This window comes from Grampus griseus (assembly GCF_964374135.1).
Source record: "Grampus griseus genome assembly, chromosome: 10".
NCBI classification, from domain to species: domain Eukaryota; kingdom Metazoa; phylum Chordata; class Mammalia; order Artiodactyla; family Delphinidae; genus Grampus; species Grampus griseus.
The window spans coordinates 52,339,912-52,411,841 of NC_139004.1; the positions used below are offsets into that span (position 1 = coordinate 52,339,912).

Here is a 71,930-nt window from a genome sequence, read left to right on the forward strand (position 1 = left end):
GTGCAATGAGAATGGGTAACTACTGCTATAGGCAACAAAATGGAGGAACCACAGAATACTAAGAAGCCTGACACAAAAGAATATAAATGTTAAGATTCCATTTATATAAAGCTTAAAAATAAGTAAAACTTATCTACAGCTTTGGAAGAAAGGGCAGTAGTTACTTGGTGGGTGGGAGGACTGACAAGGGGCACAAGGGAAGCGCCTGGGGTGCAAATAACACCGTCTTTCTTGATCCTGATGCTGGTTATATGTGGTCACTTTGTGATATTTCAAACCATACACCTGTAACTTGTACACTCTTCTGTACTGTATACTTCAATAAAAAGTGCTAAAAAAACAAACAAAAAAGATTAAGTAGTTTAAAAACAAATTTCCTTGCAAAAATAGGGACAGGGCTTCCCTGGTGGCACAGTGGTTGAGAGTCCGCCTGCTGATGCAGGGGACATGGGTTCGTGCCCCGGTCCGGGAAGATCCCACATGCCGCGGAGCGCCTACGCCCGTGAGCCATGGCCGCTCAGCCTGTGCGTCCAGAGCCTGTGCTCTGCAACGGGAGAGGCCACAACAGTGAGAGGCCCTCATACCGCAAAAAAAAAAAAAAAAAAAAATAGGGACAAAAATAGGTTTAAACGCAGTAAACGCAAGATTTTTGATTAGTTAAAACTGAATCCCATATAAAGTGAACAATTACAATTACTTCAGGTAACAATGTAATTCTGAGGATTTTCTAGTACATCTCCAATGTCACACAGAAAAAAACATGAGTTGGTCTAGACATGCAAACACAGGAGACATACCAAAGTATACCATAATGCACAGTCTGCAATGCTCTTCATTAGTTTCACTTACTTCATCAAGTACTACTAGTTTAGAAAAACTGGTCTTTACAACACCAGGACTGCAGAACCCCTTCCGGACTGAAGATTTTATCAATGGCATTTTTCATCTCATATTTTATTAAACAAAATGTTTTTGCAAATTAATTTTTCCATGCCCACAAACATCCTAAGTTTTTCCCACACTGAAACAAATTATAACCCTCTCATATATTTTTAGTATTTACATTCACCCATTAGGAGACAAATACTATTATAAAACCAAACAGATTTTAAAGTTCTAATGAAAGAATTATGTTTGATAGTAGAGGTACTGTCCTCAAATATTTTGTTGAAAAAAAAATCTTTGGAATATATATTTTAAAGTTATAACAAAGATCAATGCAAATGGTAGTAACCATTGTCCCCCAATTATCTGAAATTACACAATAGGTCAAATGTACATGTGTTCTTTAGCTGAACTTCAGTAGGAAAATCAAACTGTTCTCATGAAGGTTCCAAAACAAGGACTAAAATCTGAGTATTGAAAAGGTGGAACTATTACCAGGTGATCTCACCTGTAAGGGAGTAGCTATGTTTCAGTGCACTTGCCAAACTTTTAAAACAGCTTGTGTCCATTAAATAATGATATAAGGCTCTATTTTTACTACTAGGAATGCTGATGTAAGATTCTGTAGTTCAAGACATGTTTATGGGGAAGACGTACTGATCAAGGTAAATTCCTTTGACAAGGCAGTGAATCTCATGTACTCATCTCTTAGAAAGAAGATCAGAAAGCTTAATAATCCTATTAAGTCAAAACACTTTAAAATACTAACAAATCTTATTCATTATATGATAAATACAAATTTAAATATAAGAGAATGCAACAAGTTATTTGAACCTGAATGCAGAGAATAAATACTTTATTAACTGATTATAGTTGAAAGTCACAAACAAAAAAGGGGTATATTAAGGCAGAGCCATATATATATATATCAATATATATAGATATATAGATATATATATATATATGTAGATATATATATATATAGACAAATCCAAAGACTGTTACCTCTTTACATTTTAACAACCTCTGCATTTTTCTTTTACACATTTAGGCAGTGTGCTTTCTTTTCTTCTCAGTTAAAGAAACAAATCTTGACCAATATTTCTAAATCATATTTTGATGACAACTTACAGGATCATGGATTGAGACAATGACTAGTGTATGAAATGCTATCTGATCATTTTCTCAGCATATTCCATGTGTGGTGGTATATTTACGTTGGTGTGGAAAATCTGACAACTGATCTTCCTTTCCAGCAAAACTAACACATAATTTTTTTTTAATGATTTTTTAATAGTCTTAACTAAAATAAGCTTGGACTTCCTTCCAAGTAAGTCGAATGCCCAAAGCATATTATTTTCTGCCCTTCTCAAACCCTCCTATATGTTTTAAGTAGCCTTTAGAATATGATCACATGGCTGTATTTCAGATCTATAAATTTGAGTTTTTCAAAATCCAAAATTACTTCCTTACGCAAAGTGGCAATGCAAATAGCAATCCTACATAGTGTAGGATAATTTTTCTTCTGTATACTTCCCTTTTATAAAATGGGCAACCACATACACAAAAAAGACATGAATTTATTAGTCCATCTGAAAAAGCACTCCAGCTCCCTAATTCCACTTTTGAAGGAGAAGGCAGAGGCAAGTTTACATTATCCCAGAAAACTGAATAAATGGCTTTATTTGGTATCTTCAAGAAGCTTCTCCTTCCGTAGGAGATGCGGGTGTTGCAGGAGAAGCTGTAACTGGTTTTCGTGCAATTCTGTCTAGTTCCGCGTGAACATCTGATAGGACAGGCTTCTGGCCTATTTAAAGGAAAAGAAACCAAGATTTAGACATAAGTCAAAATATCCTTAACACCAATGTGTCTTCATTTAACAATTGCCAACAGTTTCATTAACTTTATCTAAAACACAGTTATATAAACATCCTTAATTTAAAAATAAATTCCCTTTTTTTTTTTTTTCTTTTTTGGCCTCACCACGCAACATGCAGGATCTTAGTTCCCTGACTAGGGAGCGAACCTGCACCCCCTGCAGTGGAAGCACAGTCTTAACCACTGGACTGCCAGGGAAGCCCCTAAATTCCCTCATTTTAAATTATGGCGTCTGTTATCAAATAGAAGTAAAACTAGCACCTACCATTTAATCTCATAAAGGTATACTTTTTTAAAGGCATAGAATAAGAACAGTAAAAAACAAAAATAGCAACAAAATTTCGGAATTTGGAAAGATGAGTGAGTGGTAATTAAATCAGCAGTACTGAGAAAGGTAATCTTCAATACTGAGAGTGTGAGAAGCCAGAAAATAATTCAATTTATACCCAGAAACCTGTAAAATGTTCAAAAATGGTAGCTGCAGGTACTTGTGAAAAAGGTGGCAAGAAGGTGTGATTAAAAAAGGAGAATGGGTTAAAAAATCTGCCTGAGGAGCAATTATAAAAACAACAAAAGGAAAAGACTTCATCAAAATTCAAAACTTTTGTGCTTCATAGGACACTCAAGAAAGTGAAGGGATAACCAACACGGGGAGAAAACATTTGCAAATTCTATATCTGATAAGGGTCTAGTAAAGAGAATATATAAAAAACACTTAGAACTCAACAATAAGAGAAATAACCCGATTTTAAAATGGGCAAAGGATTTGAATAGACATTTCACCAAAGAAGATATACAAATGGTTATTAAACACATGAAAAGATTCTCAACATAATTAACTATCAGGGAAATGCAAATCAAAACCACAATGAGATACAACTTCACAGCCAAAATGATGGCTCTAACCAAAAAGATGGACAAGTGGTGATCATTTTATAATGTATAAAAATATCAAATCACTGTGTTGTACACCTGAAACTAATATATTATAAATCAATTATATTTCAATTAAAACACACACACACACACACACACAAATAGAGAAACATTTTTGACTTGGTTAAGCAAAACCAAAAAAACAAAACAACTAAAACACAAAGATGAACAATAACAACTGTTGGAAGGGATGGAGAAAAACTGGGGCCCTCATAAACTGCTGGTGGGAATGTAGAATGGTATAGCATTTTGGAAAACACTTTGGCGGTTCTTTAAAAATTTAAACAGAGTTACCACATGACCCAGCAATTCCACTCCTAGATATATACCCAGGAGAAATGAAAACATATGTCCATCAACTGATAAATGGAAAAATAAAGTATGTATGCATATCTATACAATGGAATTTTTTCAGCAGTAAAAAAAAACAAAATATTGATACATATGCTACAACATGGATGAACCTCGGAAACATTATTTTAAAGAAGGCATATACTATATGACTCCATTTATATGGACTCTCCAGATAGGCAAATACAAAGAGACAGAAAACATTGTTTGTTGCCTAGGAGGACTTCAGGGGAGGGAAGAATAACTGCTAATAGGCTGGACGTTAGGCAAGGATAACTGCTAATAGGTTGGATGTTTCTTTTTAGTGAGAAGAAAATGTTCTAAAATTAGATTATGGTAATGGTTTACGTATGTCTGTAAATATACTAAAACTTTGAATTGTACACTTTAAATGAGCAAAGTTCATGGTATGTAAATTATATCTCAATAAAACTGTTTTAAAAAAAAAAAGCTCCAGGTAACTATACCTGACTTTTTGGCAGATGGTGGCAAACCACTGCTTCCACCTCCAGCCCCACCTCCAGGGCTACCACCACCAACACCAGGGCCTCCTGGGGAACCAGTCTTTTTACTCAGCAAACTATTGAAGAAATTTGCCAGGACACCTTCACTTGTAGCTCCAGCTACAAAAAAAAAAGGTTAAGATAAAAAACTTGTACTCAAAGCATTCAACTTTTCTATAAATTATTATTGTAGAATTATACACAGAAAATGTTCCAAATTCAAGTTTAATCTTTTGAGGCTGGGTAACTTCTCTAATCTACTCATATATAAAACAAAATATGAGTGTTAAGAGCGTAAGATAATTATTAAAAAATTAGAGAGTTATTTTTAAAAGGCAAAAGGCATTTAAAACAGATTGTTAGATGCAAATATATCTCTCTTTTGAAAGGCGTTCTTCAAAAATATAACTGTTGAGAAATATTTCCTTCAAGTATTACAAAAAGTTACCCAATGCTATATGAAAACCAGTAGGAGTTCTAAGATATTAATGGGCAAAGGATAGCAATAAACAATTCACAGAAGAAAAATACAAACAGAAAGGAAATACTAGGGGGGAAAGCTCTTATTAGTTAGTACTTAGAGAATGCTGATTAGATTGTGGGCAAACTGCAACACTCAATGTTGATGACATGTAAATTGAAAAATCCATTTGAGAAACATCACCAAAAGGCATAAAAAGGTACAAACTCTCACCTACTAATCCCACTTATGGCAATTATTCCTATAGAAATAACTATAATGCATATAGTTTTTTCCTTTATGTTAACTGCAGATAACCCATTATAGGAAAAACATGAATTTCTTCAATGACCTACCATAGCAGAATGATTAAATATAACACAAAGCTTTCATAAAGCTCACAGCACAGAGATGATATGTTAAGACTACACCATAAAATGGTTCACAGTCTGACTGACTATGAGATTGTATTGACAGACACAAAGATTAGAAGCTATTGAATAAAAATGAAAATAGCTAAAGCAAAATGTGGAATGACTCTAGGTAGATTTCTATTGTTAAATGTATTGTGTTGCTTTCTCTAAGAAAGAGAGAAATGTACCTTTCATGTTTGGATCAATTTTTTTTGACCCAGCAGGGATGGGTGACACGCTGGCAACATTGGACGACACAGATCTATTTGATGTTCGAGGGGAGCCTCCTGGGACTCTTGGCGAGGCATCCTAAGTAAAAATAGGAAAGCCATAATTACAGAACCCTGGAACTTTCAACTTCACAGAAATTATCACAAAAAGAAACTACTTTGCAACTGTCCCCCATATCTTCTACTGGTCCCTTTACGCTGCAAGCCCTGGGCAGAAGTGTTTAGCAATTGTGCCCTCATTATTAGAATACCAGAGACCCACTGCATTTTAGAATACTAACTTTCCCTTCAACGGAAAAAGAAGAACATATTGAATATGAGGTGTGGTTATGAGTATAAGCTTGGGAGTCAGATCTGGACTCCAATCTGGACTTGCATCCCATCCCACCAGCTGTAAAACCTCAGGCAAGCCATGATGTCCTCCAAAGCCTCCATTTCCCCACCAGCAAAATGGGGGACCTGCCTCATCTGGCTGTTGTGAGGATTTATAAAATAGCACATATAAACGGTTTGGCACAGTAACTCATGTGGGACAAATGTTGCAAAATAGGTATTTATGATTTCAATATTCTAAAGGGAGTGAAGTTTTATCTTTTAAAATCTCACAAATTCCAGGAGAATCCTTAATTCAAGCTTATATCAAAGCATACCCATTTGAGACAGGTATATAATTAAGAAAAAAAGAACTAAAACAATATGCACTGCATTTTAGTAATTTTGTCAAAATCTGTAATACTGACCACAGGCCTTCCAGCTGCAGTTGGTGGTTGCTTTGCTAAAAGGGACTGAAAAACACACAAAAACTCTAGGTTAGATATTCAGGCATGTATTGCTGTATTTTTAAAGAAAATATGTACAAGAATAGTTTAACCATTAATCATACTAAGTCTGTTTCTGATGTAATTTCATACCTGTAGCTTCATAAGAAACACTTGGTCATCTTCTGCCACAATTTCCTTCTCATGCACAAACTGAAATGAGCAACGCATAAATGAGCAAGTCTCAATATATTATGTTAATGTCATTCACAACTTACTCTCTAGATTAGAATAATTTTTTTAAAAAACACCAAGAATATGAACATTACCTAAACCATATTTACATGGGTGAGCTGCCCTCCCCAAGGCCCTACAGCAGAGTTGTCCGATACCTATCTGCAATAATATAAATATCCTATATCTGTGCTGTGCAATACGTTAGCCTGTAGCTACTGAGCAGCTGAAATGTGGCTACTGTAACTGAGAAACTGAATTTTTAATTTTATTTAGTTTTACTTAATTTATATTTAAAAGCTGTATGTGACTAGTAGCTACTGTATTAGACAGCACAACCTGAGAGCCACAGGCATATCAGTCATGCTTATAAAATCTGCTAAGCAACAGTTAGGTGTTTTAAAAGGGCCAATAATATCCCAGCTGAGTGAAAATCAACTTGTCCCTGGTTTCCCTGAAATAAAAACATAATGCCTCTTCTACCGGCTGAATAATAAGAAAAAAAAAGGAGTTGCAAATGTCTCCTGCTCCTCCTATTTCTGTACAAGGCACGCCATAGTCTATTTTCCACCCAGTAGCCAGAGCGATCCTTTGAAAGGTTAGGTCAGATTATATCACTCCTGTGCTCAAACTCGCCCCCCCACCCCCATCACTTTCCATCCCACTCAGCATGAAATCCAAAGTCCTGACTGCGGCCTAATGATGAGGCCTTTCTCTCCTACCACTCTGGCCCTCTGGGGCTCTTTTCCAGCCTCTCTGGCCCCCTCACACACTCCTGCCTCAGGGCATGTGCACTTCCTGCTCCCTGTGCCTTCAACATTCTCCCCTCTCATCAGAGACATGCCCTCATCATTTCTAAAACTGCAGCCCTCCCCACCTCGGTCCTCTCATTCACCCTTCCCTCACTCGGCTTCATTTCCATAGCACTGATCACCACTTGAGAGGTGGCATATATACTGATTCACTACTGCATCACCCTCCTATTCAGCACCTAAATAGTGCCTAAACAGCGGCTCAATAAATATTTGCAAAATGAATAAAAGACAACTTAGAGCACAATTTTGCTGGTAAAAGAGAGAATGGGAAAAATTGGGGTTTTTTTTTTGATGTGTGCATTTCTTTTAACAGACAACCAAACCAAGTAACACACCAACTGATTTTTCATTTGACATTACTTTTCTTATTTCTAACTACTTAATGTAAATATTTGAGTTCTTAATTAAGAACTTTATTATATGTTAAATCAAAATTACTTTTTCCTGAAACACGTTCAAATTAGCCAGTGAGAAGTACTACATGCAAACGCTCATTTTTATACAACTTTTCATAAGCATCTATACTATCTAACCATAAATCACCATATACTGCTTAGCAAAATCAAGATATATAAAAGAAGAATACCTCCTGAAACGAGATTTAATAGTTATAAGAATGACATGTAACAGTAAAGACTAAAATTAAATCTAGGAACCTGGCAGCCCCTGGACAGCTGTGGGCTAGTATGAATAACTAATGACCATGAAGATGCAAGATCTGCCTAGACAGACAGAAGCCAATACAATTATTCTAACAAGGTATTCTCGGCTTTTGGTTGAGCTCTAGGTTGTAAAGTACACAACTTGATAGAAAAGGACCCCCTTACCTTTCTACCTACAATCTTAAAATTATGGACTTCCCTCTCAGTTTAAAAGCCTAAATATTAAGACTACATACTAAAACTGTTACCTTTCGGACAGGTGGTTTACTTATGATGTCTTCAAAATTATCTTCTGCTTTAAACATTTGAAAATTTTCATGTAATATTCCTATCTTCTTATCATTATCCCACCCTGCTGGACTAGAAAGAAATGCACATGACAAATTCTCAAGCGTTTATATAGTCATTCTTTCATTCAATCCATGATCATATTAAGGGGAATATTTTTATGAAGTTAAATTTGACAAATTATGGAAAATTAATCAGTTTTATTATAATACTCAAGTTTACTAATTTCTACTTAAAATTATTATCAATCTTCCTGATTTTAAAACTGTCATTACAGGTTTCTTGGGGAGAAGGTAGTAATTATTTTTACCTCCCAATTTATTCAGATAACTTTTCAAAGCATGTCTAGATTATACATTGGGTCCTTTATGTATCATAACCAATTAGTGAGTAGATACATTGATATATGCACCCAATAGATAGTTTAGTTATAATAGCAAGCCTTTCAAAAGGGTTCAGGCCAGCAGTAAAACTAAAAGGCAAAGATAAATAAATCAAGGCAGGTTATAAATAAAACAATCTAGGAACAGATTCTCACCTACTCATCATGGAAAAGTCTACTGGTCTCACTTCAAATGAAAATGAGATGATGATGATGATACACCATCGAACTGGAGCAACAACACATGATAAAACAATACATTTAAGAGTATACTTACATAAATACTGCATCTTTTTCCACAACAATAGCAGGAATCTTATAGGGAAATCCATAGAGTTTCTGAACAATGTATTTATATACTAAATCTATATTTTTGTTTTCTTTTACTGAAGTGTAAATAAGTGCTGCACCATCTGAATGAACACCGTTAAAGAAATTTTTGGACAAACTCCATCAACAGGTACCATAAAATTTTGTGTTCTCAGCTTAGCATTTATACATATTGGTTTCAAAAATAATTTCCAAAGGTATAATTACATGGTAATCAAGGCTTTCAAAACTATAAAATACTTATATACAGGCTAAGATGCAAATAAAACTATCTCTACATAATTGATTTAACTTAGGAGGGCAAAAATCTCATTAGCCAAGAAAGTAAAGGTAAATTTAATAACTGACACCACTACTACCTCTACATTTAAAGCATATGAAGAGGCAATGTATTTTTGTCTTTAACCTTCCTAAACTTCATGAAGGAGGGATATTATTTATCAAAAACTGTTTTGCCTTTTCAACAAAAGTGGTTTGCACTAGTGTCTCTTATAGTTTTTACTAGTCCAGGAATTAGGACTTTGGGGAGAAAGCTCAGGAGATCCACTGAACAGAGAAGATGAACCATCAAGAACCATCAGGAAGCTTTCAGGAACAATCCAAGGCAAAAGTAGACTTCATGACCAAAATGCTAGCACTAGCCATTGGGTCTCAAGAGAGATGGTGACTCAGGCCAAGAGGAAATGATGAGACTAGTCTAACTTCTGAATTAGGATACTCGTATTTTCTAGGACACAAACCAAGGCTTATGAACCTTAAAATGGTATTGGCTAAATACTACTTGTCGTAATACTTAATTTGGTAAAAACAAACATCATAATCTTAAGTAAATGCTTAATTGTGTGAACTTTTCATGAATGATCTTTCTCACAAGAGCCAATTTATAATTTGGAAGATTTACACAGCTGGAAATTTTACAATGCAATTAAAATTTTTTAATTTTTAAAATACAGATGATTTTGAATTGTTGTCCTCACTGACACACACACACACACACACACACACACACACAACCCTCTCACTATCTTTTTTTTTTTTTAACTTATTTATTTATTTTTGGCTGTGTTGGGTCTTTGTTGTTGCATACAGGCTTTCTCTAGTTGTGGTGAGCTGGGGGCTACTCTTCGTTGCAGTGCACAGGCTTCTCACTGCAGTGGCCTCTCGTTGCAGAACATGGGCTCTATGCGCATGGGCTTCAGTAGTTGTGGCTCACAGGCTCTAGAGTGCAGGCTCAGTAGTTGTGGCGCATGGGCTTAGTTGCTCCACGGCATGTGGGATCTTCCTGGCAGGGCTTGAACCCATGTCCCCTGCATTGGCAGGCGGATTCTTAACCACTGCGCCACCAGGGCAGCCCCCCTCTCACTATCTTGAAGTGATTTCTTGTTTTGTATTCTTTTAAAATCAACCAGCTCTACTAAAGGTCTGTAATTATTGTAGTGGACAGTCTCCTTCCTGATTACATCTCTATATGTACATTTCCAAGTGTAGCTTTAAATAAATGTTTAAAGAGACTGTTTGTTCTCAAATTTTCTAATCTGCAAAGATAACAAAAAGGGCTATCAACACCTACTTCAATTACTTCTTTTTGTTTTCTTTTGCAGACAAATGCCCTTTAATTCAATCCAACTAATCATTATGTGACATGAGAAGAGAAAGTGCCATGGAGGACAAAGTACTGAAGGAAAAAGGGAAAAGGGAAACTCCCAGTGTCAAGTGATCTTATTCATTATTCAACGAGGCTCTTGCCAAGTGGTCCTTAAATTAAACGTCCATTAATGACGATGAAAAACTACAGATACTATAAACATGTGTACATTACTTATTCCTGTCTACTCCTACTATCTATCATTTCTTCACTTTTCAGACCCAAAAGCTTTGATTGGTGAATGCAACTGCAAAACATCTGATCCAAGGGGGCAAGTGAGAACACCTCTCTTTGGTGCTCTCAAGCTGTCTGAAGTTTTCAACACGAAATTCTCTTAAAAGCATTCACTCATTTTATCCTTTGTTTAGTTGTAAATGTTATTCACTGGCTCATATAATCCTTGCAACCTAGACTACACAAGATTCCTTATGCTAGGTTTTTTAACCTTGTGATCATCAGAATTACCCAGAAAGCTTTTTTAAAATTCAGCATAGATTCTCCAGCCTCCCCTTGGAATGTTCCAATTCAGTAAGTCTTAGATGGGCACCGCCAGATTTAAAAACCATTGCATTAGACTATAGTGGAGATAACAGTAAACAAATTAAAAACAAGAACACACAAACCCAAATATTGATCTTTCCCTACCACCCACCCCCAAGAAATGAATACCAGTTTTCTGCAAGAATGTTTTCAATGCCAACTCATTAGAATTTTCTACATAAGTCTGATCATTATTTTTCTTAATCACAGTAGTTTAAAAACAGCAAATCAAAGTTACATATTTCAATACTTGCTTTTATATCTCAAAATACCTAGATATAAATGATTTGGGAATTGAAATTTCCAACCAGAGGCAGGAGGAAAAAAGTTTATGGAATTTCTGAAGTCATCGATTTATTCCTTTACTTAAACAAACAAACAAGCAAACAGCTAAGGAACACTGCACCAATCAATGTATTAAAAGGATACACTGTAAACAAAACTTCCGGATATGAGACTGAATAAAATCGAAATGCTCATCTCTGTAGTCATGTTCTTTCTCCAACACACTAATGGCATCACACTAATGGGTTAAAATAATTTAAAAAACAATATTAACTTTAAATAATAATATAATGATTTAAACAGTTCAATGTTGGGTGAGGGAATATCACAAAACTACCACTCTGATACAGTGACTCATCAGTAGAACCTAGAATATTAATTACTCCTATATGTCTAGAGACTTTTAGTTGGAGTCGTAAGACTAATGAATACTTTTATTTCTTTAAAAAGCTCTGATTTCTATGATATATTGAATGAGATGAGAACACCAAAGAGAAAGTTTTAGTACATAAAGGAATGAAGAATAACAGGACAAGCTTATAATGGGCGGTCATACTTGCTAACTCAACGACTTATGTCCTAGAACAAAGTTTTTAAGATCTAAAATCTATTCTAGTTCTATAAAACACTCTGTATATCCAGGGAGTCTGCACCTCTCACTATTTCCCCTTTGTTCCTCTGCTTATTTGATAGCTCTTAATTGACCTTTATTTCTTTTCTGGTGCTTTTATTCACTCTCACTTCAATTTCACCAACAGCAAAAAAGGGGAATTACAGGCTATTTCTGAAATGTCACCTGTACAATCAATGAAACAATTCTGAATTCTGCTTGCTACAAAAAAAATGTTAGGAAAAAAATTAAGGCATGTTCAAACATCATGATATCCAACTAACTTCATCAAAACTTTTGTGAATTGAAGGTTATGAAATTTAAAAATAAACAATGTCCATCATACCTAATATTAGTTTGGGGGCAAATTTGATGTCATTTTTTTTGATATGTAATTTTTTGTTATGCATATATATAACATAGGACAGTCTCCTTAAATAAACATGATATAGCATACTGTCTATGTTATAGAACACTGAGTAATTATTTCAAAGTATTAAAGATACTTATATTATTATATTGTTGACTTATGACATTTTTGGTGAAGCATGATAGTTTAGTAAACTTTTTAAAACATTTTTAACTGAAATATGAGGATCTGGCAAGAAACCTAGTCTCTCTGTCTCAATTTCAAGCGTCTTTAAACTGAGTTGAACTACTATTCTTCATCTATCCTGAGACACACATTCCCCCATCCCCCCACACACTTTAAAAGCTCTTAAACTGAAGCAGAACTGACAGTGTCTTTGATTCTGTGAAATACTGTAGATGATCTCTTTTGGCTTGAAAATTTTATGAATCTATGACTCATCTGATACTGATTCAGGTCCCCTGAAAGCTTGACATTTTTTCTTTGAAAAATAAAGGGCTTTTTATAAGGCAAGTTGTGGTGTAAAAACAGGAAAATATCTGCCAATAAACAGCTCTTTGCCAAACAAAATAAAACCCAAACAAACCACAGACAAAAGGATTCTATTGTAAGAGTTTAAGCACAATTTTATGCAAAAGATATAAGTAACAATTAACTACACCTGAATCACCATTTGAAAAGCAGACAATAGACTTTGACTTAATTATTTTAAATGCTCCCCCCACATTCCTTTGTTATTGATAATTTTTGTAGTGTTTAAAGTAAAACTTAAGCTATATTTAAAACTTCTTATATTTTTATTCCAAAGGTGAACAAATTCCACACCCTCCTTCACTCAGATGTGAAAATTTTACATTACAAAAAGCATAATAATTTTAGATCTCAAAAGCGTTTATATGTTCTGTAATTATCTTAACTATTCCATGGCTTACACAGTAAAGACATACTACTTAGGACCAAATAGGAAGAAGGTGAACTTTAAATTATTTTTTAAAGGAAATTTGATTGTATTATAAAGTGTATACAGTGACAGAACTAAATTAACAGAATTTTTATAATAGTAATCCTACCAGAATCTCTTAAATAAAGGCCTTTGATAACTGCATATCAACTTTACATAATGAGTATTGATACATCTTTAAAATTAAGTCTATTTTAAGTACATTTTCTAATATCAAGATATTAGTATATAAAACTTACTGTGGAAAAATATTTTATTTTATGAAGTTGATAGTTTTCATCTTACCTGTAACTATCTCTACTAAACTGACTATACAATTTGAAGTCTAACTGGAATTAGGAAAATGAAATTTGATCACAAATTTTAGAATATCTGAAGTAACATTTTCTTTCAAAGAAAACTATGATTAAGTTCACAAAACAAACATGTGAATATCATTCAATATTTTAAACTATTATATCTTCTTATTAAGAAAAGTTACCTAGGAAAACTAATGTGTCAACTCCAAAAGGAGCCTAGAAAATAAAACAGTTGTTCATCCTTGGTTAGCATCAGTAGTAGAATCTGTAGGAAGCAAACTAACCTTTGTGCAAACTACTAGTACTGGAATGCCCAAGTTCTGTGTAAGTGTATCTGCACCCAGAGGTAAAACCACACTGTCGTCTTTGTCTTCCTGTGATGCGGTAGTTCTTCTCTGAGGAGAAGCTGGGAAATCTTCTCCTGGCTCTACGTATTCTTGAAAGTCTCTAATCACTGAAAATCAAAGTAAATAATTTAATACATAGTTTAGAAATGGCTTTTTATTTCGGCAGGTAGCTTTTCTGCCGTCTAAATACATATGTTACTAGAATTCACACTTAGTCTTGTGTAAGAAACAAAAAGGTTTTGAGAAATCCAATTCAAAGACAGTACAGAAACTCTGGACCCACATTAATTATCAGGAGGCAGAATAAAACACTGAGTGGCTCCAAAGAGTGGGGTTCAATGCAGGCCTGGTTCAATCTGTGCAAATTACTGTGGGCAAGTCACAACTGAGCTCTGTCCCTCTACCCGCTCTAATTCACAAAGAGCACTGAAAGGATAGAAGAAAAAATAAATACGTGGGGGGGGGAAGGTTTCCACAATCTAAAAGACAGTTCCAGATGGCTTTCTAATATTAACTTCCTTTCTCAAAACCCTTTATTCAGGTCTCCTCCTCTTTACCTAGGTGCAATCTTGAGCCATGTTTACCCTATAACCCCCATAAAAACTAGGGAGATATTATCAATACTAGTAAGTTTTTAGAAATCGTTTGCAAAATTGTCAAAACCTTCACTTAAAAAAAGTTAATGTGGGAGAGGAACCAAGATGGCAGAGTAGAAGGACGTGCTCTCACTCCCTCTTGCAAGAACACCAGAATCACGACTAGCTGCTGTACAATCATCGACAGGAAGGCACTGGAACTCACCAAAAAAGATACCCCACATCCAAAGACAAAGAAGAAGCCACAATGAGACGGTAGGAGGGGCCCAATCACAGTAAAATCAAACCCCATAACTGCTGGGTGGGTGACTCACAGACTGGAGAACACTTATACCACAGAAGTCCACCCACTGGAGTGAAGGTTCTGAGCCCCACATCAGGCTTCCCAACCTGGCGGCCCGGCAATGGGAGGAGGAATTCCTAGAGAATCAGACTTTGAAGCCTAGTGGGAATTGATGGCAGGACTTCGAAGGACTGGGGGAAACAGAGACTCCACTCTTGGAGGGCACACACAAAGTAGTGTGTGCATCAGGACCCAGGGGAAGGAGCAGTGACCCCAGGGAAGACTGAACCAGACCTACCTGCTAGTGTTGGAGGGTCTCCTGCAGAGGCAGAGGGTGGCTGTGGCTCACTGTGGGGACAAGGACACTGGCAGCAGCAGTTCTGGGAAGTACTCCTTGGCGTGAGCCCTTCCAGAGTCTGGCATTAGCCCCACCAAAGAGCCCAGGTAGGCTCCAGTGTTTGGTTGCCTCGGGCCAAACAACCAACAGGGAGGGAACCCAGCCCGACCTATCAACACTCAAGTGGATTAAAGTTTTACTGAGCTCTGCCCACCAGAGCAAGAGTCAGCTCTACCCACCACCAGTCCCTCCCATCAAGCCTCTTAGATAGCCTCATCCACCAGAGGGCAGACAGCAGAAGTAAGAAGAACTACAATCCTTCAGCCTGTGGAACAAAAACCACATTCACAGAAAGATAGACAAGATGAAAAGGCAGAGGGCTATGTATGTACCAGATGAAGGAACAAGATAAAACCTCAGAAAAACAACTAAATGAAGTGGAGATAGGCAACCTTCCAGAAAAAGAATTCAGAATAATGATAGTGAAGATGATCCAGGAACTTGGAAAAAGAATGGAGGCAAAGATCGAGAAGATGCAAGAAATGTTTAATAAAGATCTAGAAGAATTAAGGAACAAACAGAGATTAACAATACAATAACTGAAATGAAAACTACACTAGAAGGAACCAACAGCAGGATAACTGAGGCAGAAGAACAGATAAGTGACCTGGAAGACAGAATAGTGGAATTCACTGCTGCGGAACAGAATAAAGAAAAAGAATGAAAATAAATGAAGACAGCCTAAGAGACCTCTGGGACAACATTAAACGCAACAACATTCGCATTATAGGGTTCCCAGAAGGAGAAGAGAGACAGAAAGGAGCAGAGAAAATATCTGAAGAGATTATAGTCAACAACTTCCCTAACATGGGAAAAGAAATAGCCACCCAAGTCCAGGAAGCACAGCAAGTCCCATACAGGATAAACTCAAGGAGAAAAATGCCGAGACACATAGTAATCAAATTGGCAAAAATTAAAGACAAAGAAAATTATTGAAAGCAGCAAGGGAAAAATGAAAAATAACATACAAGGGAACTCCCATAAGGTTAACAGCTGATTTCTCAGCAGAAACTCTACAAGCCAGAAGGGAGTGGCATTATATACTTAAAGTGATGAAAGGCAAGAACCTACAACCAAGATTACTCTACCTGGCAAGGATCTCATTCAGATTTGATGGAGAAATCAAAAGCTTTACAGACAACCAAAAGCTAAGAGAATTCAGCACCACCAAACCAGCTCTACAAGAAATGCTAAAAGAACTTCTCTAAGTGGGAAACACAAGAGAAGAAAAGGATCTACAAACACAAACCCAAAACAATTAAGAAAATGGTCATAGGAACATACATATCGATAACTATGTTAAACGTGAATGGATTAAATGCCCCAACCAAAAGACACAGGCTCGCTGAATGGATACAAAAACAAGAGCCATCTATATGCTGTCTACAAGAGACCCACTTCAGACCTAGGGACACATACAGACTGAAAGTGACGGGATGGCAAAAGATATTCCATGCAAATGGAAATCAAAAGAAAGCTGGACTAGCAACACTCATATCAGATATAATAGACTTTAAAATAAAGAATGTTACAAGAGACAAGGAAGGACACTGCATAATGATCAAGGGATCAATCCAAGAAGAAGATATAACAATTATAAATATATATGCACCCAACATAGGAGCACCTCAATACATAAGGCAACTGCTAACAGCTATAAAAGAGGAAATAGACAGTAGCACAATAATAGTGGGGGACTTTAACACCTCACTTACACCAGATCATCCAAAATGAAAATAAATAAGGAAACACAAGCTTTAAATGACACAAGAGACCAGATAGATTTAATTGACATTTATAGGACATTCCATCCAAAAACAGCAGATTACACTTTCTTCTCAAGTGCGCACGGAACATTCTCCAGGATAGATCACATCTTGGGTCACAAATCAAGCCTCAGTAAATTTAAGAAAATTGAAATCATATCAAGCATCTTTTCTGACCACAACACTATGAGATGAGAAATGAATTACAAGGAAAAAAACGTAAACAACACAAACACATGGAGGCTAAACAATACGTTACTAAATAACCAAGAGATCACTGAAGAAATCAAACAGGAAATCAAAAAATACCTAGAGACAAATAACAATGAAAACACGATGATCCAAAACCTATGGGATGCAGCAAAAGCAGTTCTAGCAGGGAAGTTTATAGCTATACAAGCTTACCTCAAGAAACAAGAAAAATCTCAAATAAACAATCTAACCTTACACCTAAAGGACCTAGAGAAAGAAGAATAAACAAAACCCAAAGTTGGCAGAAGGAAAGAAATCATAAAGATCAGAGCAGAAATAAATGAAATAGAAACAAAGAAAACAATAGCAAAGATCAACAAAACTAAAAGCTGGTTCTTTGAGAAGATAAACAAAATTGATAAACAATTAGCCAGACTCATCAAGAAAAAGAGGGAGAGGACTCAAATCAATAAAATTAGAAATGAAAAAGGAGAAGTTACAACAGACACCGCAGAACTAAAAAGCATCCTAAGAGACTACTAAAAGCAACTCTATGCCAATAAAATGGACAACCTGGAAGAAATGGACAAATTCTTAGAAAGGTATAACCTTCCAAGACTGAACCAGGAAGAAACAGAAAATATGACAGACCAATCACAAGGAATGAAATTGAAACTGGGATTAAAAATCTTCCAAAAAATAAAAGTCCAGGACCAGATGGCTTCACAGGTGAATTCTATCAAACATTTAGAGAAGAGCTAACACCCGTCCTTCTCAAACTCTTCCAAAAATTGCAGAGGAAGGAACACTCCCAAACTCATTCTTTGAGGCCACAATCACCCTGATACCAAAACCAGACAAACATACTACAAAAAAAGAAAATTACAGACCAATATCACTGATGAATATAGAGGCAAAAATCCTTCACAAAATACTAGCAAACAGAATCCAACAACACATTAAAAGGATCATACACCATGATCAAGTGGGATTTATCCCAGGGATGCAAGGATTCTTCAATATATGCAAATCAATCAATGTGATACACCATATTAACAAACTGAAGAATAAAAACCATACGATCATCTCAACAGATGCAGAAAAAGCTTTTGAAAAAATTCAACACCCATTTATGATAAAAACTCTGGAGGAAGTGGGCATAGAGGGAACCTACCTCAACACAATAAAGGCCATATACAACAAAGCCACAGCCAACATCATTCTCAATAGTGAAAAACTGAAAGCATTTCCTCTAATATCAGGAATGAGACAAGGATGTCCACTCTCACCACTATTATTCAACATAGTTTTGGAAGTAAACAAATGGGACCTAATGAAACTTCAAAGCTTTTGCACAGCAAAGGAAACCATAAACAAGATGAAAAGACAACCCTCAGAATGGGAGAAAATATTCGCAACGAATCCACGGACAAAGGATTAATCTCCAAAATATATAAACAGCTCATGCAGCTCAATATTAAAGAAACAAACAACCCAATCCAAAAATGGGCAGAAGACCTAAATAGACATTTCTCCTAAGAAGACATAAAGATGGCCAAGAAACACATGAAAAGCTGCTCAACATCACTAATAATTAGAGAAATGCAAATCAAAACTACAATGAGGTATCACCTCACACCAGTTAGAATGGGCATCATCAGAAAATCTACAAACAACAAATGCTGGAGAGGGTGTGGAGAAAAGGGAACCCTCTTGCACTGTTGGTGGGAATGTAATTGATACAGCCACTATGGAGAACAGTATGGAGGTTCCTTAAAAAACTAAAAATAAGGCTTCCCTGGTGGCGCAGTGGTTGAGAGTCCGCCTGCCGATGCGGGGGACGCGGGTTCGTGCCCCGGTCCGGGAGGATCCCGCATGCCACAGAGCGGCTGGGCCCGTGAGCCATGGCCGCTGGGCCTGGGCGTCCGGAGCCTGTGCTCCGCAACGGGAGAGGCCACAGCAGTGAGAGGCCCGCGTACCGCAAAAAAAAAAAAAAACAAAAAACAAAATTTGTATGGAGACACAAAAGACCCCGAATAGCCAAAGCAGTCTTGAGGGAAAAAAACAGAGCTGGAGGAATCAGACTCCCTGACTTCAGACTATACTACAAAGCTACAGTAATCAAGACAATATGGTACTGGCACAAAAACAGAAACACAGATCAATGGAACAAGATAGAAAGTCCAGAGATTAACCCACGCACCTATGGTCAACTAATCTATGACAAAGAAGGCAAAGATATTCAATGGAGAAAAGACAGTCTCTTCAATAAGTGGTGCTGGGAAAACTGGACAGCTACATGTAAAAGAATGAAATTAGAACACTCCCTAACACCACACACAAAAATAAACTCAAGAGATGGATTTGAGACCTAAATGTAAGACCGGACACTATAAAACTCTTAGAGGAAAACATAGGAAGAACACTCTTTGACATAAATCACAGCAAGATCTTTTTTGATCCACCTCCTAGAGTTATGGAAATAAAAACAAAAATAAACAAATGGGACCTAATGAAACTTCAAAGCTTTTGCACAGCAAAGGAAACCATAAACAAGATGAAAAGACAACCCTCAGAATGGGAGAAAATATTCGCAACGAATCCACGGACAAAGGATTAATCTCCAAAATATATAAACAGCTCATGCAGCTCAATATTAAAGAAACAAACAACCCAATCCAAAAATGGGCAGAAGACCTAAATAGACATTTCTCCTAAGAAGACATAAAGATGGCCAAGAAACACATGAAAAGCTGCTCAACATCACTAATAATTAGAGAAATGCAAATCAAAACTACAATGAGGTATCACCTCACACCAGTTAGAATGGGCATCATCAGAAAATCTACAAACAACAAATGCTGGAGAGGGTGTGGAGAAAAGGGAACCCTCTTGCACTGTTGGTGGGAATGTAATTGATACAGCCACTATGGAGAACAGTATGGAGGTTCCTTAAAAAACTAAAAATAAGGCTTCCCTGGTGGCGCAGTGGTTGAGAGTTCGCCTGCCGATGCAGGGGACACGGGTTCATGCCCCGGTCCGGGAAGATCCCACAGGCCGCGGAGCAGCTGGGCCCGTGAGCCATGGCCGCTGAGCCTGCGTATCCAGAGCCTGTGCTCCGCAACGGGAGAGGCCACAACAGTGAGAGGCCCGTGTACCGCCAAAAAAAAAAAAAAAAACTAAAAATAGAATTACCATATGATCCAGCAATCCCACTACTGGGCATATACCCAGAGAAAACCATAATTCAAAAAGACACATGCACCCCAATGTTCATTGCAGCACTATTTACAACAGCCAGGTCATGGAAGCAACCTAAATACCAAATGGATAAAGAAGATGTGGTACATATATACAATGGAATATTACATATATACAATGGTACATATATACAATGGAATATTACTCAGCCATAAAAAGAACGAAATTGAGTCATTTGTTGAGACGTGGATGGATCTAGAGACTGTCATACAGAGTGAAGTAAGTCAGAAAGAGAAAAACAAATATTGTATATTAACGCATGTATGTGGAACCTAGAAAGACGGTACAGATGAACTGGTTTGCAGGGCAGAAGTTGAGACACAGATGTAGAGAACAAACGTATGGACACCGAGGGGGGAAAACCACGGTGGGTGGGGATGGTGGTGTGCTGAATTGGGCGATTGGGATTGACATGTATACACTGATGGGTATAAAATTGATGACTAATAAGAACCTGCAGTATAAAAAACCAAAAACAAACAAAAAAACTAACACTAAACTTTCTTTGGGTTATTTGTATGGAAATATGTTAATATAAATGTTTCAGACACTACATGAAATTTCTAAAAATCTTATATGTTCTGGTATAATGTTATAAGTCATAATTCTAGTTATTTAAAATGTATATCTCAGAAATAACTGAATTTCCTTGTCAATTGCATTATTATGAACTTTCATCAAATCTTTTTTTTTCTTTTTTTTCTTTTTAAGGATCCTCCAGTAGGAGCTGGGGCCTCAAGGATGCCTGCCTCTTTCAGAGTTTTGTTGTCTAGGGGATTGTCAGCCTCATGACTGCTCCTTCTTTTTTGTTTTTGGCAGTACGCGGGCCTCTCACTGCTGTGGCCTCTCCCGTTGCGGAGCACAGGCTCCGGATGCACAGGCTTAGCGGCCATGGCTCACGGGCCCAGCCGCTCTGTGACATGTGGGATCTTCCCGGACCGGGGCACGAACCCACATCCCCTGCATCGGCAGGCGGACTCTCAACCACTACGCCACCAGGGAAGCCCTCATCAAATCTTTAACCGTGGTCATTTTTAAGTCTTTTGTCATTTACGGAGAGTTCTGGGTGTACTCTGATGCTTTTGCAAAAATGTTCTTATAAAAGGGTTTCATCTTCAAGGAATTCATGGAAAAGACTCTGACAATACAGGTTTCTGGTAACTGACTATACTGCTGAACTGAATGAATGAGCATTTTCAGAACTCTAATGGAAAACTGATGGATTCATAAAAGTGCTAACAAAAGATCAAGATGAAAAAAAATTAATTACATGGGACTGAGTGAACTGATGAGGATGATTATAATTTTTGTGATTTTCTGTTTGAATAAAAAAAAGTTAATGTGAATACACCAAGAGCGTTAACAATGTATACTTTGATTTAGTAATTACTCTTCAAGGAATTCTTAAGGGACCAGTGACAGATACACACACACAGCGATTTCCATACAACTGATTTTCATGTTTAAAGGCAAAACAACCAATTTGGAAACAAATTATCCACAGCACAGGATTAAAACAGTATATGGGGGAATATTATACAGAGCCACAAAGAAGGAAAACTGTCCTGAACTTACATGGGGTCAGGAGGAGGGAATCTTGAACAGTTGAGCATGATTCCACCAGGAACAGAGGGGCATGCGTATACCTTTAGCAGCTCTGGTAGCTATTACCCTTCAAATCAGAGGCTGAAATCTAATTGGTTCTCAAGTTACAGCATGCACCAGATTTCAGCAGTTTCTGATTCAGCAGTCTGGGAAAGGGCCTGAGAATGTGTATTTCTCACAAGCTCTCAACTGTACTGATACTGATGCTGCTGGTCTTAGGACCACACACTGAAAACCACTGACTGCTATAGAATAAATTTTGAGAGGGGGGAGAAAAGCCCCAGAGGTAATGGCCAACAAGGAAAAAAAGGTATAGATTAAAAGCAGTTAGACATCCTTTTCAATAATTTAGGACATACATTCTCTTAAGTTTTTACTGTTTCCGTGCATATAAATTCCAGTAAGCTGTCAAATTTCCCCTAAAAGTTATCAGCTAACAATAGCAAAGAACAGCAGCATACCATCTGTATATTTTCTTAAGCAAAGTGCAACACTGACATATGAAGAGCTCTCAGTGAAATTAAGAACTGTGACAAGTGGCTTACAACTTGTTAGAAATGACCCGTATCATTTTCATAATTTCCATGAAAATTTCCAACTTACATGGGCACGTACAAAATATATTATGTACTTTGTAAATCATAAAACCAGCTTAACATCTTTATATTTATGTTGTTACTCAACATCTTTATGGACATACTTCATTTTGACAAGGTTAATAAAGATTGCTCTACTTATCAAGAAACGAGACTACTGAAAATGAGCAGCTGAAGAAAGATTCAGATTTTTTTATCCTGAAAACCCGCTTTCCAAAATGAACACATACGGCCTTTTGGCAAAGAAAAAAAGGCGCCTCTACTAAAGAGTCTGCCGTTATGTGTATGTTTCCAATGTAAAACTATATTAAAACAGCACATCATTCAAACTGAATTTCAAAAGCAGTACTCTCACTGAGTTTCCTTCATTAAACCTTATTCAAAGTCAAATGTTCCTGACAATTCTGATAGTCAGCTAGGATATTTTGTCTTTGAAATCTATTTTCTAGACTACTCACACTTTTGTTCCATTTCTTTCATTTCTTCAGGAGGAATTTTCAATTTGTCAATATGTTCTCTAACAACACTTGCCCATTTCTGTAAAGAATCCAAAGCAGTCCAAGGCTTTGACATATCAACAACCAACGTAACTAGAGTGTCCTTCAGAGAAATGGCATCCAGTGAAAATTTAAGGAGGCCTTTGTGATACGGGTCTCCATCCAAGATCCATACATTACATCTTGTTTGATCTACAACAGACAAAAGAAAGTTACCAAGGCAACAGGATAAAGTCATTTCATCATCCAACTAACAATACTACTTGGTATTTTAAGGCATCTCCACAGGAGATGTCTCCTTTGGCAAGGTTCACCTACTTGGGTTACATCTACCAATTCAGTAAAGTCCTAATGAATACTCAAGAAAATGATTTAACTGCCAACACAGAAAATCAGCATCCTCTACTTCATATTTCTCAATCCCAAACCACAGACTGAATAACATGTTTCTATTCTTACCATCAGCAGATAGAGCCATGCATATTCAAGATATTATATACGAAAATGAGAAGGCAAGTGATCTATAGAAGAAAAAAATGGCTGATCAGATAAGAAAAGCTGGGGAGTAAATGACACTTTCATGTCGAAAAATGAGACGATGGTAAAAAGAGGGCAAAACAATCATAGGATACTACTATTTCACTATCGGAGGGAAAATGAACTGAAAATTTGAGATTCTTCAAGGTTAGCAAGAAAGCTAAAGTCTGCACACCAATACCTTAAGACGTTTAAAAATACCACTATATGAATCCCAATCTCAAACCAATAAAAGTATGCCCTAACATAACTATTTACTGACTGGCATGACACAGTAGGTCTCCTAGTAAAAAATGACACACTAAGAAAAGTCAAAGACTAATATTAATATGGACAGCAGTGCAACTTGGAAAGACTTCAGTAAACTTACATTACAAATAAACGACACTCACCATCCCTGTCTTCATCATGAACATTTAAGTACAAATATTCCAATCCTCTTCCTTTCTTGTACTCCTCTATTCCCTGAATTTTTCTTATTAAGCTTGTTTTTCCAGCTCCATCTTCACCTGTAAAAAAGGACAAATCTTTAAAATTATAATATGGATTATTAAAGAATGCTTCCTAGTGTGCCAAGAGAAAACCCAACTGGAACGAGCTTCAACCAAAAGGGTAATTTGATGGAAAATAACTAGGTAATTATACAGGTGAAGATGCAGACTTCACCTCCAGGATTCTCTCTCCCTTGGTATCTCTGCTCCTCTTGTTAAGTCTCATTTTATCCTATTACAAATGGCTTCCTCTATGGGTATTTTTCAGGAGGCTCAACTCTTATGCCATCCTCATTTAATCTACAAGGAACAAAAGACTCTCTGTCAGTTTTCAGTCTGAAGACTCTCAGGTAAAGACTCTTAGTTGGCCCAGCTGGGGTTATGTGCATACCTAAGGGCCACTCATGGAGGAAGGATAATACATAAAAACTGACCTGGGCAGGGAACTGTGACTGTAGCCTCACCAAAACCATGAAGCCGTAAGAAATATGCGCAAAGGAGAGGAGTGAGGATTGGGGATAGTGAGTTGGGCAAAAACAAGGGCAGAGAGAATGCAGAATAGACAAAAATAAAATGTAGACTTAAAAAATATTAATAGCAAGAAATCATGTGATTTAAACTTGGCACAAATTTTAAAAGTTTAAAACTAGGCTAGCTAGTCAATGTTTTGGTGAGTTTCTTTTATATTGTGAATTTATTTAAATACTACATGTTACTATTTCATGGACTTATTTTGTTATTGGCAATATTGTGTTATTGGTATTTAATAAAGATGAGTTTCTTGGATCTAAGGACTTATTTCTGAAGACTCATGAGTTCTCTGAGAATTTAAAAGTTATTTTCATTTTCATGTTAAGCACTTAAAAAATTCTATATGTCCTGGATCTTCTGAATAACTATCTTTATATCTAAACGCTGTCAGAAAATTGCAGTACCCACCTCTGCAATGGTGTTTATCAACCTTCTGGTACCAAGCTGAGGCCAAGTGATGCAGACGGAACAGAGAAGAGAGTGGCCACATAGGTATGCCAAACTCAAAAGAAAGTGTCCCAGAGCAGTCAGTGCTATTTTCAACTGTACTGGTCAGAATGGTTCTGAACCATTTCCAACATTTCACAGCAGTAAGTATAGACTTAACTAAGCAATAAAGAACTTGCCATTAAATGAGTATTTACTTTTCAGTACTATTTTTGCAGTGAACCATTAAAACGGTCCATCAAAATACAGACTGGGTTGAAAACAGGAATATCTATGATAATGACATGAGTTCCATTATGATCATGCTTAAAATGGACATCATAAGGTTAACCAGTGAAAAATAAAATACATAAATACTTTTTTTTAATTCATTTTATTTATTCATTTAGGCTGCGTTGGGTCTTCGTTGCTGCGCATGGGCTTTCTCTAGTTGTGGCAAGTGGGGGCTACTCTTTGATGCGGTGCGCGGGCTTTTCACCGTCGTGGAAACTCCTCCCCAGTGAATGCTGACCATCATTCATTTCACTGGAGTAATGGTTCTCAAAAATGCATCAGGAGGGCTTCCCTGGTGGCGCAGTGGTTGAGAGTCCGCCTGCCGATGCAGGGGACACGGGTTCGTGTCCCGGTCCGGGAAGATCCCACATGCCGCGGAGCGGCTGGGCCCGTGAGCCATGGCCACTGAGCCTGCGTGTCCGGAGCCTGTGCTCTGCAACCGGAGAGGCCACAACAGTGAGAGGCCTGCGTACCGCAAAAAAAAAAAAAAAAAAAAAAAAGCATCAGGATAACCTGGGGGGCTTGTTAAAACAGACTGCTGGGCCTCACCTCCTGGCTTTCTGAGTCAGTAAGTCTGGGGTGGGGCCCATGCATCTGCATTTCTAACAAGTTTCCGGTGTTGCTGATGCAGCTGGTCCAAGGACCACACTTTGAGAACTCAGACGTTTAGATGTCACTTAGACGTTTACTACACTAAGCCAAGCGCTAGGATTACAAAGACCCACGGGTCAAAGTTGCTGTCCTAGGAGCTCATAAATTGGAGAGGGAAAACAAACAGAAGAAAATTTCAAGATACTGTCATTAGGACTGCACTAGAGATGTGCAACAAGCAGGAAACCAGACCAAAGGGAAGATCCTGGATTTGCTTGGAAGTCAAAAAGGGCTTTGCACAGAAAGTAACACTTCAGCCAGATCTTGTAGTGTTAATGAACCACAGAGAGTTAGTCATTCCAGGAAGTAGGAAAGCATATACAGAGGCCTGGAGACAAAGAAGTGTCCTTCTAGAAGGGACAGATAATTTGAATGCATGAAATTTAGAATGTAAGGGGGAAAAGGAGCCAGAAAGTGAGAATAAAAAGGGAATGCCAGATCACAAAGGGCATCCTATGCCAGGCTGAGATGGTTAGGCTTTATCCTGAAGAGTCACTGGCAGTATTTAGGTATTTTAGGAAGATTGCTATCACAGAAGTGTGGAAGAGTGACTGACAAGGGTAGGTTTGGGAGTAAGGAGACTAGATAATAGACAATTACTGGAGTCCTAGCAAGAAATGAGGTAGGCCTTAACTAAAGTATTAGTGGTGTGATGCGACAGCTGAACTCAAAGGTTGATTTGGCTGGGAGCTGGCAGCGAGGTTAAGGGAAACACAGAGGGCAGAGAAGACCCTCCCTTGCCACAGCTACAGTCGCGCCACCCCTCCTGTTCTACCACTTACCTTTAGGTGGTTGGTCCTAAGTCTTCCTTGCAAGCTTCCACCCCCACCCCCAACATTTGTGTCTCCCAGGGTTCCTTCTTCAGACCTCTATTCTTCTCGCTCTACATATAATTCTAGGGGAATCTCCACACAAGACTTCAATACCACCTATAATCTGGTGACTCACAGACTTCTTTCCAGCCTCAGTCTCTCCTGAACTACTTACTAGTCGTCATTATTTGGATGTCCCATAAATAACTCACATTTCAATATGCACAGAAGTATTAATATCATTATCTTGCATTTTCCCCCCAAACATTCACTTACATAATTATTAATAAAAGAGTCCCACATCAAGGCCCTTATCCACTGTTCCCTCTATTTAGAACATACTCTTCTATGTGTTACCTAAGCTTCTTCGTAACTTCCCTCAAATATCACTTCCTCAGGTAGGCTGTTGTCCCTAATCACCTCATTTAAAATCACAACCTCAATCAATCAATCAATAAAATCACAACCTCCCAACACCCCTACTGCTTCTTGTTTTTTCTCCATTGAACTTACTAACATAATACGGCTTTTTCTTTTTTTTGCTTAGTCACTCCCTACCCCCCAAAACTCCAGAGGAACAGGCATTTTTGTGTTTTGATAACTGCTGCATCTCCAGTGCCTATTAACTCTTCATAGTGAAAAGTATATTCCTAATCCTCCTACACAGTAGCCACTGATAGATGTCTCAAACAACAAAAAAATATGCCAAGATATTAATACAAGTTTCACAAATCCCTGAATGAACAAATACAAATTCTGTCCCCTTACCCACTTAGGGAGGGTTCTTTTTTTTTTTTTTGGCCGTGCCCTGCGGCATACGGGATCTTAGTTCCCCGATCAGGGGTTAAACCCATGCCCCCTGCAGTGGAAGCACGGAGTCTTTTTTTTTTTTTTTAATAAATTTTATTTATTTATTTATTTTTGGCTGCGTTGGTCCTTTGTTGCTGCACGTGGGCTTTCTCTAGTTGCAGCGAGCAGGGGCCACTCTTCGTTGCAGCGCACGGGCTTCTCTTGTTGTGGAGCATGGGTTCTAGGCGCACATGCTTCAGTAGTTGTGGCATGTGGGCTCAGTAGTTGTGGCTCGTGGGCTCTAGAGTGCAGGCTCAGCAGCTGTGGCACACAGGTTTAGCTGCTCCATGGCATGTGGGATCTTTCCAGACCAGGGCTAGAACCCGTGTCCCCTGCACTGGCAGGCGGGTTCTTAACCACTGTGCCACCAGGGAAGTCCCAGCACGGAGTCTTAAGCACTGGACTGCTAGGGAAGTCCTGGGAGGGTTTTTAAACTTTAGTGTGCATTAATGCAAAAGCCTCAGAAGTCAGGACAGAAAAGGGATGAAATTTCAAGTCCATCAATGTGCTTCTATATAAGAAAAATTAAAGGACTGTAGTTTACCTCCCTTTGCCCACAGCCTAGTCAAACAGAACCATCATTGGCTTCTGCTTCCATCTCTATGGAAGCAGCAGGAGCAGCAAACACACAGTGCCTACCGTATGCATCTAACCAGCAGTAAGTCCAACACAACCACAACTCTAGCGGAATGATGATTACCTCCCATTTGAGGATACCTGGGGCTCAGAATTGTTAAAGTATCTTATCCAAAGTCTCAAACAGGTAGGAAATGACAAGGCCAGAATCTGAATTCATATGAATTGAACTCCAAAGCACCCTCTTTCCAATATACAACAAATAAACAATAATTAAATCTTTAGAAGACTATTAAACATACTGCTTATTATTTTTGTATTATGACAAAAGAATAAGACATTCCTGCTTCCAGGGGTCACTTATTTTCAGAAGAAAAAGAAAAATGATTTAATGCATTCCTCTCTGGGGGCAGCCTCTGAGTGATGGATGGTTATGTTCCCATTCTCCTGATTCTACCTCTAAGGATTGGGAAAGAAGTTTGTTTTACTATACTAATTTCTTCTCTCCTGGAATTTTAAACCTTGGGGACCCTTTTTGTTTTTTTTGCGGTACGTGGGCCTCTCACTGTTGTGGCCTCTCCCGTTGCGGAGCACAGGCTCCGGACGCGCAGGCTCAGTGGTCATGGCTCACGGGCCCAGCCGCTCCACGGCATGTGGGATCTTCCCGGACTGGGGCACGAACCCATGTCCCCTGCATCGGCAGGCGGTCTCTCAACCACTGCACCACCAGGGAAGCTCTTGGGGACCCATTTTAAGAAAAATTTTATAACATTAAATTTGGAAAAAAAGAGTATACTGTCAAATAAATGGAATACGGTAAATATGGTAGTTAGAGATTTTTATATGGTAAATATGGTAGTTGGAGATTTTTTCCTCCCATTCTGTGATTTGAAATTTCTCATTTCTGGTAACAAATTACAAGTGTTCACAATGAGAATAAAGAACATTTCATAAACACACACAGCTTATAAGGAACTCTAACGACATCCTCTCTACTTAGAGATGAGGAAACTGAGGCCAGGCCACAGTCAACAAAGACTGTGGGAACATGGTGACAGTAATCCAAATCTCCCAAGAGAATCCAAGTCAACCTTCTCAAGAGTGCAACTCCCCTTTGTCCTCAGAAGAAAATACAACGAGGGAAGAAAAACAGAAGAATATCTTATTCTCAAGAATATTCTAAACCTAACTAACAAAGAAGATTCTCAAGATGCTTGAAGACGCACTTTGCTTGCCGAAACAAAGTCTTTCTGGGAACAAAATTTCTCCCGTCTTCAACTTTAATGACATTTGGAAGTTACAGATGGCTGAAAATTAAACATTCATATTCTACATATTTTAAAATAAGTCTTAAGTCTCAATTATAATGACCATTTTCTGTTGCTGTCACCTTTTTTTTTTTTTTACACCTAAATGAACTCTGACATGATTTGTCTTGATGGCAAATGCAGACATCTGAAAACAGATTTCCTGAAAGGTCTACAGAGGCCAATGAAGACATACTCTGTAAACAAAATCTCATTTGTTACCTACTATTTCCAGAAATCTCATCTGAGGTATTTGCAAAGATATAGTCTTGTTCTAGGGTTATACACATCTTCCAACCACATTATTTGTTAGACTGCTTTTTCTCTCTGTCTTAACCCATCGGCCTCCCAGTTCTCTTCTCTCACTATATAAACATACCACTCAAAAGTGAACATTCACCAAGTTCATACCACGCTCTAATCCATTCCGTACCCTGCAGCTGAGTGATCTTCCTGAATCATGCCACTCTCCCTCTTAAGACCCTGAAAGGGATTCTAGTTAATGATATTCATGCTGAAGTATTTAAAGGGAAATATACCAACATCTGCAATTTACTTTTAAATGCACTTTTTTCATAGTTGCATGGTGGGACACATATGATAAGGCAAAAATAGTTAAATGTTAATGGAAGAATCTGGGTTTGGGTATATGAATATTAACTGTAAAATTCCTTCAACTTTTCCATATGTTGGGAATTTTCATAAAATGTCAGGAAAAAAACCCTACGGGTCTTCCTGCTGTTCTCGCAGTAAAGGGCAAACTGTAAAGGCCAATGTCCCTTGCAAAGGCTCCCTCACCTTTCCTGCCCATCTCTCACCATGTCCCACCACCTGCACGCTAGGCTCCAGCCACTCACAACCTCTTCCAGTGCAGCAGAGAGGCCTTGCTCTCTCAAGTCTAAATCTTCACACATGCTTTCACTTCTTTCTGGAACATTCTTCCCCTCCCCTCACTGCACGTGCGAGAACCCTACCTTATCCTTCCTGTCTCAGTTTAGTCTCCTCTAAGAAGCTTTCTCTTATTGAAGTCTGGTTAAGCACCCTCCTTTGTACTTCCACAACATACCACACACTTCATATACTTCACTGTAGTGTGTCAGCTTATTTGTGTGTTTCCTTCAGTGTGTCACGTCTGTCCCCTTCTTTCAACAAATATTCTCTGGGCAAGTAATCTTAACAGTAAGCAGGATATAAAGTCCTTGCTTCTAAGATGCTTACAGGAAAGAAATTATCCCATTCTTAACGGGTACTTGCTTGCTTGCTCGCCAAAACCAGAAACCGTATCTTAGTCTCTCTGGGCTGCTATAACAAAAACACCATAGGCTGGGTGGCTTTAAACAACAGACATGTATTTCTAACAGTTCTGGAGGCTGCGAAGTCCAAGATCAAAGTGCTGGCAGGTTTGGTGTCTAGTAAGGGCTGGCTTCCTGGGTCAGGGACAGTTTTCTCACTGTGTCCTCACATGGCAGAAAGGGTGAGAGAGCTCTCTGGAATCTCTTTTGTAAGGGCCCTAACCCCATTCATGAGGGTTCCACCTTCATGGCCTGATCATCTGCCAAAGACCCCACCTCCTAATGCCATCATATTGGGGGTTAGAATTTTAACATGAATTTGAGGGGACTCATTCACTCTATAGCACCTGTCCTATACACAGAAGATCCTTTACCAACATTCTTATCTCTTAATCACAACCACATGGAGTCTCTGTTTTCATAACTATACCTCATCTGTCATTGCTTATCCTGGGCCTTTACCACAATCTACTATAATAATTCATCACTCATACCTATGAAATTCAAGCGGCTCCCTCTCATCAATAACAGATCATAAAACATACCTCCTTCACTAAACTTAGGAAAACTTTCTAGTCACTGTACCGAGTTGTCGGTATTCAGCTGCCTTGCCACAGCCAAGCTGAACTAAGTTTGAAGATACTAAAAAGTCTGTCATGAACCTTCTCTTTATTCTACTATACAATTAGAAGGATCGAAAAATGTTAAAATTCAGGATGCCTATGTTTTGAATTGATGGACATTTAAAAATCATCTTTAATGGCCTAACCATTCAATAAACAAAAGCCATTAAATTCCAAGTCATTTTTGGAAAACACAACACAGAGCCTAATAGTATGAGTAAAATAAAGTAAAAATTACATACATACTTCATTCTATCCAATTAATATACCTTTAGAGTGGCAAGTAGGACAATGGGGCCTGTGTGGCTTCAAACAATGCTGAAAGAATGCACCTACGTAACATCTATGAACTTTAAGAAAGTTTTATCTTCAATTCCTCAGCCTTCAGCTGGCAGCGAAACAGACACACCAGCATTAAGGGTGCCAGCCAAATAGTTAATGATCTGTAAACATATACCTGTACAAGCAGAGAGTTCCTGTTTAAACAGACTAAGATGAAAGCCCTTCTACAAAGCACTCTTTAGTGATGATGTTAAAATTATTCTCTAAATAGTTCATCTAAATGTGCATTTCTATATTAGGTTTTCTTAAAGAGGGCATATTTTAAAGGTGTTTTAAAAACAAATCAGGGAACTTCCTGGTGGTGCAGCAGTTAGCATCCCATGCTTTCACTGCTGATGGCCAAGGTTCAATCCCTGGTGGGGGAACTAGGATCCCACAAGCCATGGGGCACAGCAAAAAAAAAAAAAAAAAAAAAAACCCATAACTAGAGCTTCCAAGACAAGATGGCAGAGTAGAAAAATGTGAGCCCACCTTTTCTTACAAAAACACCAGAATCACAACTAACTGCTGAACAATCATCAACAAAAAAACTCTGGAACCTACCAAAAAAGATATCCTACATCCAAAGACAAAGAATAAGTCACAATGAGACAGTAAGAGGGGGCACAATCACGATAAAATCAAATCCCATACCCACCGGATGGGCGACCCACAAACTGAAAAATAATTATACCACAGAAGTTCTCCTACAGGAGTGAAAGTTCTGAGCCCCACATCAGGCTCCCCAGCCTGCAGGTCTGGCAATGGGAGTTAAAGCTCCCAGAGAATCTGGCTTTGAAGGCCATCAGGGTTTGTTTGTTTTTTTTTTTTTTTTTCAGTACGCGGGCCTCTCACTGTTGTGGCCTCTCCCGTTGCGGAGCACAGGCTCCGGACGCGCAGGCCCAGCAGCCATGGCTCACAGGCCCAGCCGCTTCGCGGCATGTGGGATCTTCCCGGACCCGGGCACGAACCCGTGTCCCCTGCATCGGCAGGCAGACTCTCAACCACTGCACCACCAGGGAAGCCCGGCCATCAGGGTTTGATTGCAGCAATTCCACAGGGCTGGGGGAAACAGAAACTCCGCTCTTGGAGGGCGCACACAAGGTTTCATGCACATCAGGACCCAGGGAAAAGAGCAGTAGCCTCATAAGAACCTGGACCAGACCTACCTGCTGGTATTACAGGGTCTCCTGCAGAGGCGGGGGGCAGCTGTGGCTCATTGCGGGGACAAAGACACTGGCAGCAGTAGTTCTGGGGAGTACTCAGGGGCGTGAGCCCTCCTGGAGGCGGCCATTTTCTCACCAACACATGGCCCCTCCCCACAGCCTGTAGGCTCCAGTGTTGGGATGCTTCAGGCCAACCAACCAACAGGGTGGGAACACAGCCCCCCCCATCAGCAGACAGACTAATACTTAAAGTTTTCCTGAGCACACAGCTCCCCACTAAACACACTCCCTGACACAACCCTGCACACCAGAGGGACAACACCCACCTCCACCCACCAAGGCAGCAGCCAGTCCCTCTGACCAGGAAGCCTCCACAAGCCTCTTAGACAGCTTCATCCACCAGGAGGCAGACAGCAGAAGCAAGAAGAACTACAACCCTGCAGGCTGCAGAATGGAAACCACAATCACAGTAAGGTAGAGAAAATGAGATGGCAGAGGGAAATGTTCCAGATGAAGGTACAAGATAACACCCCAAAAGAACTAAGTGAAGTGGAGATAGGCCATCTACCTGAAAAAGAATTCAGAGTAATAATAGTAAAGATGAGCCGAGATCTTGGAAAAAGAATGGAGGGACAGATGGAGAAGATACAAGAAATGTTTAACGAAGACCTAGAAGAACTAACAAACAAACAGAAATAAACGGTAAATAACTGAAATAAAAAACATACTAGAAAGAAACAATAGTAGAATAAATGAGACAGAAGAACAGATAAGAAGACAGAATGGTGGAAATCACTGCCGCAGAACAGAATAAAGAGAAAAAGAATGAAAAAAAATTAAGACAGTCTAAGAGACCTCTGGGACAACACTAAACACACCAACATTCACATTATAGGGGTCCCAGAAGGAGAAGAGAGAGAGAAAGGACCTGAGAAAACATTTGAAGAGATAATAGCTGAAAATTTTCCTAACATGGGAAAGAAAGGAAACAGTCACCCAAGTCCAAGAAGCAGAGAGTCCCAGGCAGGATAAACCCAAGGTGGAACATGCTGAGACACATAGCAATCAAACTGACAAAAATTAAAAACAAAGAAAAAATATTAAAAATAATAAATAATATACAAGGCAATTCCCATAAGGTTATCAGCTGATTTCTCAACAGAAACTCCACAGGCCAGAAGGGGGTGGCATAATATATTGAAAGTGATGAAAGGAAAGAACCTACTACCAAGAATACTCAGCAAGGGGCTTCCCTGGTGGTGCAGTGGTTGAGAGTCGCCTGCCGATGCAGGGGACACGGGTTCGTGCCCCGGTCTGGGAGGACCCCACATGCCGCAGAGCGGCTGGGCCCGTGAGCCATGGCTGCTGGGCCTGTGCGTCCAGAGCCTGTGCTCCGCAATGGGAGAGGCCACAGCAGTGGGAGGCCCACGTACTGCAAAAAAAAAAAAAAAAAAGAACACTCAGCAAGGTTCTCATTCAGATTTGACAAGCAAAAGCTAAGAAAATTCAGCATTTCCTCTAACATCAGGAACAAGACAAGGATGTCCACTCCCGCCACTTTTATACAACACAGTTTTTAAGTCCTAGCCACAGCAATCAGAGAAGAAAAAGAAATAAAAGGAATCCAAATTGGAAAAGAAGTGAAACTGTCACTGTTTGCAGATGACACGATACTATACATATAAAATCCTAAAGATGCTACCAGAAAACTACTAGAGCTCATCAATGAATTCAGTAAATTTGCAGGATACAAAATAAATACGCAGAAATCTATTATGTTTCTATACACTAACAACAAAAGACCAGAAAGAGAAATTAAAGAAACAATCCTATTTACCACTGCATCAAATAGAATAAAACACCTAGGAATAAACCTACGTAAGGAGGCAAAAGACCTGTACTCGGAAAACTAAGACACTGATGAAAGAAATCAAAGATGACACAAACAGATGCAAAGATATGATATACCACGCTCTTGTATTGAAAGAATCAATACTGTCAAAATGACTATACTACCCAAGGCAATCTACAGATTCAGTGCAATCCCTATCAAATTACCAAAGGCATTTTTCACAGAACTAGAACAAAAAAAATTTTAATTTGTATGGAGACACAAAAGCCCCAAACAGCCAAAGTAATCTTGATAAAGAAAAACAGAGCTGGATGAATCAGCCTCCCTGACTTAGACTATACTACAAAGCTACAGTCATCAAAACAGTTTGATACTGGCACAAAAACAGAAATATAGATCAATGGAACAGGATAGACAGCCCAGAAATAAACCCACACACCTATGGTCAATTAATCTACAACAAAGGAGGCAAGACTATACAGTGGAGAAAAGACAGTCCCTTGAATAAGTGGTGCTGAGAAAACTGGACAGCTATCTGTAAAAGAATGAAATTAGAATATCCTTTAACACCATACACACAAAAAAACCCAAAATGGATTAAAGAGCTAAATGTAAGAGCTGACACTATAAAACTCTTAGAGGAACACATAGGAAAAGCACTCTGACATAAATGGCAGCAATATCTTTTTTGATCCATTTCCTAGAGTAATAGAAATAAAAACAAATGGGACCTAATTAAACTCAAAAGCTTTTGCACAGCAAAGGAAACCATAAACAAAATGAAAAGACAACCCATAGAATGGGAGAAAATATTTGCAAATGATGCAAGGGATTAATCTCCAAAATCTACAAACAGCTCATGCAGCTCAAAGAAGCAACCCAATCAAAAAATGGGCAGAAAACCTAAATAGACATTTCTCCAAAGAAAACATACAGATGGCCAAGAGGCACATGGAAAGGTGTTCAACATAGCTAATTATTAGAGAAACGCAAATCGAACCTACAACGAGGGACTTCCCTGGTGGCGCAGTGGTTAAGAATCCGCCTGCCAATGCAAGGGACATGGGTTCGAGCCCTGGCCCAGGAAGATTCCACATGCCGTGGAGCAACTAAGCCCACGTGCCACAACTACTGAGCCTGTGCTCTGGAGCCTATGAGCCACAACTACTGAAGCCCGCACACCTAGAACCTGTGCTCTGCAATAAGAAAAGCCACCACAATGAGAAGCCCGCGCACTGCAACAAAGCGTAGCCCCCGCTTGCCACAACTAGAGTAAAGCCCACGCGCAGCAACGAAGACCCAATGCAGCCAAAGGGGGAAAAAATGCAATGAGATATCACTTGACACCACTCAGAATGGCCATCATCAAAAAGTCTACAAACAATAAATGCTGGAGAGGGTGTGCAGAAAAAGGAACCCTCCTACGTTGGTGGGAATATAAATTGGTACAGTCACTATGGAGAACAGTATGGAGGTTCCTTAAAAAACTAAGAATAGAGCCACCATATGATCCAGCAATCCCACTCCTGGGTATATATCCAGAGAAGACCAAGGTTCAAAAGGATACATGCACCCCAGTGTTCATTGCAGCACTGTTTACAATACCCAGGAAATGGAAGCAACCTAAATGTCCATCAACAGAGGAATGGATAAAAAGGATGTAGTACATATATACAATGGAATATTACTCAGCCATTAAAAAGAATGAAATAGTGCCATTTGCAGCAACATGGATGGAGCTGGAGATGATCATACTAAGTGAAGTAAGTCAAACAGATAAAGACAAATATCATATGATACCACTTATATGCAGAATCTATAAAAATGATACAGTGGGGCTTCCCTGGTGGCGCAGTGGTTAAGAATCTGCCTGCCAATGCAGGGGACACAGGTTTGAGCCCTGGTCCAGGAAGATCCCACATGCTGCGGAGCAACTAAGCCCACGCGCTACAACTACTGAGCCTGTGCTCTAGAGCCCGCAAGCCACAACTACTGAAGCCCGCACACCTACAGCCCGTGCTCCACAACAAGAGAAGCCACTACAATGAGAAGCCCGCACACCGCAGAGTGGCCCCTGCTCGCCACAACTAGCGAGAGCCTGCGCGCAGCAACGAAGACCCAATGCAGCCATAAATAAATAAATAAATTTTAAAAAATGATACAAATGAACTTATTTACAAAACAGAAACAGACTCACAGAATGAAACAAACTTATGGTTACCAAAGGGGAAAGGCAGGCGGTGGCGGGGGTGGGGGGTGGAGATAAATTGGGAGTTTGGGATTGACATGTACAAACAATTATTTTTAAAATAACCAACAAGGACCTACTGTACAGCACAGGGAACTCTGCTCAATATTCTATAATAACCTAAATGGGAAAAGTATTTGGAAAAGAATAGATACATGTATATGCATAACTGATTCATTTTGCTGTACACCTGAAACTAACACAACATTGTTAATCAACTATACCCCAACATAAAATAAAAATTTAAAAAAACCGTAACTTCTCATTAGATCAAATTCTATTATAATAAAGTTATTTTCATGTCCTCATCCAGGCACTGGGCAACTTTTTCTGTAAGGGACTAGATAGCAATATTGTAGGCTTTGCAGGTCACATAAGGTCTCTGTCACATATTTATCTTTAGTCCCCCCCCCCAACTCTTTAAAAATGTAAAAAACAAACGAACCCCATTCTTAGCTTGCTGGCCATACTAAAACAGTCTATAGGCCAAACCCTGTCCTAGTGGATGGACCAAAAGGAGGAAAGATTTGTTGATCCAATTACAATGAAATTCTCCATAGCAAATAAGCCTGTATTTCAAATTACTTGTCTGAACCCTATTCAAATAAGTCACTCTCTGTGAGTGAACCAAGTAGAGGATCCAAGCACTTAAAAGAACTTCGGTTTTACCATAAAGCAGTAACAGCCATCAACTCTCACTTCTCAGCTCAAATTTGAAAACCAAATTGATTACAAAAGAAAAACTCCACACAAAGTCACCAAAACAGTATAGAGGTAAAGGTGTGCTCATGATATTGTTTTATGTCCTCAAAAGATCTAATTCAACAATACAATGTACTGTCCGTAAACTTTATAATGATAATTTAATTAATGAATTAAACATGTGAAGATCTAGGAGATGTGATTTCCAACTATAACACTGTCACCATACGATGTGTGAACCCGGACAAGTCAGGTATTTCCATTTGCTCCCTGTCTTCTAAACAGAGGGGGAGGTAAATCCAGACAAATCTCTGAAGTGATGGATTTAAAATTCTTTGACTATTACAATTCATACCTCCTTGATCAGTGATACACTAGAAAAAAATTTTTATAAGACCTCAACAGTGTTTTAAAAAGATAACATAAAAACATGAATCATGAAAATGAGCAGTCAGAACACTAAGTACACACAATACGTTAGCAACAGCTATCTTGAACACTTCCCATGTATGCCACTGATTGAAGTGTTTTACAAACATTACCTCATACAATCCTCAGGATAATCCTAAAAGGCAAACAGTATAATCTGAAAGATTAAGCAATTTGCTAAAGAAGGGTCGGTCAGGATTTAAATCCAGCAATGCTCCTCCACACTATTATCACTGTCACTGATCAGGAGCAGCTTCCAGTCTTCTCCCCCACAGCTCAAGACAGACAGGGATGACAAAAGGTAAAATTAAGCAACACTCTGCCTCCCTTTCCTCCCAGTTTCCTTTCCTGCTACTGTGGAAAGCTGAAGCACTGTACTCTTCTTGCTCAGCACAGGTTTGTGTGCCTGATGCCTGCTTTCTATGCAGACCTTTGATTCACACTTCCACACTTCTGTAGGAAACTTTATGGTCCACAGCATCATGACAGAGAGAATTCTAACCTGCCATATTCCTTCTTTACCCAAGTAAGATACCAACATTGTAAAATTAACATTTTTGATTTGGCTTTGTATGATATAAAATAAATCATCCTATTTTACCTGAAAGCTCTGGTGACAAGAGCCATGAGGAGCCATCACTGGAGGTACTTTTGGGCTTGGACCCTCTCCATGGCCTTCCATAAATTATCTCATGACCCAGATAGGGTGGGGGGTTTTGATCTGCTGTCCATCTCACAAAGAGCATCTCCTCCCTTTCCTCAGCCGGCAAGAGCAGGGAGAAACTTAACCAGCTGTAGCATCTGCACCCGGTGACTCAAGACTACCTCCCTCCAATACGTCAAGGAGTGCACATACAGTGGAAAGTTAGACAAACCCAACCCTGAATCCTAGCTCAGCTGTGTAACCTGGGGTTCAAAGCCCTCTTCTCCAAAACAGTGAACATGCTACACAGTAAAGCACCTAGCAGAACACTCAAGTAACAAGCATAATATATGATACTCCCACCCCATCAGTTCCCTACCTTTGAATATCATCATTCAGCAATCCACATCACATTAAAATCATTTCTCTCACTCTTGCAGCCTGACTAGATAGACATGAACTGAAAACCACTGAGTTTAATTCAATAAACATTCACCAAAGCCAACAAGTGCTGATCCAATGGTTATTAACAGTTCCTATGCTCCAGAAGGTCAAAGTCACACTAATGCAATAGTTCTTAATTAACAAACATGATATATATTGTACAATAAAACTGCCTTTAAATTAACATGCCAATTTTTAACCTACCTACTAGATAGGCAAAGATTAAAATGAATAATCCTTGATGTCAGCAATAGTGCTAGACAAACAAGTACTTTCACATACTGATGGTGGGAATGTAGAATGGTACAGCTTTCCAAAAATACTGTTTAGTAATATACAAAAAGACTTAAAATATATATACTTTTGACCCAGCAATTCAACTTAAAAGAATTTATCCCAAAGATAATATCTGGCAAGCGGAAAACGGGGTATAACAATAATAATCTGTTTACCAATCTTATAATTATGATAGAGTCATATATTTTATTCAGTCATTAAAAGGGAAGAAATCTGTATCTACTGCCACACAAAAAAAACCCCTCTGATACATAAAGAAAAAAATCTGACTTCAAAACACAAGGTATGAGCCTATTTTGTTTAAAAAACAAATATACACATAGAAAAAATGAACATTCCTATCCTCATAAATTTTTTTCTCTCTCTCTCTGGCAAGAAACACGTATTACTTTTATAATTTAAAATAGTGAACACTAATTTTAAGAGGACGGTATGTTACACATAATTTCTTTCAGTTCTTTTAATCCCAGGAACTATGAAAGAATCTCAGTTAGGAGGCTGTAATTTGCCCCACAATCCCACAGCTTTGAATGGTAGGAAGGGCTGACTCCCACACCTGGGGGCCTCTAGTTAAGGACTCTTCCACACCTGAGCGCCCCGGGTCTTTTCACCAGGTTTTTAGCTACAGCAACACGTTCCCTTAGTCCTGCAGTGTCCTCCTCCCCACCCTACTTAGCAAAATTTTACTCAGATACCACCTTTTCCATAATAACTTATGTAAGCTATTTAGCAATTATTTCAGACTGACATTTGATTTTTTTTTACTATATACTTTGAGTCTTTCCCCACAGAAGGTTATAAGCTCCTGGAGGGCAGGGACCTAGTGAGCCCCGTTTCCTCCTGATGACCCAGCAGAGCATTTTATGCACAGCACGTTCTAATAAATGCTTGATGAACAAATAAATAAAGAGGTTACCTGTGCAGTCTAACAGCCACTGCCCTGACTTTACAAATAAGGCCCCAAAATGTTAGTCCATGGTCACTCAATAGTAACAGTCCCATGCTGAACTTGGGTCTTTTCTTTTTCCTAACTCAAAGCTCCTGTGTGTTTTGCATTTTCAAAGTACTTTTGCTGACCTTCTCTCACATGGACTTCACACCAGCTGACTTACCACTGTATTGGCCGACATCTGTAGTTCTTCCAGCTGTTTTCTGTTTTTGACAGCAGCACTAAGGGGAAATATATGAACCACTCTTGACATTTCTTAAACCTGCATTGAAACTATACCTCTAGCTGGAATAAAGTAAAAGCTGGTCATCAATCATCCAATGTTTATTTACTGAGCACCTATTAGGGGCCAAACATCATATTCCATTAACCAGAAACCTCTATTAACTGGCACCTGTGCTTACTGATAAAATTGATGCCCATAATAACCTAAAGCAAGGGTCTACAAAGAGCCCACAGGCTAAATCTGGTCTGCTGCCTGTTTTTGCAAATAAAATTTTACTAAATACTGCCACAACCATCCACTTATGGATTATCTATGGCTCTTTGGGGGCTACAAGGGCAGAGTTGAGTAGTTACAACAGAGACCATTATGGCTCACAGAGCCTGGATTATTTACTATGTGGCCTTAATCAATTGCTGACCATCATAAAATATCAATATGCCACTGGACTCTCAAAAACATATTTTTTAGCAGTAGTGACACATAACAGGCAATAGTTTCCTTAATCCTTTGAAAATTACCAGTCCAGCATCATATATGTGGTAACACTATTCCTTGCATCACATGCCCATAACCAATCATGCCAGAAAACAGCATCAACTGATAAAAATCTGTGTTTCCCACAAGTCATATAACCTTGGGGATCTTTAATCCCAGCTTCTCCCAAAATTAAGTTTCTGACTGAACAATCTCATTATTTTTAGAGTAAGTCCTCACACAGAAAACCATTCACTTACTTGACAAGTTACTTCTCTTAACAACATCTCTAGTCCAGTGTATATCTTGAGGTTTCCTACTTGCAATAATTCAAACATAATAGAAACCAGTTTTACTCCTGATGATGCTCAGTATTTTGTGGGGGTTTTTTTGGCTGCACACTATCCTGAATTATCACCTTCGGGGAAAAATGCAGACTCGAGATTTCTTCCCTGAGTGGAATCAAACAGCCCACATATACAAATAAATACTTTACTAATTTAAATCCAATTGCAATATGTTCTCAAAACATTTCTTTAAAAATATACAACTCACAAGCTTTACAATTAGAAATAATTACAGAATGTCAGAAGAGATAAGACTTAAGAGATGACTAAATCCAAATATCTTAATTTACAGATGAGAAAAATGAGGCTTACATGATTTACCGGAAGGGCCAACTAGTTTTCATTAATTCATGCTGGCCTTAAATCAGGAAGTTATACTGATGTCTTATCTGTAAGCCAGGCACTGTGCTGGGGTCCAGGGCTACATATGTATCTTCACCGACAATGAATTCAATTAATCTTTTATCAGTGAGATTTTTTTGCAGTGAGACAGATTACATCACGGAGAATCAGATAAAATTCCTTAATAACTGCTAGACATCTTTTTGCTTTTCCTACAAAGAAAGCTCTCTTCCTGCAGAGACAGTCCAGTGGAGCCAGGCTGCACAATTCAGAATCTTGATGTTGCCCCTTTCTGGCTATGTAACCTCACAGCAATTTACTTAACAGCTCTGTGTTTGTTTCCTGATCTTTAAGGGGATAATCACGGTATGTAAACAATCCTTATGTGGCTGGTACAGGTAAGTGCTCTATAAATTTTAAGTACCATTGTTGTTATTTTCCTTAGGTAGTTTTCTTATCAAAACATGGTTAAGTAACCAAGGTATGGAGAAAGTGCCCTCAAAAACAGCTATTGAAATACATGTAATTACAATCACTGTAGTAAAGTTTCATTAAATATAAAGGGTAAAGAGAAAAAAACACTTCTTAAAAGGTCCATTTATAAGTTAAATCCTACTTAAAATATATGCACAAGAAATTTTGCCTTTTAGGGACTTCCCTGGTGGTCCAGTGGTTACGAATCCACCTTCCAATGCAGGGGACACAGGTTTGATCCCTGGTCGGAACTAAGATCCCACATGCAGTGGGGCAACTAAGCCAGCGCACCACAACTACTGAGCCCGCGTGCTCCAGAGCCCACAAGCCCTCGCGCCACAGCGAAAGACCCTACGTGCCACAACTAAGACCCAATGCAGCCAAATGAATAAATATTAAAAAAAAAAAGATTTTCCTTTTAATATTACGAACAAACAAGTTCATTCGCAAAATCTTTCATGAAACAATGGTTAAATGCTAATGCCATAGTGTTTCTGGGTTTCACTAGGGGTCAGGTCCGGGTAGAGTAAATGACTGCTTCAACACAAATGCCATGGCAACAGACGTGTCCCTCATTAAGCTACATCCTAGAATCCAACAAATATTTGGATTTTACTTTAAAATAATCATTAGTATTTTTACTCAAAGATGGCCTTTTAAAAAAAGTTATGCAGTAGGAAGAGTACGTGGCACTTCCTCCCTTGAAGGGACTTCTATCAAGTTGGAAAACCTGGCCAGAGTCACAGAAGGCAGGGTCTTTACAGCTGTGTGACCTCGGAAAACTCACTGAACAGGTCTCCAAGATTCAGTACCTCATCTATAATTGGTGTTAACATCTATCTCCCAGGTTTTGGGGGGGATGGGGAAAGGGGGACAGAGGAGGCAAACTAAGATTCGTATGAAAATGCTTTGAGGATGGCTAACACACATGCACACATTGCTAGTTCTGACCCCTTTCACCCACAGGCAGTGGGAGGGGAGGCCGTGTAGCAAGGTAAAGTTAAACTGCAATTTGTGTTTGGGGTACTTAAGTCTTGATCAATGTTCCTATTCTATACAGTTGCTGGAAATGTAAAACCTTGTTATAGTCTCAGATTTGGTTTTTTAAATATGAGACTCCAGAGATCACCGTAATTCATGAAAGACATATTAGGGCCAAGCATCCTCCTGCCTAGCACCTTCAAACTCATAACAAAGAAAACCACAATCCCTATTTCTCTATTTCTCCCCTCTACCAGCATAAACTGAATGCGGCCGTAATATGTGATGGTAAAATGTCTTTAAGAAATCTTTAGAGGTATTCTAGAAAATTAATCCTATTTATGTAATCAGTATAAAAATCTGGTACCAGCTTTTTCCAAAGCTGAAAAGGACTTTGATGAAAATCCCTATAGTAACAGTACTCAAAAATTTTTTTTAATTTTAAGCTTGTATAACTTGATACTAGATGGAGCTTTATGAACTATTAAGCTCATATAAGAGACTTCCCTGGTGGTCCAGTGGTTAAGACTCTGCACTTTCACTGCAAGGGGCACACGTCTGATCCCCGGTTGGGGAATTAAGATCCTGCGTGCCGCATGGTGTGGCCAAAAAATAAAATAAATTTAAAAAAAAAAAAGCTTATATAAAAGGAAATTTAGGGCTTCCCTGGTGGCGCAGTGGTTGAGAGTCCGCCTGCCGACGCAGGGGACACAGGTTCGTGCCCCGGTCTGGGAAGATCCCACAAAAAAAAAAAAAAAGCATGGTGCAACCTCAGTGCAAATTAGGAACGTTAAGAAATGAACATCTATTTAAAAAAAAAAAAGAAATGAACAAAACTGTCACTTTTGTTTCACTAAAAACAGAACCATGTAACTAACATCTAATGCACAGGAATAATTGGAAGGAACTTATAAAATGAAAACAAAATTCAGGAATCTTATCTTTACAATGGCAGTATTTGATTTTTTTTTTGTTTTTTTTCTGCGGTACACGGGCCTCTCACTGTTGTGGCCTCTCCCGTTGCGGAGCACAGGCTCCGGACGCGCAGGCTCAGCGGCCATGGCTCACGGGCCCAGCCGCTCTGCAGCATGTGGGATCTTCCCGGACCGGGGCATGAACCCGTGTCCCCTGCATTGGCAGGCGGCCTCTCAACCACTACGCCACCAGGGAAGCCCTACAATGGCAGTATTTGAAAAGAAGTCTTATTTAACTTAGAGTATTTGAAATATAACCCACTTCAATGAGGTCACTTTGTGTTAGGTCCATTTTAGTTTAGCACTTAATAGTAATTTGTTTAAACTAGTAATCTGAAAACATTTTCTGAATTTTTTTTTGCTCTTGGATCCTAACCTATATCTGCCCTATAAATATCAGTTACGTAGGCACTAACTCAAATTTTTAAAAAGAGTTCTGATAAAATATTTTCTAATCCAGTTAAGAGACTCATCACAAAAAGTCACTGTGCTGTTATCACTTCATAAACATTATCTCATTCAGTTCTCCCCATAACACTAGGAAGTAGGCATTATTATTTCTGTAACATCCATTTTAAGGAAGAAGAAATTGAGGGTCATATAAGTCAAAGAACTTGCTTAAGATCATAGGACTAGTATGTGATAGGGTCATGAATGAACCCAGGTGAATCCGCAGTAGGTACTTTCAATCACATTAAAAACAAAGGTAGGGACTTCCCTGGTGGCACAATGGTAAAGGATCCGCCTGCCAATGCAGGGGACCCGGGTTCGAGCCCTGGTCCGGGAAGATCCCACATGCCGTGGAGCAACTAAGCCCGTGTGTCACAACTACTGAGCCCACGTGCCACAACTACTGAGGCCCGCACGCCTAGAGCCCGTGCTCTGCAACAAGAGAAGCCACCGCAATGAGAAGCCCACGCTCGCCGGAACTAGAGAAAGCCGGAGCGCAGCACCGAAGACCCAACACAGCCAAAAATATAAATAAATAAATAAAGTGATATATATTTAAAAAAAAAAAGGTAACACTAATTTTTCAACTAGCTCCAGTAACTTTAAATAACGCCAAGAATCATATACTGTAGACTGTCAAGAGTTCATGAAAAATGATTTGTTTCTATCTAAACATTCCCATTAAAAGTGGACCCTGACAAGTATCATTTGACTTCTTTGTTTCCCTTCCTGTTTTTAAATGAACATTAAAAAGTCTTGAGACATCAAAACCAAAGTTTTAAAATTCAACGATCATCCTATAAGCCAAACTTCAAATTTTCACATCTAAAGAATATGAAAGAAATCTCTAAGTTACTTTGGAGCTAAGCCTGCAAAAATGTGAACCTGTGAATTGTTCTCCACGTCCACCCCCAGAGTCAGTAAAGAAACAAAATACATAACTTCCAGAGAGCAGAGGGAATATAGATCAGGAGATTTGAGACGTTAGACCATTTCTCATTATTACACCCATCAGGCCGAAGGGACTGAACGAGAAAGGTAAACGTTTACTGCACTTTACAAATTTCAGAATTATAAGTGACAGTGAAAAAGACAGCTGCAACACGAGCCCACTGTACCCGTAAAAGCTGAATCAAATAATTACATTTATCACGACTACACCAGGCCTCATTTCTAGCTTCTGTAAATTATACAAAGAGCCGGCTATTAAATATTGATGGCATGCCATTTGCACTGGAGCTGTCGCGAAGAGCCTTCTGCTACCAATTTTTGTCATGAAAGAAAAAACGTCCTTATTTTCTAGGTAAACCCCAAGCCACTAGAATCTCTCAGATGGGGCTACCGCATTGTCCTTCCCGGAGGAAGCTGTCAGGGCCAACCCCACACATCCAGGGGAGGAGAAACTTTCAGGGGAGGGCGGGTCCCTGCAGGTCCCGGGGCAGGGGTCCCTGTTCTCCTTCTCCCCCAGCTGTCAGCCACAGGTCGGGCGGCGGGGCGGGGCCAGCCCCGGCTGTCCGCACAAAGCGAGCCAGAGAGCGGCGGGCGGACCCAGACCCAGGCCACGCTGGGGGGCCGCGCAGTGGGGAGCAGGTGGGGGCACTTACCCAGCAGCAGCACGTTCTTCCCCGCGGGGAGCTTGGAGCGCGAGCGGGTGGAGACCTCGCTGAGGATGCAGGACCTGGCGGGGAACAAGACGCACGCTCAGGCTGGAGCCCCGCGCGGGAGGAACGGCACCGGCCTCGCGCGCCCGGGCGGGGGCGGCCGAGAACGCGGCGGCCTGGGCAGGGCGCCGAGCTCCGGCGGGCACGCGACCCCGGGGCGTCCCCGGCCCGGGGGTGCCGGCGGGGACCGGGGAAGGGTGCGGTCCTTACCAAAGGTTCTGCCCGTCCTCGTCGTCCCCTGCCGCGGCGCCGCCGTTGCCCGAGGTTAGCTCGTTGGCCAAGGGACCGCCCGTGTAAGTCGAGGTTAATCCCGCCGGAGAGGAACCGAAAGAGCCTACTCGCCCCACAGCCGCCATCTTAGTCGGGAACACACCGGTCCCAGCAAAGCTGAATGAGCCAGGCGGAGGCGGCGGCGGCGGCGGCGGCGGCGGCGGCGGCGGCGGCGGAGGCGAGAACCCGGATATGCAGCGTTCGGCGCACGGCAGCGGGGCGGGGCCTGCGGGGGTGGGGCCCAGGCACTGCAGGGACTGACGGAGCGAGAGACGGCGAGCTGCGCGTGCGCAGCAGGCCGCCGGCCGGCGAAGGGGGAAATGCGCGTGCGCAGGTGGCTCGGCGGGACGCCGTCCAGCAGCCCCAGTCTTTCTGAGCTCAGCGGGCTGAAGCGCTTCTGGCCACCGCCTCCGCAGCCCTAGGCTGCAGCTGGGCGCGCTGGGGTGTGTCAGGTGAACAGTGCTCCCTCCCACTCTTCAGTCGGGTCCACAAACCCCGCAGCGGGTGTGGAATTCCTGCACTGTCACTGCTGCAATTGGAATTGGTGGTTCTTTGTACGTAATACAAAAGAGATTCCTAATTTCATCCTGAAATCTCCTTTCACCATTGTTCTGCAGATTCTCTTTGCCTCATTCCTGTGTTGTCTTCTTTCTTATCTTAGTGGAGAACTTTCTCCATTAGTTTTATGAGAAAAAAGTGTATGGCTACATTTTTGGAGACCTGTGTATTAAATCAAGGCCCAGATGAAAGCTTAATGAAGGAACTATTTACAAAGGTGTGACTGATCCGAGGAGATGCGGCTAGCAACAGCAGGAAGATTTAGGGCTGAAGGGGAAAAAGGAAGGGATGTTTGCTAGAATCCAGAGAGCTGCAGCTATAGGAAAAGTGTTGATCAGCAAGATCTTTGGCTTTGAGTAAAGGAACACAGCAGTAACCGCTCTTTCTGCCCTGCGGTATCCTGCCAGTGTCTCACATTTGCAACCCTACCAGAAGCCAGAGGGCAATCAGTGATAGTTTGCCTGGGTGTAGAATTCTTAAGTGGCAAATTATCTTCCCTTAGGTTTTTCAAGGCCTTGACCCCTTGTCTGCTAGATTTTAGTGTTGTCCCTGAGAAATCCAAAGTCATTCTGACTGCTAATCCTTTGTTACGTGTTCTTTTTTTTTCCCCCCTACTTGGAGACTTTTAGAACTTCCACAGATTTCCACTAACCCATATACCCCCTTCCAATGCCTGCACTGTCATAATAATTATCCTACCAGTTATCATAGACAAATAATCCATACCCTTACACTAAAGCAATCTCTCCACTTGTGCAGTAGATTTCATTTCCTCTCCTCCACTCAAGGACATTGCTCCAACAATTCTCCCCCCTCTTTCGCTATATAATCATTTATTGATTTCAACTGGATCATTTTCTCTTAACCCTGCTCCTTCACCAGCTACTGCTATATTTCTTTCCTCCCTTTTACAGCAAAACTCTTTAAAATATTTGTCTTTATATGCTGTCTTCGATTCCTCTTCCCCTTTGCCCTTAGAACCCACTTCAATCAGACTTTTACCCCATGACTCCACAGAAACTGCTCTTATTCTTCTTATCAATGATCTCCTTGTTGCTAAATCCAATGGTAAATTCGCCTTCCTTATCTTTCTTGACCTTTCAGCAGCATATGGTACAGCTGATCACCCCTTCTAAATATCCTTCTTCACATAGCTTCCGAGTCACAATGTTCTCTTGGTTTTTTTTGCTGCCTCACTAGCTCAGTCTCCTCCACCATTTCCTCATTTTCCCGACCACTTAATGTTACAGGACTTCTGGGCTCAGCCTTTGTTCCTCTTATCTATACTCACTCCTTTGGTGATCTCATGCAGTCTTGTTGCTTTAAATTCCATCTGTATGATAAAAACTCCCAGGTTTCTCTCTGCAGCCCAGAGCTCCATCTAGAACTCCAGATTAATACATCCAACTGCTTTTTTTTTTTTTTTTTGGCTGCATTGGGTCTTCGTTGCTGTACACGGGCTTTCTCTAGTTACTCTTCGTTGAGCAGGGGCCACTCTTTGTTGCACCGCGTGGGCTTCTCATTGTGGTGGCTTCTCTTGTTGCGAAGCACAGGCTCTAGGTGCACAGGCTTCAGTAGTTGTGGCACGCAGGCTCAGTAGTTGTGGCACATGGGCTTACTTGCTCCGCGGTTGCTCCGTGGCATGTGGGATCTTCCCAGACCAGGGATCAAACCCATGTCCCCTGCACTGGCAGGTGGATTCTTAACCACTGAGCCACCAGGGAAGTCCCCCAACTGCTTCTTCCACATCTCCATTTGGATGTCTAACAGCACGTTTCAAACTCAACATGCTCCACATTGAGCTGCTGACCTCTCCCTTCAAATCCCACTTTACCCATCACCTTCTCCACTAGGTAGCAGCTCCTTGTTGCCTGAGCTATTCTTGACTCCTCCATTCCTTTCACACTCCACAATTGAATCCATTAGGAATCCTGGAGTCTCTAACTTCACAATATACCCACAATCCAACTTCTTATCACTCATTCTCTGATACCACTTTGAGCTATCATCTCTTGCCTGAATTGCTGTAAAAGGCTCTTCAACATGATAGCTGGAGAGATACTTTAAAAAGGAGTTCCCTGGTGGACCAGAAGGGAGTTCACTGGTGGTCCAGTGTTTAGGACTTGGTGCTTTCACTGCCGAGGCCTGGGTTCAATCCCTAGTTGGAGATCTAAGAGCCCATAAGCCAGCGTCACCCCCACACACCAGAAAAAAAAATCAGATCATGTTACTCCTCTACTCAAAACCCCACAGTCACTGCTCATTTCAATCAGAGTAAATGCCGAAGTCCTTACAATTACCCACAAGGCTCTACAGAATCTGGCCTCCACTGCCTCTCTGGACTTTTCTGCTCCACCCTGTCCCTCAGTTTCTCCCATCCAGCAACACTGGCTCCACTGCTGTTCCTTAAACATATTGTGTATCCTTTTGTATGTTTCTTTTTTTTTTTTTTCTTTTGCGGTACGCGGGCCTCTCACTGTTGTGGCCTCTCCCGTTGCGGAGCACAGGCTCCGGACGCGCAGGCTCGGCGGCCATGGCTCACGGGCCCAGCCGCTCCTCGGCATGTGGGATCTTCCCGGACCGGGGCATGAACCCGTGTCCCCTGCCTCGGCAGGCGGACTCTCAACCACTGCGCCACCAGGGAAGCCCTGTGTATCCTTTTGATTTAGCTGTTCCTTCCGGCTTGAAGGAGATAAGGAGCTGCCCAAACCAATATCTTCCCCCAGATAGCTACTTGGCTAACTCCCTCTCCTCCTCCAATGTCTTTGCTCAGTTTTCAGCTTCTCAATGAGGTCTACCCTTACCACCTCATTCAACGCTGCAACTTAAATCTTCACCCCTGCAATTCCAGGTTCTTCTTACCTTGCTTGCCTTTTTGTTTCCCATAACATTTACTACCTTCTAACATAGTATAAAATGTACTGATTATTACCTCCTAACATAGTACAGTCATCCCTCGATATCTGCAGGGGATTGGTTCAGGACCCACCCACAGATACCAAAATCCATGGATGCTCAACTGTATATAATGGGGTAGTATTTGCATTTAACCTATGCACATCCTCTCATATACTTTAAATCATCTCTAGATTTCTTATAATACCTAATACAATGTAAATGCTGTGAAAATAGTTGTAAATACAATGTAAATGCTATATAACTAGTTGCGTGCACGTGGCAAATTCAAGTTTTGCTTTTTGGAACTTTCTGGAATTTTTTTCAAATATTTTTAATCTGAGGCTAGCTGAATCTGTGGGCGTGGAACCCGCAGATACAGAGGGCTGACCGTAGAATTTACTTATTTATTGGAACTTAAGCTCTTGAGAGCTTCACTAACGTACCCCAAGCACTTTGTGCCTAGAACATAGCAGACGTTCAGTGAATATTTGTTGAAGGTATGAATAAAGGAACAGATTTACTGCTTGTCACCAGGTTTCTAAAATTTCAGAATGATGATGATGATGATGATGATGAAGACGATGTGTGTGTGTGTTTCAGAGGAGAAGGGGATACAAAAAAATTCTTCAACACCGGAAAGCAGGAGCTCTCTTTTACAATATTTTAACCACTTTTTGATATAAAAGTATTCCACGCCCTCTTGCTACTTTAACAGGTTGCCTGAGTACTGATTTACCTATTCTTGAAGGCTGTGGGCCTCTTTAGGTTTCTCAATAATACCCAATATTATCCTGCTGTTGTATGGGGAAGTCTTAGATCCTGCTGGGATACCCCAGGGTGTACCCCAGATATCCTTTTTGGTTTCGTTTCAGCTGAGCCTGGGCGCCTGGAAGTGGGAAATGGAACACTAGTCAGAAAAGGGACAGCTCCTCTCTCCATCTTACCATCTCTCGGGAGCTACGTCTCTCCTCTCTGTCTGTCAACCATCATCCTCTGCTTACTCATCAGCTTCCTCAAGGCCACAGTTAGGTATTTCTGTATCTCAAGAAAAGCAATCATTTGTCAGGCACAAGAGCTCTGCAGAAAACTGCTTAGGGAGGGGAACCTTCTGGAGGGCTGAGGTGGGGGATGCAGGCCACTTCCTCTTTCTGCCAGGGATGCCTCCCTCTGAGTTTGAGAACTGAGACAAAGCAGCCACCCCTCAAGCTGCTTCCTGACGTACCAACTTCCACAGGCCGCCTCTGGCAGATTTTCAAACAAGACTTGCTTCACCCACTGCGCCAAATGCTGGCAATCACACTTGATAGAAATGCCAGCTGAAAAGCCAAAACCAAAAGAAAAAGGAAATAAACAAGGCGATGAGTGGCCCCTTAAAATTTGACTTTGTGAACAACTTGAAAAATAAAAGTGTCAGAACGAACTTCAGAGTTTAAAGAGTGCCCTCCCCTACATGGTATGAATTTTTTGTTGTTGTTGTTAACATCCCTGACATTTGAGACAAAACGGTAATGCTAGAATTGGCAGAGTCCTTGCTTACAAGTAAGTAAGAGTAAGTCCTTTCTTACTCTCCAGCAGGAGATCCAGGGATCCAATTAGAGGGAAAAGAGACACCGAATCTTGGTTTCTTTGCTTTCTTTTGAGTCGTTTTTATCTCACTCTAAGTACCTCCTTAGAATGAATACAATGATGGGTATTAATTCACTTTTCAGTCACCAATCCCTCTAAATTACAGATCTAACCTCTCTCCTACCACTCACCTAGGATTTTTATCAGGTGAGCCCTGACAGAACTTCATATCTTAGACAAAGAAAGAGATGGGGAAATACCTGACAGGAGAAGATGGAAATAGACATTTTTAGGGGCTTTTTTTTTTCCCCTTCATAGGAAACAGCAGAAGAGAATCTCCTCTATTTCTGGGTCTAAAATGAAATCCATGCCCCTCCTTTTTAAAAAAACAAATGCTTGTGTATGCATTTGTGTGTGTTTGTGTACAAGCATATTTGAGGATTACAGTTTGCAAAGAAAAAATGTTTCATTTGCTTATAAATGTATCACTGAAAAATAATATGCCCTGAATAGTTTTTAAAATTCCAGAATAAGACAATAATTAGAATTGTCTTTTCATTTTTGACTGAGCTCCTCACCACAATATCCATGTTCATTCCTGGAAAATGGGTGATGAATAAAAGGGTAATAACCTGTAAATCAATCCACATTCATATGGAGTAGATGCTCTGTGAGACACAGGGAAAACAAAGAGACTTATCTTTTAGGCCAGAAGAATGTTTCTTCATTTTTAATACAGAACAATTAGGATTTTTAGAATGCTTAGTTGTCATTGTTGTTTTAATCTGTTCTTTCCCACTAAAAAGAAGAAAGAAAAAGCTTCACTGATTAATATATTCTTAGCTGGATACTTCTTACATATGTTTTTGGAGGATCTCATTTCCTTGTAATCAGATACTCTGAAGTTCAAGTCCATTACCTTTTCAAAAGAATAGTGATTTTAATGCCGCTTACTTCTTAGATTTCCAGAATTACACTCTGCCAGCCTCTTTACTTCCTAAAGGAGAAGATATCTAATAACTGACTTTATAGATTGAGATCTGCCAACACTACATCATCAAGGTCATTAAGTTTTTCTGCTCTGGGGGCTCTACATGAGGCAAAAAATATGAAATTCCATGGCATTTTTAGAAATGCACTGTCTTTTGGAGCTGCAGGTGATTTCATGTTCATAACAATTTAGTCTACTTTAGTCTAGAGCTAATTATGGTCTCTTATTGCTTTTACTAAAAGTAAGCCTAGAATATAACCTATTATATTCTGCACCAACAAAAACATTACATTTTCCCCACGTGGGAAAGAGGATGAATGAATTGCCCAGTGGGAAGTTTCTTATAAGCAAAATGAATCAGTTATTTTACATCATGTAAGATTAAAGAGTTGTTTATTCGAAGGTGTTTAAGGAGATTCTAATGATCTTCAACTTTTTACTATAAGGAAACAGAAAGTTAGAGTTGCCAAGTACTGTAAAGGTGAAATCGGGAAAGAGAATGTCCTATCTGATTCTTCCTCAGAAAATCTCAGGATTGTGTTGAAGAATCAACCTCATCTTTTATTTCAGTTCATTGGTAAATGATGACAGGTAACCTAATAGAATTTTCACCCTAGTACATATATATTTTTTAATACACCAGCTCTAGCCTAAAGAGTATATTGTCATGTGGCCTCATGGTTTAAAATTTTACTTTTATTTTTTAATTTAATTTTATTTTTTTGCAGTACGCGGGCCTCTCGCTGTTGTGGCCTCTCCCGTTGCAGAGCACAGGCTCCGGACGCGCAGGCCCGGCGGCCATGGCTCACAGGCCCAGCCGCTCCGCGGCATGTGGGATCTTCCCGGACCGGGGCACGAACCCGTGTCCCCTGCATCGGCAGGCGGACTCTCAACCACTGCGCCACCAGGGAAGCCCTAAAATTTTACTTTTAAATAGCAGCAATATTATATTGAGTCTGACATTTTAGACTCTGTCCACACCATCAAACCTAAGTATTGGATTAAACAATGTTAATGATAAATAAAGAGATAAAACAGCTGATTTGCAGGGACTTCCCTGGTGGCACAGTGGTTAAGAATCTGCCTGCTAATGCAGGGGACACGGGTTTGATCCCTGGTCCAGGAAGATTCCACATGCTGTGGAGCTACTGAGCCCATACTCAGCAACTACTGAAACCCTATATAGCTCTAGGGCCCATGTGCTGCAACTACTGAGCCCGCATGCTGCAACTACTGAAGCCCGCATGCCTAGAGCCCGTGCTCTGCAACAAGAGAGAAGCCACCACAATGAGAAGCCCACACACCGAAACAAAGAGTAGCCCCCCCTCGTCACAACTAGGGAAAGCCCGCACAGCAATGAAGACCCAATGCAGCCAAAAAAAAAAAAGAAAAGAAAAGAAAGAAAGAAAAAGATAGCTGATTTGCATCATTTAGATGAAATAAAGTGTTTGGATTCGGTGTCTGCAGTGAGGTGCATGGGGTCATGGGTACAGCCCGGGCTCCAGAATCAGACCAATTTGAGTTCAAATCTAGACTCTGCCACTTATTATGTGACCCTGGAGTTGTTTAAACTGTAAAGCCTGTTTCCTCACCTCTAATAGAGTTGTGAGGTAAACAAATGGAATCTGACATATAGTGAGGACTCAGCAGAAATATTTACTGTTATTCTTATTTGAAATAAGTTTATTAGGTGTTTTGTAGAGCAGGGTTTCTCAACGTTGAAATGGTTTGAATGTGCACATGAATTCCTTAGAACCTTGTTAAAATGCAGATTCTGATTTAGTAGAACTGGCATGGAGCCTGAGAGTGCATCTCTAACAAGCTTCCAAGTGGGTATCTATACTGCTGGACCACAAAGCAAGGATATGCGGCAGAAAGAACTCAGGCTTTGGATTTATCCATCTGCAGACTGAGATCCTGGCTCCAAACATGTTAGCAGTATGACCTGGGCAAGGTCAAGCTTTCTCATCTCTAAGATGGAGATAATAATATGTATTTCTAATTAAATCAATCTTTGTTAAATAAAAAATAGTGAACTCAAATAATACCTGACATATTGTAAGTACTTAACAAATCTGAGTTCAGTTTTTCTATAAGAAATGCTTTACTGGTCCATCCAGTATGGGAGACTTATGGTAGTTTTGAGACTATAGTAGTTTTCCTCCGTGGAAAAGCTGAAAATTCCAATCTTTGAAAATTTCTTAGAATTCGATCATTATGAAATCCACTTCAACGTTGATTTAAAAGTTTGTCATTGCATGGCAAGCAAATGTTGTGGGAACAGATTGGGAAAATGCGCCAGGCAAGTGGTGGCACCTAAAGTCAGAGTGGGTAGAATTTCTACAAGTAACTGAGATAACTGAGGAAAGAAGCTAGCTTGTGAAGCATTTTATTTTACCGACAGTATTTTTACCTTTTATAGTATGGAAAATGTCAAACATATATCACAGTAGAGAGGAGGTATAATGAGCCCATCACTCAGCTTCAGTAGTTACCAGCACATGGCCAGTCTTATTTTAGTTTGATTCTCACCCTCTTCTTCCATCTCTGAATTAGGTTAAATCAAATCCAAGACATAGTATTATTTCACCCATAAATATTTCAATACATATTTTTAAAAACCAAGGACTCTTTTTCTTTAAAAACATAACCATTATTGGGGACTTCCCTGACCATCCAGTGGTTAAGACTCCAAGCTTCCAAGTGCAGGGGGCGCAGGTTCGATCCCTGGTCAGGGAACTAAGATCTGGCATGCTGCACGGCACGGCCAAAAAAACAAACAAAAACCATAACCATTATACCATTATAGTAATTATTTCAAACATATTGCAACTATTGAATTTATAGCATATATTTAAATTACCATCCAATTTTTACTATAGTTAATGAGATGCATGTATACATGTTAAAGTAGAATTCAAAATAGCCCCACACTTAAGAACAAAGTAAATAATGCTTGTTTCCTAAACATAGCTGTTGTCAAAGAGGGCAGGGCAGTCATTGTCTTACCTGCAGGACTGACATCCTCAGCATCCTTCCCCTCACTGCCAGTTCTTAATTGATCTGCCAAGTCTAGGTGTTGATTTCCTCTCCACATTGTCCTCTGTATTCTGAGCCTTCCCTGTTTGATTCTCTCCAGCTGACAGAAAAGAGACTGCTTTTAACTTTTGCCAGGAGCAGGCCCTTCCAGGCAAGCTGATCTGAGTTCGAACCTCACACGAAGAGCGTAGGGTTCTAGGATCTCATAAAATGTTAGACCTGGATGGGACTTCTTAGTTCAGCCACTAGATCTGAAAACTGAGGTGCAGGATTGTTAAGTGACTTGCCCTGTTTCAGGATTACCTAAAAACCTCTCAAAATAAGGGCAAGTTATTGCACATCTGATCTGATCTTTCCATAATGGTAAAATTTCAATCAGGGAGTTTGATCTCTTATTTTACAACATTTGGTTAGCCTCTCTAGCTTCCTGCTAAGGACCAAATTTTCGTTTTCCTCTTTTTGTCTTGGACATTTAGAAATATACATGATTAGAGCAAAATAAAGTAATTAAAGAAGATGAAAGGTTTTTCAGCGTTATCTCATTGAAATCCTTTTTTGAACCCATATAAAATTTCAATTTCTAATTATAAAATATTTCAAATGTATAAACACCAAAAAGTAATATATATCTATTGTTATATTAATATGCATTAATAATATGCACATTATATAAAAGTAACATAATATCACCATAGAACGTCTTTCCCTCTTAGAAATTATTTTTATCGAATATATTTGACATATAACACTGTATAAATTTGAGGTGTACAATCCTCTTAGAATTTTTTAAAGGAAGTCCACTTTTCCAGTCCTTTCTTTCTTAGAGGTAGCCTCATCCTGAAAATAGGTGAATTTTGGGACTTCCCTGGCAGTCCAGTGGTGTAACAAATTCAATAAAGACAAAAAAAGTCCACATCAAAAACAAAATCTTTAAAAAAAAATAGGTGAATTTCATTCTCATGCAGATGTATATTTGTATATTCAATTGTAGGTTTTAAATTATTACATAAATTTTATTTTATTTTAATAAATTTATTTATTTTATTTAGTTTTGGCTGCGTTGGGTCTTCATTGCTGCGCGCGGGCTTTCTCTAGTTGCGGCGAGCTGGGGTGGGTGGGCTACACTTCGCTGCGGTCGGTGCGTCTGCTTCTCATTGCGGTGGCTTCTCTTGTTGCGGAGCACGGGATCCAGGCATGCGGGCTTCAGTAGTTGTGGCTCGAGGGCTCTAGAGCTCAGGCTCAGTAGTTGTGGCGCATGGGCTTAGTTGCTCTGCGGCATGTGGGATCTTCCCGGACCAGGGATTGGACCCATGTCGCCTGCATTGGCATGCGGATTCTTAACAACTGTGCCACCAGGTAAGTCCCTACAGGAATTTTATACTATGTGTACATTTTACAAATTGCTTTTTTCACTCAATATTATATTTTCAAGATTGAGCCATGTAGATATATAGGAGGGTCTTGGATCTTTCATTTTAGTTGCTATACAGAATTCTGCTGTATGAATAATCCAGTTTATTTAATCCACTCTCCCTCAAAGGAAGAGTTAAATTGTTCTATTAGATATCTTCTGTTAGACTTATCACTAGGTACCCTATAGTTCTGGTAAATAGGCTAAATGGCATTGATTCATTTGTTATTTATTAATGGAATAATAATAAATTAAGGTTATGTAATTGTTGGTTTCTGGTATATCAGCATGTTATTGCTGTTTGTATATTGATCCTTTATCCACCAATTTTGCTGAACTATTTTATTCATTTCAAGTAGATTTTCTTGTTGGGGAATGGTATCATAGCCCACCACTTTCCTTAGTACTTCTTACAGTAACAAGATAGAGAAATTTGGATTTATCAGAATTTTAGGGGAAAGGGGCTGAAAGCTAGAGAAACAGATGGCTTGGTGGGCCTGGTCCTCTTGAGAGAAGCAGCCAAAGCTTGGGGACTGCACACCCAAGGCTCTGTGTACAGAGGGTGTCATGGTTTTGGAAAGAGGGAGGTGACCTGAGGCGCTGGATGGGGCCTCGCGAGATGGCAGAGACTGTGTGATCTGCGATGTGATCCCCTCCTCTGTGTCTTAACATGTTTTCAGTAAAAATAGAAAACAATCGTATGCTTAGTCTCATTGATATTCTTGCAGGAACCACCAAGGAGATGGAGTTTTGTATCCGGACACGATGCAGGAACGATAGAACCGAAGCTGCCAGGATCCAGACAAGCATGAGGAGGCAGAGTCTGAAATCCTGGGGAAGCACCTGGTAGGAGGGCCCCCCCTCCGCAACACTCAGGTGTGCATTGACAGTCGTGTGATTTGCATGTGGAGAACGCACTGTCCAAAGACAAGAGTCACTTCCTTTTTTTGCCAAAATTTCTTCTTTTAAAGTCTGAGTTTGCTAATTCTTTGGCCCTCTTGAAATTAGAGTATGATCCGAGGGACATGGGAAAAAAATCTCCTTCAAATTATCTACTTAGTGGCATGTCACAGGTCGAAATTCCATCATTAGATTCATTTCTTCAGGGCGCCCTTTGCACACGTAATGAGTTATGGCCTTATGGTTTTGGGGGGTTTATTCGGCCCCGCAGCACGCGGTTCCCCAACCAGGGATTGAACCCGCGCCGCCTGCACTGCCAGCGTGGAGTCTTGACCACTGGACCACCAGGGAAGTCCCTGACATTATGGTATCTGAGGAAATAATAAACCAATACTGGATACCTAATTAATGTTAATGTAGATTAGCTGATTCATTTAACCCACCACTAAAAAGGAAAGGACAACGGCAAAGAGCTTGGAGTGGAGGGTCAAATTACCCGGCTTGAATCCTCACTCGTCCACTTACTAACCCTGTGCTATTTGGAGCCATTACTTAATTTCTGTTGCCTTAGTTCTTCATCCACAGAATGGAAATTAATAAATAGTACTTACCACATAGACGGCTGTGAAAATTAAATGAGTTAAACTTTGTCAAGCACTTAGAACATTCCCTACCTCGTAGAAAGCACTATTTATTATTAGCTTTAATTAATATCATCATTGGAGAGGAAGTAAAACTCTGAGGAATGGCCCAAAGGACAGCTCATTTTGAGGAAATAAGGAGATGGGGAAAATCTACCCACAGTGTATGACTGAAACCAAACAATCGGGGGCAATGGAGGGAGGGGACATCGAGAGTGAGAGTGGAGGCTTTAAAGAAGAGGGACCAGATAGAAATGGTTTCTCTTTTGAAGTTTCACACAAAACAATGTCTAGATGCCTGGTCCTTGCATTTAGGAAATTATAAAAGTTTGTCACCAGATATACTGGGTGATCAGCTTTCGCTGCAATAATGCTGCATAAAAGGGCACCCCGCAACTCAGCAGCATACCACACTAAGCATGTATTTATGGCTGTGGGTCTGCAGGTCAGCTGGAATTGGTTTCAGACTGTGGGTCTGCTTCACAGGGCTCCTTCTGTGGTCCAGGATGAGGGCTAGTGGCTACCCGGGTCACGTTCTTCTCCTGGTGGAGGTCAGAATCTTCCAGAGGCCCGGGTGCAGAGCTCACAAACACACACACAGAATTGACAGCGTGTCGGCTCTGCCCACATTCCATTGGCCAAAACAAACCACATGGCCAAGCCCAGCATCCATGGGATGTGGAGGTACTGTTTTCCCATGCAGGTGGGGCAGAGAAGGAAGGAATATATCCTGAACAAAATTCTCACTTTTCACACCTTCTAAGATTTTATAGTTGTTTTTCTTTTTTAACTTATTTATTTATTTATTTATTGGCTGTGTTGGGTCTTCGTTGCTGAGCAGGGGCTTTCCCTAGCTGTGGCGAGCGGGGGCTACTCTTCATTGCGGTGCGCGGGCTTCTCATTGCGGTGGCTTCTCTTGTTGCGGAGCACAGGCTCTAGGCGCGCAGGTTTCAGTAGTTGTGGCACATGGGCTCAGTAGTTGTGGCTCGCAGGGGTCTAGTGCACAGGCTCAGCAGTTGTGGCTCCTGGGCTTAGTTACTCCGCGGCATGTGGGATCTTCCCGGACCAGGGCTCGAACCCATGTCCCCTGCATTGGCAGGCAGATTCTTAACCACTGTGCCACCAGAGAAGTCCAAGATTTTATGGGTTTGATTGTGTCTCCTCTCGGCCTTTATTTTCTTAGACTGAAGAATTTCAGTCTCTTTCTTCTCCCCTGATTTGCTTTCATTTTTTGGTCTCCTCACCTTGTTAGATGTGACCCATTTTGTTGGCCATCTCAATTATATCCCTTCTCGATTATATGTACACATTGAACAACTGAGCATAAGGGTAAAGTTGGAAATAGATGCCAACGTCCTTTTCTGGGATCAAGATGAATAAACAGAGTGAAAGGAAACTAACATTTTTGGAATCAACTGCATGCCAAGCACCAAGCTAGATATTCTTCCTTCCATGTTAGGGATTCTTCATACACTGTCTCTTTCAATCCTCACAGATCAAACACCTGTAGGGGTGAGGCAGGCACATGAGTGAAGTGAGTGGGATGTTCTCAACCTTGAGTGAGCATGAGAATCAGCTGGAGAGCCTGTCCAGACACAGAGTGCTGAGCCCCACCCCAGAATTTCTGATTCAGGAGGTGGGGGTGGGGCTACGTAAGAATTTGCATTTATAGTCAGTTCCCACATAATGCCGTTGCTTCTGGTCTGGGGGACACACATTAAGAACAGCTGGAGGCTTCCCTGGTGTCGCAGTGGTTGAGAATCTGCCTGCTAATGCAGGGGACACGGGTTCGAGCCCTGGTCTGGGAAGATCCCACATGCCACGGAGCAACTGAGCCCGTGCGCCACAACTACTGAGCCTGCGCGTCTGGAGCCTGTGCTCCGCAACGAGAGAGGCCACGATAGTGAGAGACCCGCGCACCGCGATGAAGAGGGGCCCCCGCTCTCCACAACTAGAGAAAGCCCTCGCACAGAAACGAAGACCCAACACAGCCCAAAATAAATAAATAAATAAATAAATATTTAAAAAAAAAAAAAAAAGAACCGCTGGACTAGAATTGGGTTCTGGCTCCTAGAAGCAGCCCAGACAACAAATTGACAACTTTGGGAGGGTCACTTGGCCTCTAAGTTTCCATTGCCTCGTCAGTACAATAAGCATTTTGGATGAATTCTACCATTTTATGAACCTATGATTAAGAATTATCTTTAGAAAAACAACAACAAACATTAAAATACCTGGGGCAGGGAATTCCCTGGCGGTCCAGTGGTTAGGACTTGACACTCTCACTGCCAAGGGCCCGGTTTCAATCCCTGCACCGGGGCCTAAGATCCCGTAAGACGTGCAGCACAGACAAAAATAATAATAATAATAAAAAAAATACCTGGGACAGGTGTCCGGGGCGGTGTGGGGGTGTGTGTGAGCAGGGCACATATTGACTGGGAAGGAGCATAAGGAAGACTTCTGGGATGCTGGAAATGTTCTAGGTCTTGATCTGGGTGTTAGTCGTGTGTGTATACCTAGGTAAAAATTCCTTAAGCTGTACATTTAAGATTAATGTGCATCATACACTCTAATATATGCATATTGACCTTAATAAAAAGGTCAAGAATATGATTCTTGCCAAAAAAATTTTAATGCTTTTATACTAATTCTAATTTTTTATTTTCAGTGGGATACAGCTAATGTAATTTCTTTTTATTACCTTGCATAAATAATATCCACCAACATAACAAAAAGTGATGGAAAATAAAGTTTCAACATCCACACATCCGTGGACGTAGGGGCTATCAAAGTTGCTGCCAGCATGAAGCTGGCTCCTCATTCTGTTTGCCTGGAGAGACCAAGGCAGATAGGAATCTGGGGGTATTGCTGAGACTGAGGTAGAGATGGAAGAACACATTCTTCGGTGTTTTGTAAATTCAGCCCGGCCATCACAGGGACCTTTGGTTCCCAAGTGACCACAGTATCATCTCAGTGATCCACTTTATCTGAGCATGAAAGAATTTACCTGTTTCTCAACTAAAGGTGAGACAGACATCAGAGGTACAATTCATTTGCATTGACTCAATTAAATGCATTTGACCAAAAAAAAAAACACAGAAAAGAACAAAAATATTCAATCATGCAGCTAATTATGTCTGATATTCAGGACATATGCTCTGGAATTCTGAAATGAGAGGAAAGTGGGAGTAGAATCCACTGATCTCTGAGTCAGACAAGTCAGTCCTCGGCTCTCAGTCGGGTACTGGAGCAAATGTGCACATCTCTTCCCAACTCTGTGTTCAGTGACATCATGTTGGCAGCTTGAAATTGGCTATGGTGGGAGTATTCACCCCATAGATGTCACAAATGCTACAAATCAGGATGCTTTATTTCAGAGAGCCAGCTAACTGGCACATCACTGCTCACCTGCCTCTCGTAGGGCGCTGGCTGGCCACACTGAATGTGCTTCTAGTAAAGGTACGGGTTTTTTCATACAACATGAAGCCTAACTGCAAATCAGCTACTTCATCTGGTGCTCAGTGGAAGAAACAGCTCCTGCATTGCAAAAAAAGCGGCTGCTTGGGGCTTACATATAAAACTGGTTTTGTGTCTACAGCCCTGTAGAGTAATACTTAGTCTAAAGCTATGTAGTGATTGATTTCAGGCTTTTTTCAAATATCATTTCAGGGTAGTTCAAAGGTAATCACGTGGGCTTCCCTGGTGGCGCAGTGGTTGAGAGTCCGCCTGCCGAGGCAGGGGACGTGGGTTCGTGCCCCGGTCCGGGAAGATCCCACATGCCGCGGAGTGGCTGGGCCCATGAGCCATAGCTGCTGAGCCTGCGTGTCCGGAGCCTGTGCTCCGCAACGGGAGAGGCCACAACAGTGATAGGCCCGCATACCGCAAAAAAAAAAAAAAAAAAAAAAAGGTAGTCACGTGCTGATTTAAGACAGTAGCTGCTGTGCAAGCTCTGGCTTCTAGGTGGACTCATTCCTGTACTAATATGCGGGTCCTAGAGCAGCCAGTGATTCATTTTGGTGTTAATCAGTGGAAGTCTGGGCCAGATCTAACTAGCATCCAGTGTTGCATCTTGATACACAAACCAAGGATGTTTTAGGAGGAGCGTTCACTCTGCCAGAGGTAAGGGGTTTGGGGGTTTAGTCTAGGACTTGTATCTAACTAACTGAGATCTTGGATTACATTGTTTCACTTCTTTGGGCTTTGGAGACTTTACCTGAGGGATGGGGGTACGTAATAGTGGATAACCTCATGTCCTTTCTACCTCAGAAAGAAACGAAGAATTTAAACCAGCTTGCAGCCTGTGTGTAACCTGCAGCTGTAAAAAGACAGTTGCACTAAGAGTCCATTGACAGATGAATGGATAAAGAAGATGTGGCACATATATACAATGGAATATTACTCAGCAATAAAAAGAAACGAAATTGAGTTATTTGTAGTGAGGTGTATGGACCTAGAGTCTGTCATACAGAGTGAAGTAAGTCAGAAAGAGAAAAACAAATACTGTTTGCTAACACAGATATATGGAATCTGAAAAAAAAAAGGTTATGAAGAACCTAGGGGCAGGACAGGAATAAAGACACAGACGTACAGAATAGACTTGAGGACATGGGGAGGTGGAAGGGTAAACTGGGACGAAGTGAGCGAGTGGCATGGACTTATATACACTACCAAATGTAAAATAGATAGCTAGTGGGAAGCAGCCGCATACCACAGGGAAATCAGCTCGGTGCTTTGTGACCACCTAGAGGGGTGGGATAGGGAGGGTGGGAGGGAGATGCAAGAGGGAGAAGATATGGGGATATATGTATATGTATAGCTGATTCACTTTGTTATAAAGCAGAAACTAACACACCATTGTAAAGCAATTATGCTCCAATAAAGATGTTTTTTAAAATAGCAATAATAAAAAATAAAAATATAAAAACATAAAAAAGACAGTTGCACACATAAATATGCAAAGGCTATATGATGTGATGGAAGAGGACGCTATGTGCCACTTCCCCAGTATATCCTCTCTGGCCTCATTAAGTGAGGCCCTGCAAAAGATTAGAGCCGTGTGGCACTGTGGCCAGGAGCCTGGTGAAATTACTACTACTTTCTGGCTGTGTGACTTTGGGCACATTACTTAACCTCTCTGAATCTTAGTTCCCTTATCTATAAGTTGATGGGTTGAATACCTACTCACAGGGCTGTAGAGGATTAAATAAAACTAAGTATGTGAAGGGGCTTTGTAAGGTAGAAAGCATACAACAAATATTACCATTAGTAACTGTAGTTTGGAAAATAATTTAAGATGTCAGAATTACAGTGAAATTCTCCATGCTTAATAATAAGAATAGAACAATAGTCTTCAAAAGAGATGTTCTGTCTAGAATATTGATGTGTTTATAAAGACAAATTAACTCTTCATAACTCAGAAAACAGTTTACAAATAAGTTGATTAGAGATTGAACAATGGATTATTCTGTCTGAAATTATTAGGCTTTTTATTTCTCCTTCTTCTTGCTAATAGTATGTACTAACATTAGAAGAAAATGAAAGGCAAGAGAGAGGGGTGCTGCCTGGAAAGGGACCAGCTGGCCACCTGGTGGTCCTCCCGGCTGACACCCTTATTGCCCTTCCCCCAACACTTAGTCCAGGTCATTTCTCAGGGACAGATTCACATTACCAGAGTTCAGAGAGACCGATGTATAAACCAGAATCTCAATCTCATTAATGTACAAAGAGAGATTTAACTGCTAAGGGGCTGAATATTTGCTCTCTTTTTTGCCAATAAGTTCTAGACACTTACCTAAATAACAACTACATATGACAGAAAACCCAAAATTACAGTGGCTTAAACAAGATAGAAGTTTCCCATAAAAGAAGTCTGGACATACATAACATATGATATAATATATGACACTATATCGGCATATCCAGACTGATACAGTAATTTCACTGTGTCTTCTGGGACATAAGCTTTCCTCTTTCTATTCTGCCATTCTCAGCCTGTGACTTCTATTCCCAAGGTCACCTCATGTCCCAAGATGACTTCTAAAGGCCAGCCGTGATGTCCATATCACAGGCAGCAATTAGGAGGAAAGAAGAAAGAAGGCTATACCACTTGGTTTTCAGAGAGTTTCCATTAGTCCCATAAACACTTCCACCTATATGTCATTGGTGAGAATCTCACAGCCTCATCTAGCTGCAAGGGTACTTGGGAAATGTGGTCATTTAGGCAGGCATATTGCTTGCCCAAATAAAATTGAAGTCTATTATCAAGAAGGCAAGGAGGGGCTTCCCTGGTGGCGCAGTGGTTAAGAATCTGCTTGCCAATGCAGAAGTCACAGGTTCCAGCCCTGGTCCGGGAAGATCCCACATGCCGCGGAGCAACTAAGCCCGTGCGTCACAACTACTGAGCCTGCGCTCTAGAGCCTTTGAGCCACAGCTACTGAAGCCCGCGCACCGCAACAAAGAGTAGCCCCCGCTCGCCGCAGCTAGAGAAAGCCCGCGCACAGCAACGAAGACCCAATGCAGCCAAAAATAAATAAATAAATTTACAAATAAAATAAATAAATAAAAAGAAGGCAAGGAGGGAACTTCCCTGGTGGTCCAGTGGCTCAGACTCTGCACTCCCAATGCAGGGGGCCTAGGTTCGATCCCTGGTCAGGGAACTAGATCCCACATGCCGCAACTAAGAGCCTGCATGCCACAACTAAAGATTCTGCATGCCGCAATGAAGATCCCACATGCCACAACTAAGACCCGATGCAGGCAAATAAATAAACATTAAAAAAAAAAAAGAAGGCAAGGAAAAGGACGTTGGGTCGGGCATTTCTGCTGCAGCAGTCAAATTATAATCGTTAGATGGCTGAATGAATGAGCAAAGGGAGCTAGATTTATGATTCATGATTTAAGGTGCTAACATTTAAGGCTGACCTTCCAAACTTCAGTATGCATTTGAATCACCAGCGATCTTGTTAAAATGAAGATTCTTATTCAGAATATCAGAGGTAAGGATGGAAATTCTGCATTTCCAACAAGCTCCCAGATGATGTGGGTGTGTGGTCCACACTTTGAGTAGAAGCGTCTAAAGCATCATTCTTAACATTATTGGTGTTTTCTCCAACAACTGGAGGAAAACAGCTGATGCAGCTGGAGTAGTACACGGGAACCCAAAGGCTAGGGGTGCTTTGGTGTCTGAATTTGGAGTGAGTAGAAACTGCCTAAAGTGGAACGCACAGTTTGCTTCAACTGAACCTAATACAGCAACTTTTCCCTTAGAGCATCTGCCCTGTCTGCAGACAGACTGAAATTCCTTACAGGAGAGAGCTGAGAAACAGGGAGAACAGGGAGCAGTTCGGGGAAAGCGGGTGCCCTGGATGTCATGGTCTTGACTCAGAATTCTTGTCTATTGTCCTGCCTAAGAGAACAGACCTTGGCTGTACTGAGGCAGGAGTTTAATTTTGCACTGCCTTGGGAAGTGTCTATGGAAGCCCCTTGGGTAGGGTCAAGACCATCCAAAGGCCTATGGCCCCAAGATATCCACCTTCTACCACACATGGGTAGAATCAAAATTACAGCATCACACATCTCTTGCTTTGCTTTGCTCCCACCTAGCCTGCAGACTTCCCTGGATCACAGAGAGCTTTTGTTGTATGTGAGGGTCCATATGTCCATCCACTGCCCATCATTACTAGTTAAGTCATTGCAACAGAGCCAGAAAATGAGAGACAGCTAGGATATATTTTAAACTCCTGGGAAAATTTTTTAGTGAAGAAAAGTCAAAAGAGAATTGTGGGGAAAAAAAGATACTATATATCTCAAATATTTATTTACTTAGTTTTTTTATTTTTAAAAAAAGATTAAAAAAAAAAAATTTTGGCTGCACTGCATGGCGTGCGGGATCTTAGTTCCCCAACCAGGGATCGAACCTGCGCCCCCTGCAGTGGAAGGCAGAGTCTTAACTACTGGACCGCCAGGGAAGTCCCCTCAAATATTTATTTTTAATAAGTTTATAATTTAACATATACACAAAATGCAATGATTGAACATATATATAAGGTCAAAGGACAAAATCTGAGGCCCTTTGTGACGTTGAGGACAAAGCCAGTGGCCCTGTCTGCTCCCTGCGATAAGCCTTGGGAAGCTTGGGGCCAGACGCCTGCTCCACCGCCCCATTCCCAATGTGCTTAGGTGGGCTCAATGGCATGAGTTAACAATTGTTTATCCAATGTTTACTCTTGTCTTCTTCCTCACTCACAAAACTGCAATTTTGTCTTGGGGCAATGTGCCAGTTAAAATATGTCGTCTCCCAGTCTCCCATACAGGTTAGGGCAGACCAGGTGACCCATTCCTAGCCAATGGGATTTGGTCAGCAGTCTATTGGATGGGGCTTCCGCAAAATTATTATTTCAGTGATAGAGAAAGAAAGACTCAGCTGACATATGGATTTTGCCCTTCTGGCTTCCTTCTTTGAATATAGATGTGATGCCTGAAGGTAGTAGTATTTGTAGTCAAGAGAATGAAAGTCAAATGCTAAGGATGGAAGAACAGAAAAGTGCAAGAGATCTGGGTTCCTAAGGGCACTGTGGATTTGCTATATTAGGCTTGAACAACCTACCTCTGGACTTCTCGATATATGAGATAAATAATTCTTTATTTGGGACTTACTGTCACTTCCCAAGGAGGTGTTGGGCTGGTCTGGTACTCCAGTCATGATAAACACCAGTGATATCTGTATAATCTTCACTGAAAAAGCTCTCTGTGTAAATTGAGTTGTAATCAAGTGTGGCCTCAGTGGCTTCTTCCAGGAAGCTGGGAGTGTCTGACTCCATTGGAAAGCCTGTGTGTTCTCCAAGGACCTGTCAGGAATGGAGTTTAGGTCAGTAGTGAATTCTAGACCAGTGGTCAAGTCCAGGGGTGGTGTGCGGAAAGTCACAGCCAGGGCGAATAAGGCAGAGAGGATCAGGGCTTCCCTGGGGGAGGTGCAGAGGGCAAGTGCAGGGTGCTCTCCAAGGTAAGCAGGAAGGCAGGCAGGCCCTGCGTGTGACCCCCTTTCTAATCCTCTCTTCGTTCTCCCCACTCTTCACCCCTTTCCTTCCCTCCTTGCATGGATCCTCACACGTCCTATTGCATTACTTTGAAAGCCCATCACAGTGATTTACTTTGCCAAGCGGAAGACAGTGGCAAGTCATTGCATAATCCCCTCCGACGTTCAGAGATCCTGAGCAGCTGTCTGGAGGTGGATGAAAATAACCCACCGTTTCAGTTTTTATAATGCATTCAGGAGTGAGAATGTTATTTTTAGGGCACAATCATTTCAAAGCTCTTGCTGGCCTGGGAGGAAATGTCTCCAGTGCTTTAGGGAAATGACGTAGGTTCTCTTTTCTTTTCCAGCCACTGTCCAGAATGAGTTCTTTCTTTGTAGTAACAGGAAACGATTAATTGCTCATATCCAACTGAGAGTGTTTCAAACCATTGGAATTTAGGGTACTTTCCTGCTTTATGGCCTATGCAGTAAGTGAACTTGATACCCCTAATTCCACCTTGGTTTGGGGAGGATAAAGGTGATGTCTTTTATTCCAAATGGCCCAGAGCATTGTCAGGTATGCATGGAGTGAGGCAAGGATTTTGGTGCACGAGGTTTATTGAGGACCACAGTGAGGGAGAGGAGAAAGGAGGGTGGAGAAACAATGAAGCAGGTGCTCATCAACAGGTCTCTGTCATGGCCCCTGCGGCTTCATCCTCTGAGGACTCTGAAGGTCCTGGAACATGCCTCAAAACCATCCCACTGAGGGCGGAGAGGTGGAGTGTATATACACCCACTCCCATCCCTCAGGGATTAAGGGCTGAATGTGGGGCATTAATTATGTGACGCCTCTGGTCTGCCCTAGAGTGGACTGAGCAGCCCCACTTCCCAGGGTCAGAGACTGTCTTGGACAGAGAGACTAGGAAGTTCTCCACAAAGCCGAAGGACATATGGGTGGGACACTGACAGCACCTGTGACAAGGGTCAGGGTCTGATTCATAAATGAGCCATGTGACCCACATTTAAAATATACAGTATGGGGACTTCCCTGGAGGTCCAGTGGTTGGGACTCTGTGCTTTCACTGCTGAGGGCCCGGGTTTGATCCCTGGCTGGTGAACTAAGACCCCACAAGCCTCTCAGCCAAATACACACACACACACACACACACACACACACACACACACACACAGTATGGACTTCTGAACAACTATTTTTGCCTTCCAAGGTCTATTTGCTTTTTTTAAAAATTTTTGGCTGCATTGGGTCTCCGTTGCTGCATGCGAGCTTTCTCTAGCTGTGGCGAGCGGGGCCTACTCTTCACAGCGGTGCGCGGGCTTCTCATTGTGGTGGCTTCTCTGGTCGCGGAGCACAGGCTCTAGGCACGCAGGCTTCAGTAGTTGTGGCACTCAGGCACAGTAGTTGTGGCTCGCAGGCTCTAGAGCACAGGCTCAGTGGTTGCGGCGCACGGGCTTAGCTGCTCCGCGGCATGTGGGATCTTCTTGGACCAGGGCTCGAACCCGTGTCCCCTGCATTGACAGGCGGATTCTTAACCACTGTGCCACCAGGGAAGCCCTGGTCTATTTGCTTTTAAGTAAAGAAGCAGAGAATCCAGCTGTAGGTATAGGCTGTGGAGCAAAAGCAAATTGGAATTGAAGCCTTTACCATCTGCAGTTCCCATCCCCCTTCTCCAGCTCCACCCAAAGTAAATGAGGTCACCCTCCCCCTGTAGAGTCAGCACAAGTCTGGGCAGAAGATGACGCCATTGACTCTCAGCTGAAAACCGAGACAGCAGCATTTGCAAGAGTCAGGAAAGAACAGGGCTCAGACTCTATCATCCGAATCTAGAGAATGCAGGGAACAATGCTAAATACCTGTGATGGCCATGACGATGAAGCCCACCGAGACAAAGATGTCCAGCGGATGCTTGGTGCCTACACTAGAGCTCCTGCAGACAAATAAGAAGTCCCAGATATGTACTGTTTTAAATACTTTTGTTTTCTTTTTGTTCATAAAAATAATACATACTTCCAGTAATTTTACAAAACTTAGAAAATACAGAATAAGGTAAAGAAGGGAAAAAATCAACTGTAATTCATGTTCTGATCTTGTATAAATACATAAACAAGATAGATAAATCTATATATAAAGAAAATTCAGATCTTTTATAATATAATCATATATTAGAGCCTGTTGGGATCCTTTTACATACATGGTTCTATATCCTGTTTTTCATAAAGCATATCACGGGCTGTGTGAATCTGTATGCCTTTGACAAATTCACAATGTTTCTGTCATCTGAATCTTATTCCATCACCTGGATATGCCATAAACCATCTGGCCATTCTTCTATGAATGTGTGGTGAACACCTTTGTGCTGACAATCTGACCTCTGGGTATTTTGTTGGGATGTACTCTCAGGTGTGGGATTACAGAGTCAAAGGGAATGAGGCCAAGAGCCTGGGGACCGAGTGAAGGGGCGGCCTCCACTCGGCAGTCCCTAGAGAGAATCTGTGACAGAGATGACAGAGTTGCAGGAGTTTAAAGGACCCCCAGGCAGGGTCCTCAAGTTTGAGGGAACCCTAGAGATAGCCTCCTCCCACACCCTCTTTGTTGTCTTTCAGATAGGAAACTGAGTCCCCAAGAGGTTAAGTCATTTGCAATTTTGGGGCGTTGTCTACCACTTCTGGCCTATGTGTAAGCTCTCAACAAACCTCTCTGAGAGCAGCCCAGATGGACCAGACTTGGCCAGGCCATTAGGCTCCAGACTTGGGTTGTTTTTAGAAATTAAATTACATCATGACACAGAAGATGGAATGGCCAGGCGGCTGGCTGCCCAGCTAGAAGGAAGGCTATGTTCTTCTGGTGCTTGAGAGCCTGAAAGGGTACCTCCTTCCCCATCAGCTGACTACATATAATAGGATAAAATATCTCTTCCTTCATTTGGAAAAACCACAAGGCTTGGTGAAGTGCCTAGGAGCAAAAATAAATCAGGAGGAACACCATGCATTGGGTCAGAGTGAGTCAATGAAACCCACACTGGGAAAGGCAAAGACCTTCATGAAGGCAGCTCATTCTTTGGTTGTTTGTTGAATGAAGATTTGGACTCCAGGTATGGTGTGTATTGCAGACACTGTCAGAGTCCTGCTCATATACCCTCAGCACACACCGTTCCCAGATATAGCAACCACTTCCTACTACAAGCACCTGAGAAGCGTGACTTGAGGGCTTTCTCTGGCTGCAGGAGTCTTGCTCAGGCCCATCTGAACAGGCAGGCTAGAAGGGCAGGAAGCCATCTCCTGGAGCAACCATCAACCAATGACCAATGGGAGTTGGTGTTTAAAAATCCCTGTTTCCTTGCCTTGTGGGTAGGACATCTTTGTTCTCTACCATCTCACACAGGTCCCAGTGTAAGTGGGTCACAGATGCGTGGAGCAGTAACCTGCTCATTAACATACCCTGCATTGGTTGGTTTTCCTTCTGTCTTACTTTCCTACTCCCCTACCAGTTCTCCTGGCATCATCCCCAACTCAAATCCTTGTGTCCATGTCTCCTTCTAGGGGAACCCAACCTAAGAGAATGTAGCCCCTTGAGAATTAACTGTAGGAAACCTTGATATGAGAAACTTCAATCAGCGGAGTAGACACAAACTGATACAGATGTTAAAATTGGCAGACAAGGACATTAAAATCATTATTATAATTATGTTCTGTATTTTCAAAAAGTTAGAGCATAATAAGATGAGATATGGAAAATATTCTAAAGTCCAATGGAACTGCTAGAGATGAAATAGAGAGAGGAAAGCAACCAAGATAAACATCAACAGTAGATGAAGATTCCAGGCTGACAGGCAGAGGTCAAATTATAATAGCTAGGATTAGGTTCAGTTACATAAAACAGG

At 40.8% G+C, this 71,930-nt stretch overlaps 1 protein-coding gene across 1 annotated transcript; it reads right to left on the minus strand.

The window, feature by feature from the left end:
• Positions 1-1,724: 1,724 nt before the first annotated feature.
• Positions 1,725-47,180, minus strand: DYNC1LI1 (dynein cytoplasmic 1 light intermediate chain 1). The gene is made up of 13 exons (XM_082663837.1): positions 46,955-47,180; positions 46,688-46,761; positions 24,305-24,421; positions 23,337-23,567; positions 14,120-14,289; positions 11,740-11,833; positions 9,073-9,208; positions 8,374-8,485; positions 6,568-6,627; positions 6,397-6,441; positions 5,615-5,735; positions 4,518-4,673; positions 1,725-2,692 (listed from the first exon to the last, which is right to left on the minus strand). The coding sequence occupies exons 1-13, from the start codon at positions 47,098-47,100 to the stop codon at positions 2,580-2,582; spliced, it is 1,575 nt and encodes a 524-aa protein (XP_082519963.1). The 5' UTR covers positions 47,101-47,180; the 3' UTR covers positions 1,725-2,579.
• Between the last annotated feature and the right edge of the window lie 24,750 nt (positions 47,181-71,930).

Bases quoted from the DNA above. Each gene is read 5' to 3' on its own strand.
- DYNC1LI1 (XM_082663837.1), bottom strand. From the start codon at position 47,100: ATGGCGGCTGTGGGGCGAGTAGGCTCTTTCGGTTCCTCTCCGGCGGGA. The intron at 8,486-9,072 runs GTAAGTATACTC...ATTTCTTTCTAG, and splicing joins GAAAAAGATGCAGTATTTAT to TCCAGCAGGGTGGGATAATG. The intron at 5,736-6,396 runs GTCAGTATTACA...ATTTTTACTTAG, and splicing joins CTGCAGCTGGAAGGCCTGTG to GATGCCTCGCCAAGAGTCCC.